The sequence below is a fragment of the Peromyscus eremicus genome, chromosome 16_21 (genome assembly GCF_949786415.1).
Source record: "Peromyscus eremicus chromosome 16_21, PerEre_H2_v1, whole genome shotgun sequence".
NCBI classification, from domain to species: Eukaryota; Metazoa; Chordata; class Mammalia; order Rodentia; family Cricetidae; genus Peromyscus; species Peromyscus eremicus.
In genome coordinates, this window is record NC_081432.1 from 54,132,767 (window position 1) to 54,192,294 (window position 59,528).

The 59,528-nt window shown below is 36.9% G+C and overlaps 1 protein-coding gene and 1 pseudogene across 4 annotated transcripts; both read right to left on the reverse strand.

The window, feature by feature from the left end:
* Window positions 1–3,718: 3,718 nt before the first annotated feature.
* On the reverse strand, window positions 3,719–46,060 carry LOC131926236 (cysteine-rich secretory protein 1-like). 4 transcript variants are annotated; one of them, XM_059281556.1, is made up of 8 exons: window positions 45,943–46,060; window positions 25,543–25,616; window positions 16,496–16,612; window positions 15,282–15,369; window positions 12,734–12,879; window positions 11,084–11,178; window positions 8,165–8,253; window positions 3,719–4,479 (listed from the first exon to the last, which is right to left on the reverse strand). In XM_059281556.1, exons 2-8 carry the CDS (start codon window positions 25,612–25,614, stop codon window positions 4,352–4,354), a joined length of 735 nt encoding a protein of 244 aa, XP_059137539.1. In that variant the 5' UTR covers window positions 25,615–25,616; window positions 45,943–46,060; the 3' UTR covers window positions 3,719–4,351. The 4 variants fall into 4 exon arrangements, with proteins under 4 accessions (XP_059137539.1, XP_059137537.1, XP_059137538.1 ...); XM_059281554.1 differs by lacking the exon at window positions 45,943–46,060 and adding an exon at window positions 36,561–36,753; XM_059281555.1 differs by lacking the exon at window positions 45,943–46,060 and adding an exon at window positions 36,541–36,753.
* Window positions 46,061–49,331: 3,271 nt separating this feature from the next.
* Window positions 49,332–51,116, reverse strand: LOC131926398 (phosphoglycerate kinase 2-like; annotated as a pseudogene).
* Between the last annotated feature and the right edge of the window lie 8,412 nt (window positions 51,117–59,528).

Below are 59,528 nucleotides of genomic sequence, written 5' to 3' on the forward strand. Positions count from 1 at the left end.
ATCCAGTTGGTGACCCCTCAGCCATTGGTTCATAGTTCATGTGTTTCCATTTGTTTGGCTATTTGTCCCTGTGCTTTATCCAACCTTGGTCTCAACAATTCTCGCTCTCATAAACCTTCCTCTTTCTCGCTAATTGGACTCCCGGAGCTCCACCCGGGGCCTAGCCATGAATCTCTGCATCCACATCCCTCAGTAGTTGGATGGAGTTTCTAGCTTGACAATTAGGGTGTTTGGCCATCCCATCACCAGAGTAGGTCAGTTCGGGCTGTCTCTCGACCATTGCCAGCAGTCTATTGTGTGGGTATCTTTGTGGATTTCTGTGGGCCTCTCTAGCACTTTGCTTCTTCCTATTCTCATGTGGTCTTCATTTACCATGGTCTCCTTTCCTTGTTCTCCCTCTCTGTTCTTGATCCAGCTGGGATCTCCCGCTCCCCCAAGCTCTCTTTCCCTTGACCCTCACCCTTCATTACCCCCACTCATGTCCAGACTGTTCATGTAGATCTCATCCATTTATTTGTCATTGGGTGATCCCCATGTCTTTCTTGGGGTCTTGTTTTCCAGGTAGCCTCCCTGGTAATGTGAGGTCATGGGGGCCTCATCCTGTCCCCATCCACTTTGACATGCCTGTTGGTATCATCCATGTTCAGCTTGTGTTCAGGCAATCATGGTGAGGATTTATGGGAGTTGCATCTGACAATTCTGGGAGATACAATCTCTCAGTAAACTCCATGATCCACTGTTTCTTATAATCTTTCTGCCTTTTCTTCCACAATGTTCTCTTAGAGATGCTGGAGTGCTTTGTTGATGTATCCTTTAGGACTGGGCTCCTAACTACAATTTGATATTAAGTAACAAGGGAGTCAATGTCATATGTCTCTGGCAATACCTACTGCTCTCCTAGAGCTTTCTCCTTGGCACTTGACTACAGGAGAGAAACTATCAAAATATTATGGAAGTAAAATCTTCTTTCCTGTGGTTTAAAACACTTGTACTCTTGTTGACATTGGGTAGTTCTGTGGTTTTCTGATATTATCCAGATTTATTTCTGTGTATGCACTATAAAACATTCATGTGAATTTACTGTCTATGGAACATTTACAGAATAAGTTAAATATTCATTTAAATGAAAATGCTATTTGAATAATATAGCTGCTTAACTAACACCTTCTTAGGTTTAAAAATATGCTGAAGTAACTACTTACTTTCAGTGGATGTTTTCAATTGACTTTTCAAAATTATACTTAAATGTGTTACCTTGATGAGTTATAAATGTACTGAAATGCTAAGATGTTTACCTTAGTGAGCTTCTTCTCTTGGTCCTAAAAACTAGACTTTTACTTTCTGCTAGATGAAGATAGTAAAGGACAAAGAAGGTCAGAGCTTTATATAAAAATTACTTGTTTCCTAATTTATTAAAACCTTATGATTCAAATATATATTCAAAGTAGACTGAAAACATTTGTCTTACAAATAATCTCAAATTTTATTCTTGGTTTTGTTGCTAAGACTTTGACATTATTTGTGATTTTCCATACAAATAAGATTAAACTTTTCTTCGTTTTCTTTTTATTGTTAGTTTTATTAATGTATAATGGCAAAATGTAATGGAACATTGCCAATCAACATACATACATTAAATGACAGTTAACATAAATAAACTTTTGGATATGAACTCCAGAGTTTTTGCAAGTCGAAATAGACATCCTAGGGGATTTTACATAAAAACAGATGATATGTTATTGCCACACCAACCACTATTCCAAGTGTGGATGAAGTCGGAGCTCTCAACAAGCAGAATAAAATCACATAAACATACATAAACATACATTCAGTATAAAGTTTCCTATGTCTTAAGTATATGGTCATCCATTAAAAAAAGAGCCTGTTCTGAAGGGATTTTACTTATTTAATTTTTGAGAGCAAGCAAGTGGACAGCACATAGGAGGGACTTGGTTGGGGGTGAGGGAAGAAAGAATAATTGTAGTTCAATAACATAGAACATATTTCCAAAAAGATCATAGAAAAATTTTTCCAAATTGAGAACAAACATATTCAAACAGACATAAGAAACACACAGAATTCCAAACAGACAAGACTAGAAAAGAGACACTCATAAAATTTTACATTTAAAACACCAAATAAAAAGAACAAAGTGAGGATTCTGAGAACTGCAAAATAAATCCACAGGTCAATATAAAAGAAAGCCCACCAGATTAACAGCTGATTTCTCAGTGGAAGCTGTAAAAACCAGAAGAGCGTGGATCAATGTATTTCACATTCTGAAAGACCATGAATGCCAACCTAGACTATTGTTCCTAGTAAAACTATCTGAATAGCTGAAGGAGAATAAAATATTCTCCTTCTTCTATGCCTAGAAGTTCAAGATTTGATGTTTCCATGGCAAACCACACTTTTGCATGTTGCTTTCCAATATGTGCCTGTTTAATGTTTTAAATTCTTTACTTGAATGGCCCAGTTCTTTGGACTTTTCTTTAAGTGTTGATATTGTATCATCTACTCCATCCATCTACTTGACCTTCCCCTGAGCTTTGGTGACTTTTTCAACTCTACCTTTCTTTCAGCTGGAGTTACCTTTAATATTTCTTTCTCTTCCTGAATACATTTTTCAAATTCTGAATTGTCTTCATCATTTTGCATATATATATTATACACACACATCTATATACACTTACACACACACACACACACACACACACACACACAAACACATACTAGACATCACTCAAGCACTATTTTCTTTATATTATTTGAGATATTTGTTCATGTCTTGCTGTGGGATAATGCTTTTGTACACTGGTTTAATAAAACGCTGATTGGCCAGTAGCCAGGCAGGAAGTATAGGCAGGATAAGCAGACAAGGAGAATTCTGGGAAGAGGAAGGCTGAGTGAGGAAACACCAGCCCACCAGCCAGAGAACAGCATGTAATGACACAAAGGTAAAGCCATGGAATACATGGCAAAACATAGATTAATAAAAATGGGCTGAGTTTAAGTGTAAGAGCTAGTCAGTGGTAGGCCTGAGTGAATGGCTGAGCAGTTTTAATTAATATAAGCCTCTGTGTGATTACTTGGGGGATATGAGTGGGAAAGACTTGTCCCAACTGCCCTCTGGGCAGGACATAGGAAAACCTTCAGGCAACAATGTCCTCCTTAAATCTTCAAATTCCTTGATAAAATTTTTGATGTTTTAAAGATTTTGTGCCCTGAGGTTCATTCTCATTGTGAAGTATTTTTGTAAAAGTACAGGATTTGGTGAAATGGGGTCACACTGTTGGGGCTGTACATATTATATTTTAGCAATTTGACCAGGAAATGTGGATTTCTTTCATTGATTGTATGTCTGATGTTAGATTCTATGGTGCATCAGAGTTATCTCAGTGAACAGGATGTCTTAAGGCTGGAATTAATTCAGGTGTTCTAGGGTCCATTGGACTCACCAGTCTGTGGGGGCATAGCGGATATAAGATCTGGGTTAGGCCTGAAAGTTGGATATGCCAGGGGTAGGATCAGGAATATTTATCAAACTCGGCTCCACTATTGCATATTAATTGAAGTGTGTACTGGTTAGTGTAAACACTTGTGGAGACTAAAAACCTTAATGTCAGTAAAAATTAAGTAACTGTATCATAAATATTATGATACCATACTGGAATTAACAAACTCCAAATCATAAATTCAAACAAATACTAGGAGAGGATTAATATGCAAATAGTAAGATTTATTTAAATTTTTTTCAAACAATCAAGGTCAACACAGTCACCTGGACATGCAAATTCTGTTCATTACATTTCATTTTTATAAGGTGCTTGAAAAACTCAACAACTAAAATGTAAATTGAAGTTTAGAATTTGAACCACTAATTTCAGCGCATGTGAAGAGGAGCAAATGGTGGGAAGAAATCAAAGAAAGCTAATGGGGATTTATTTTCAGATATAATATCTAGGTAGAGCTAGGAAAGATGACTGACAGTTACAGTGGAAGTATAGGCTATTTCTTCACTCCATTGTGCTCTGGGAACCTGATTCTTATTTTCAGGATAGAGTTTCAGTGACCTTAGTCATACAGAAATTATATAACGTTGAGCTTGACTCAACTCCATAAATGTGTCACAATTCAGAGGTCAAGGTCCAAAGGTATTATTGATTATGTTATTTTAAAATCTTTGGATGTAAAATATTTCTACTAAATAGAACAACAGAGAAGAAAGGAATATCTACTGTTTGGAATCATTTCAATGTATCTGTACCTCTAATTTTCTAGTGGAAGGTGACCAGCCTAAGTAGAGGAAGTGGTCTTTCTTCACATGGCCCTGTTCATTTGTACTGGAAATTCAATGAATTTTGCCTTCACAGTTACATGTAGCTTTGCAATTTTGGTTAACCATTGGATGGTGACAGAATAGTGAAGGATCTATTGTTGCACAGTTCATATTCGCATCTTCATATTCACAACTATTTGCTGAAAAAAACAAAAGAATTCATTATTTTTGTTGTTATTTTCCTCTATTAACAGAGACAAAATAAAACATATGAATTGGGAGAAGGGGATTGAGCAAATGAATGAATGTACTTTAAAATTAGAGCTTTATGACATGCCTTTGATATGAATTAATGTATTTGTTCACTCACAAAATGCTTGAGAAATTTAACTTCAGTGGTTCTTTGAGGAACTAAGCTATCTAGAGGCTAGAAAGATGGCTCAGTGATTAAGAGTCCTTGCTCTTCTTGCAGAGAACCTGGTTTTGATTTTCAGAATCCACGTCATGGCTTAAGATAACCTGTAACTTCAGTTCCATGGGACCCAATGCTCTCTTCTGTTCTTCATGGTCACTGAGTTCAAATGAATGTGCATAAATACATACATGCACACAAACATTTATAAACATAAAATAAAGATAAATACTAAAAAAGAACCCCACTATTTAAAATGTCAGTCATTATGCAAGTAATTTCTAAATTTGTGAATGGTAAATATTTAAACTCTATATTCTTAGCAAAACAAGTTTCATAAACATGTTCTATAGCTACTGTTCCTAGCAGCTAGCCTCTTTATGTAAAAATACTGACCATTAAATCTTTCCAGAATGTTTTGTTGTCCATGATTGCCCTAAATTATGGTGATATTTTATTTGTATTAAAATGTTATTTGTATTTAATAAATAAAGTTGCCTGGGGGTCAGAGCTATTAGCAAGCCATAGGAAAGCAGGGCAGTGGTGACGTACGCTTGTAATCCCAGCACTTGGTAGGCAGAGCTAGGTAAGTCTCTGTGTGTTCAGGGATACAGCCAGTATTGGATACACATGCCTTTAATTTCAATACTAATCATAGAAAACCTGGAGGTCTATAAAAACAGGCCGTGACGAGGTGGTCATGTGGTTGGGTTTACAACCAAAGAGAAGGAAGAACAGGAACTCTATATAAAGACTTTAACACAGGGGTAGCTCTGGTTCAGAGAGATAGGACCACCACAAGAGGAAGGATAAGGTTTTAGCTCTTAGCTCTGACCTCTTGCTTTTCTTCGTTGCATTGGTTCTGTGTTTCTTATTTAAAAAGACAGTTGGTTACATCTACACTAGACTTTGAATCTGTTTTTCATACAAGATGAGCTAATTTTGTGAAAACAGAGGCTTGGAAAAGTAGGTAGTGGAGAATTTTCTTCTGATTATTAAATATTTATATACAAATGTACAGCAGTGACCAGAAACCCAAAAAACTCAATTGAAATTCATGACCCTACAGTCTTTGTCATGTCTTTGATGTATTTCGGCAGCTCATGAACCTCCATTCAGCTCACCCAGTCTCAGAGAATTGGAAATCCATAATTACCAAATAATTCAAAATATCTTGTTTATACCCTGTACTTTTGGTACCTTTTATTGAGAGAGAGTCTTATTTGTTGCCTAGTTTAGAATCTAGCCCATACACTCATATACCTCTGCTAATTCAACCTCCAGAGAAGCACCACTACAGCCACATGGCTAGTCCTCTTTCACTTTGTGTGGTGGTTCTCTGCAGGCTTTACAGCCAGCAGGAGGAAAAAAAAACATGATCCATGAAGAGATAAAAATGAAAGTCAGCCTGACTATATGGTAATGGTGCTGGTCCAGGACTTCTAGAGTCTGGCCGAGATCATTTTATATTAGCCATGTTTCAGTCCAGCACAATTTTGGAAAAAAAGTTATCTGGTAACAATTAACTCAGTCCCAAGTACACAGCAATTGAAGACATGTTTACATTGAGATTCTTTACAAAGTACATCTGGCTTCTTTCATAAGAATGGGTACCACTGACTCAGAGATAGTGTCCAAGATTTAGGGTCTAGGGAGATGATTGAAGTAAACATAACCCCTGAAGGTATCAGGATTGGCCAGGCCCTAAGATGACATAGAAGTCACTTAGGCTGTTGTAAAGCACAAGTGACATCACTTATAAGAATGGGTTTTATGACCTAAAATCAATGCTGAAGATTTACAGGTAAAGGGTCTAGAATAAGTAAAACAAATTCTGGGAGATACAGTGGAGCCTGTCTCATGAGATAGCAAAGGATCACCAGGATGTAAAACCTTGTAATACCCGACATTCCAGAAAGAGCAGTTATGCATCTCATTCCACTGAAGAGATAAACTCTGTTTAACTTTCCTGACTTCTCTGGTGCTTATCTGTGTGCACTAGGCCTTTTGGCCCTTTACACCTCTCCATATGCTTGTATATATTCATCATCACTGAACAAGCACAGTTAACATAAAAGTGTTAGTATTCTACCTCCTCTCTCTGCAACCCATTTTCATAACTTTTGTATTAATAACACAAAATGACTAGTTCTGAATCAATATCTCCTACTTGGCTCTTTCATTATGCTTTGTCTAAGAGCTCTTTGAAGGATACACTATACATAACACCTGGGAGATTGATACATGAAGATCAAGAAGTTTGGGATCAGACTAGACTACATAGTGAGTTCTAGGTGAGTTTTTTTTTTTACATAGTGAGACCCTATTTCAAAACTGAAAACAGCCTAAACCACAAATAAGTAAATTTAAACTTCAAAAATAAAAATAAAGGTCATTTTCTTTCTCTTTCTTTGTTAATTTTTCAATTTGCTATTTGTTAGTGCTAGGATAGTCTCTTTTTAAAACACATTCAGCAGAGCTGTGAATATTTGGTTCTTCCTTTTTTAGTTTATAATCTTAATATCATTAGTACTGTGAACTTTATTTAAACAAATGCACAATAAAGAATTCTGTAAATCACTGGAGAATGCACAAAAATCCCAGTGAATTGCCACCAGAATTTTCTATATTAACTTTGATGTTATTTTTATTTATATAAATACCTTATTGCTGTTACAGTTCCTTTATGTAGCCTGGGCTAACCTGGAGTTTGATCAATATTCCAACCTGGGTTTGAACTCCTGATTCTCCTTCTTCTGCCCACAGAATGTTGGGGTTACATTAATTCTTTGTATTTATATTCATAATAATACTAAAAATGAGATACTATGACATTCATTTCACTTCCTTCCTGTGATGAAATCTCTCACATCTTTATTATGGAAGGAGAGAACTAATTCATACAAGTTGTCCTCTAACCTCAACACACAATCACACACAGAAGCCATTTCACACATGCATGTCTGTACATATACAGAGTGACACAAATACCCATTCATAAATAAATAAAAATGTAACACAAAATTCAAATGATGCTCTGGAGGAGCTTGAGAATTTATTGTACTAAGCTCCTTGGTGGGCAAAGAATTGTAGTATATTTCTTCCTTCTCTGGGCTGACCTGTGTACTATTATCTCAACCACTTAGATATATATTGCTTTGTCTTCTTAAAATGCCAACATTAAGATCCCACTGTTATTGAAGATAAGAAAACTCACTTGAAATTTATGGAATTATAGCCACAGGAATATTTCTGTAGACTCAAAATAGCAATAATACCAATATAGTTGCAAGTATGCACTGATTTAGATGTTTCCTTCGACAACACAGAGTATCCTGTTTTTCAATGTCAAAAGTACATACATCCTAAACAAAGGAAAATTTGTAATTCTAAATTCTCTTGAAAATAAGTCCATGCTATTAAATCTTAAAACAGATTTGATATTATTATATTAATATGTTAATAAAACTTACTGCAGAGTCGATCTTTACAGTGTTCAGGACAAAGGGTACACGGTTCCCCTATTGTGTAAGGAATGTATTTCCGTCTTAAAATATTACCACTGAAAATGAAATAAAAATCATCAAATACTTTTAATTTTTCCTGTACACTCAAATACTTGCATATATCACACACACATTGTATATGTATATATATATATATATATATATATATATATACACATATATATACATGGAATCCTATTGAAAGATTTAGTTATGCCATACAAAAAAACTCTAACATTTCCTAAGAGTATTCAGATATAAATGTGAAATAATGGGATGATTAATCCATTCACTTTTTCCCTCAACCATCATGTCAGAACCTGAGCAACTGAAATAGAATAAATAAGAATCTAAAAGTTTAGAAATGTTTTATTGTTGAAACACTCTCTTCATTTCCTGATAAACCTGTAAAATACATAAGAGAGTAATGCTACTTGAGTGTAAAAAATATTTCCTATAGATAAAGTTAGATACAAGAAAATGCTGTGATTCCTATAGTGTGGATGAGGTACCGATGATGATGTACTGAGTTTTAGGTATTTAGTGTATAATTGTGAAAGTCCTAATGCTTAGGAATGTTTGGGTGTTTCTAAAGGTAGCGTGTGGGTTTGAGACTTCTATGCTTATCAAAATGAGAATATTAATGAGAAAAACTCTTTATATAAACTATCTGAATGGTGCAATACTCTGAAAGTGCCAAGCCGACGCCTCAGTAGGAGCATCGCTTAGCTGATCATCACAGGAAATTAGAAAAGTCAGATTCTCCATTGCACTAAGGGTGGCAGGGTGGTGTGTGAAATGCCCAAGGGCTTTCAGCAGAACCTCTCCTCTATATGCAGAACACAGCTCTAGGTGTACGAGCAATGTTAAAAATGAAAAAGTCATAAAGCAGTGTACAAGATCTGTCACTTGGCCCTCTTCATTATTCATCTGACACTTCTAGGTACCAAGCTCCAGTTGCTTACTTGACCAGGCAGCTGGATGGTGCCCAGTGGCTTCCTTCTTTGTATTACTTAATGCCAACAGAAACATGCTTGAAAATTCTTTGAGGATCCTACTATTCAACCCACAAACAGATTAGAAATTAATCATTTGAAAGACTTGATTTGAAGACCCTCAGCCTCTTGTTGTATAAGTTTCTTGTATTAAAAGAATAATAGAGCTGGAGAGATGTCTCAGGACTTAAAAGGACATTTCCCTTTAATAGACTTGGGTTTGGTTCCCAGCATCCACTTTAGGTGCCTTGCAGATGACTGTAACTCCAGTTCCAGGGGATTTGATGACTTTGGTGTCCACAAGTGTTTAGGGTTGACAAACTGGGATTGGATAACTTATCAGGAGTCTCCTCCATGAAGAAAACTGATCCTTTCTTAACACCCATAGCTTACCCATAGTTCCTTGTTCAGGTCAATGTAACCTTTTGTTATCACCCATGGTTGCCTCTCTGAACAAAGATAAGAGCTTATTGTTAAAAACATCACCAACTTCAGACACAGGAATTGGAGAAATTGAGCTGGAATTGACCTGGAAGCCTCTTTCTTCCAGATTAGCTCTCATAGTATTAAAATATCCTATATAAGCTGCAAGGGGAGAAAATAACCCATAGTTTTATCTTTCTGCAAAACTGTAACAATGACTAGCCTGCTTGCTATTTTTCCAAGCTTAATTTCTGTTTGCTTATTTATGCATGTGAACACCCATACACCCACAAAGGACAGAATAGGTCCTTAGTCCTAAAGTTAAAAATAGATATGACCTACTTGACATGGTTTCTTGGGTATCAAACTTGGATTCTCTGAAAGAACAGCAAAAATTCTCCACTACTGAGTCATCTCTATAGCCCAAATGTTGCTACCTTATACCTGTAAGAATTCACTAAGTTTTAACTTCAAAGGCTCTTTGAGAGGTCCTTAATATATTACAAATAGTTAAGAAAGCTAAAATCTTAAAACTTTTTCCTTAGAACTTACTAAAAAATTCTGAAAAATTCATTTATTATATCTTGATTTTAAAGCCAGAAATTTACTTCCCTTCTATGCTATGTTTGAGACCTTAAAAAAAATTCCCATGAAAAAAATGAATATATATTCATAACTTAATGTTAGCTGAATTTTTCTTTAAAAATACTTTAATTACATCTGTATCTATGTTTGTCCATGTTAGGCTTTGTGCTAGTACAATAACAAAGCTGAGATCATGAATTTGTGAGAAAGTGTGGGGTAGGAAGATTTCAAGCAGAGGGGGTATGGAAATGAAGGAAATACAGTACTGCTATATAAAATTCACAAAAAAATAAAACAAACTCTTTTTTGGAATTTTGTGAAACTATTTTCTGTGTTGTCCTGTCTGGCCTCAAACTCACAAAGATTGCCTGATTCTGTCTTCCAAGTCCTAGGATTAAAGTGCAGTTTCACACTACTGCACCTCAACAATTAAATTTTAAAAACAGATACAACAACCTATATAATCAGGGGTAGGATCAATTAATTAGAAGCACCACAATCACTAACCTGTGTCACTCACTCATGTTCACTCCTGGTCTACTATTAAAAGTTTGTAGCCTACAAACATAGCATGAACAGACAATACGAATCTTACAATCCTCATACTTGGGTAATCATGAGGTCACCATTAGTCCAGAAAACAGCAATGGAGTAGGGAAGAGAAATCATTCTTAAAGGTGAGGAAAACGCTTCCTAGGATGATTCATGGAACTGATGAGATGGACATTTCAAAGATTTAGTTAAATAAGTTTCAACTCTAGGGAATATTTAGAAGTTTTTATTTCCCTCTCCATGTGTAAAATATCTTTAATTTGCTTTTATACTATGATAATTTAAAAATGTCAAATTGCATTTGAAAATGAACTTTGAAGCAGATACTTACAGAGGACAATAGTGACAAATATATACATATTCCAATAATTGGTAAGGGCACTTAGCAACTCCACATGCAACTTGGAAAGATGAATTCCAAACAACCTATACACCCAGAGACAAAGACAAGGCACAGGTCAGATAGGAAAATAATGCAGAAAAACAAATACAAAATTAAAAACACCATTGGTATACTTTATTTCTATATGCCTTATAGATATATTTAAGTGATTGAATCAAACTACAGATGTTAGAACATCCCTAAGGGGCTATTGTTGGTCAGCTAGTCTGGCAAAACTTTCAGGAAGCACTCAGTGGAGTTTATAAAGGCTGAGAGTGGCTTCAGCCCCATCTCCAAGAAGCTTTATTCTTCTTTCTCATCTTTGACAGTTTCCATGATGATGAGGATACAGAAGGCTGAGATGAGGCCAAAGAGCTTCGTGTCAAAATGAAAGGCATCAAAGAATCTATGGACACCAGGAAGACCCTGGTGTGATGTATAACTCCTCTGACACTACTTTCAGCCGTACAGGCATGTGACCATAAACAACTAAAGGGTAATTTGGATATCGGGTCAATTCCTGGTCAGACACCAAACTGACCAAGATGTTGCAGGTGACTACTCTGAGTGCCTTTGCAAAAACAGTGTCCTATGTCCATAGAACCCTGGCCTTGAAAGATGAACCAGAACTCCCTCCCCCCAGTATCATAGAAGATAGGGTTCAGTTTGATATTCTAAGGTGTGATCATGAGTATCTTCTTATCTGTGTGGACAGGGATCATGAGTGGCTTGCAAACCTTTCTGGTTCATCGTGATGAAAGGCCAACACTCAGCATATTTCCTAGAAGTTGTATGTGGTAGATGCTTCTTTGTGGAGCTCTGGCCTTGGATACCCTAGTTTCCTCCTGAAACTGTGTTTCAGCTCAAGTCTCTCAGCCTACAGAATCGGATCAGGTCAGATATTGGGAGTTGACCCATGCCTGTACCACAACTGGATCTTTCCTTTACCCAGCCAAGCAGGATCCCCATATCATCTACTTCCTAGTTATGGAAGGCCCTCTTTGACTATGGACAGGATGGAGCCAAAATCGTATAATTCTTGCTAAAAGAGTCATTTTATTTGATAGGAAAGGGCCCAAGGCCCTGGCCTTTAGATCCAGCAGGAAGGTAGCTGTCAGGTTTTCTGGTAATAAAAGTCCAGGAGACTTTCCCCTTTTCACTCAGGAGCCATACAGACCTGATGTACAGTCCTGTTAAAGTCTGGGGAGGTGCCTTAGAATATAGGCTATTACCTCTGTTTGGGGACTTGAGTCAAGAAATTATGATTAGAAAAATAATCAAGTATGTTCCCTTACAAAGATTAGATAAGCCATTGAAAGCTGGCAGCTCAAATAGCCAATGAGTGTCAAGACCAATGAACAACAAACAACTCAAGATCTTCCCCAAGGTGTACAGATGGTGTGCACTCTCTCTATGCTCCCTGAAATTGGGAGAATGTGATAGGATGACAGGAAGTTCAAAACCATTCTGAGCTACATAGTGAGACCATGTCTCAAAAAGAAAATAAAAACTCTCTGTCCTGAAATTCTTTACTGAAATCAATCAAGTAATTAAAAATATTTCCTTGCCTAGCACTTACAGAGAGAGTATTTTTCTTACCTGAGTATAATTTCCAACTATTGCATCAGCTGGAATTGGGCCTAAACCAAACTTGAAATCTTTGGCTTCATCAAACCAGCTTTGGATTACATGAGACCATGATGCTGGATAACTTGCCATGAAGACATTCTCACCACATGTTGTATCTAAGAAAAAAGACAGACCACTCACAAAGACAGCAATAAAGGAAAAAAGAGGAACATAAACACACACACACACACACACACACACACACACACACACACACACACACACACAGAATCCCTGCTTTTTAAAGTCATTACTCGCAGTTCCTTTTGAATATTGCTTAAGAAACATGATTCAAACCTGATGAACCTTTAGCTGAACAGTAGCCATAGGTATTCAATATGTGTGTGCTAAACACGATGAGCACTAAGTAGATAGAGAAATCTTTTCTTCAGTAGCTTCTATCCTCAAACTCATTCATCCACACATTAAATTCTCCACACCTGTGTGCATATGTGTATGTGTGTGTGCATGCCTGTGCCTCAAGTGTACCAAATGTGGATTTGCAGTCTTAAAGAAGACCAAGATTAACTCCTTTCATTTCTCTCCTGAGTAGCAGGAGATTTTCTATAACAATTTTATGTATTTAGCATTATTGTTCTGTGTGAGCCTTCTTTACAGTTATTCTTTAAAAACTACAAGTACAAAGCAAACAAAACAGAAAGGATTATATTTTCAAAGTATATAGGTCATCTGTGGTGATATTTTATTTGTGCTCTAATAAACAAAGCTTTTATGGAGATCAGAGGAAAAATCTAGAAACTATGTTAAGCAGAGAGGCTAGGCAGTGGTAGTCCATGCCTTTAATCCTAGCATTCTGGAGGCAGAGAGTCATCTGGATCTCTGTGAGTTCAAGGTCACATTGGGAACATAGCCTGGCATGGTGGCACACGCCTTTAAACCCAGCACTAGTTGATCATAGAAGTCTGGAGGTCTATACAGACAGACAGGAAGTAATAGAACTGGAAGGGAAGAGGAAGTGATACAGCTGGGTAGAGGGAAGAAGTAAGATGACAGAGCTCAGAAAGGTATATAGGCATGAGTGTACAGGAAGTAGTTGTCTCTTTGGCTGAGGATTTCCTAGAAGTAAGACGTGGCTGGCTTGCTCTCTGATCTTTCAGCTTTCACCCCAATTCATAGCTCTGGGTTTTTTATTAATAAGACCGTTTAGCAAATCATGTTACAGTCATGTCTTACCTAGAATATTAAAACTTCATGGGCCAGATTTTCTTCAAAGAATGGGAAAAAAAGCATCTTTTAACCTCCAAAAATAGCTTATTATTTTTATCAAGCTCTGTAAATAAAAAATTACTTTAAACTTTAACAATATTTTAGCCTTTTAAATTATATTTTAGTCATTATGTTATTAAATTAGAAATGTCTAAGAAGTAAAACCTTTAAAAGAGATTATTAATTTATTAGGTTTAAATTGGACCAAAGGTGATCATTTTTAATGTTTTAAGAAATATATTATCTCATGGTCTATTTATTAATTTTGTTATCATTTTTACACTTCCTTATGTAAATATTGTTTCATAGTTTATTTTTAATTTAACATAATATGTCCTTTTAGGCTTTCATAAGTTGAGCTCACAAAAAATGAAGGAAGAGCTGGGTGCACACACATTGGTGGCTTTCACACAAAATCCCAGGACTTAGCAAGCTAAGGTGGGAAGGTCAGAAATTTGAAGATATCCTGGGATATACAGTGAGACCTGTCTCCTCCCCATCAAAAATAATGAAGGAAATAGTAAATGTAAATACTAAGATATTTGATATTTCTTGAGCAAAATGAAGAATTAGTTGATCAAATTAAATATATTTTTATAATTAAAAAAATAGCTTGGAAACACAAAAAGCCACATCATTAATAATTGGGTTGAAAACAGAAATTCTAATTTCAGAGTGCTGGAGAAATGGCTGAGCATGTAGGAATATACCTCCCTATTTCAGCAGACTTCAATCCAACTCCTAACATCCATACAGTGTAGCTTACCACCACGTGTGACAACAGCACTGTGACAACCACCTGTAACCTGTAAACTCCAGAGGGTCTGGTGCCTTCTTCTGGCCTCTAGAAGCATTCTTACATACATGCACACATGCATAAATACACAGAGATACACAAACACATAGATAAAACCATAATAGGATAAAATTAAAAAGAGAATCTAATTACACATTTTCTTTATAAGGCCATAATTAGCAATTATTTTCATCCAGACATCAGTTTCTAATCTTCAAAGCAGAGAAAGAGAAGATCCACATCTTGCTTTAATTGTAAACTGGTTGCAAGGCACAAAACTGGCCTCAGGAAAGACAGTTTGTGTAAAATATAAAACATTCAATGAGCACAAACTGCAGACTTTCAGAGCCATCTCTGCCCCAGAGATATTTAAATTTTAAAAAATGCAGCATCAGAATGGATGTTTATTTACAATTTTTTGTTAGCACAATATGAGAAAATGGGCTTTCCTGTGTTACTCTCCATTCAAACATAAGTGATTTTTAGTTTACATACTGGTAGTCCTTAAATCTGCAGGACTGTGTTGGTAAGTGCACTGGCTTGCCCATTTCTGTGCATTCACTTGGGCATCATTGCTCCATTGCTGAAGAAGAAAAAAAAAGAAGATATCCATGGAGTAACTCAAACATCAGCGTCACATGATCTTTGTACACAGGCTAATATCATTGCAAAATTTCTGTAGGCACCTTAAGATTTTCATCATAATCAATATATAATATAGTATATGTATAAATTTTTATGCTAGCATGTATATTATCAGCTTTCATGGTGGCATTTATAAATAAGTTTATTTTTGCATGTTTTCCTCCCCCCATCTTCCTGATCCTGCCCATCCTCCCATGCATGCCCTCTCACCCACAGCCTCCATTTGATGCCACATTTGTTCTCTTTCCTTCCATTTCCCATCCCTTCTATAGTCCTTCCCAACCCCCAACATTGATCTTCTTAGTAGTTTCATAAACTATGTCCGAAGATACTCCCTCTTATCTATGGACTGTTCTGTACCAAATAAATACAAGTAGTCTGTCTTCCCAAGGCCACAAAAAAGTATTAAAACTTTTAATGGTCTAAAATTACTGAAATCACAACAGGAATCATTAAAGACTGAGTAATTGCTATAGAGCGAGTATCACTAACCATGTTGAAGGACTAAGACTATTTTTACAGCTGTAAGAAGATGCCTCATAAATCCTAGCTTCATTTTTTACCTCATTAAATAAATTTAAGAAACACAGGGACTTTGGATCTGGATCCAGAGAGTAGACTATTTAGATGAAAGGTCATTGGACCTTAAAGGAGAAATCTTCTGAACTTAGGAGAAAAGAGTGAGCCAAAATAACATCATGGCTTTTCACTGGAGACCAAACTCAAAAGATTTGATTTTAGTTCAGTAACTATAATTGATATAGCTCCATAATACCAATGAGTCACTGTTATAAAAGAAATTTAATGAATAGTACTCTGATCGTTGCACAGCCAAAAACAGTAGAGAAGTAGAGAACCAACTCAGTCTCTACATGCATGCTATAGCATATGGACACCCCCACACACACATGCACATAAACAAAACAATGAATACTTTTTGTTTTTTTAAAAAATAGAATCTATAATAGAGGCAGACCCTCTTAAAGCACACAGGAGAGGTCAGATGCTATCCTCAGACTCCAAACACAGCTCTCCAAATGCACTGTCCTGTTGTGAGCCCTCACCATCTTTAGTAAGTCACTACCAGGTGGACAAACCATTCTTCTGAGTTGGTTGTGCTTGTTTACAATCTCTTCTTGGACTGACACTCTAGTGGTTGTCAAATCCTCAAATGTCATATTCTGAAAGAAAATAAAAGTAAAGTCACGTTAGTGTATGTTAAGGTTGCATTTAAAAGTGAATAAGTTGTCTAAGGTGAATGAAAGTCATTTTAAAGTACTCGGGCCAATGTTAGTCATTAAGCCTTGATAATAAATTTAAGAAAATCTATGACTTTTCATGAGAAACACTTTAAATATAAATTTTGAAATTAAAATGAATTTATGATATGTCAAATTAAAAACTCTTCTGAGGCTACAAATGTCAATTTTGATTTAAGAGAGATCTATAATAATAGCCATGCAAAGTAGTGTGGTGGTATTTTACTTGTACTGAAATGTGATTTTAATTGTATGTTAATAAATAAAGTTGCCTGGGGGTCAGAGTTTTAGAGCCATAGCAAGTGCATGGCGGTGGTGGCGCACGCTTTTAAGGACCTGGAGGGCGGTACATACAGGCAGTGACGTGTTTAGGTTTACAACCAATGAGAAGGCAGAACAGCTTGACTATAAAAAGACATACACACAGGAAGTAGGCCCTTTTTTCGGAGAGCTCTCTTGGCTGAAGCAGGATAGCTGAAGCAGGAAGGGTAAGGCTCTTAGTTCTGACCTCTTGGCTTTCTTCTCTGAATCGGCTCTGTGTTTCTTATTTAATAAGACGGTTAGTTACATCTACATTTGGCGCCCAACGTAACAAGAATCCATTAAAAACCGCTTAACTTGGCTTGGCGGCAGGTCCGGTTTCCCGCCAGGGCGGCCGGCAGGTCCGGTTTCCCGCCAGGGCAGCCGGCTCCCTAGCCCAGGCCCAGGTCGGCTTGGCCTCAGGCCGGACTAACCTTGAGCTACTTGCTTAAAGCCGTGCTACAAACAACTCAGGCCTGCCCTGCCGAACAGGGCCCCTGCCTGTAAAGCCAACGCACGTGGTTGGAGCTTAAGGTAGCCAGAGCCAAGGCTTGACTAGGCTGAAGCGGGAACACGTGGCTGGATTCAAGCTCTTACGCAGAACTTGTGGCTACGCTTGCTCTCTCTCTCTCTCTCTCTCTCTCTCTCTCTCTCTCTCTCTCTCTCTGGACTCACACCTCGGACACTAGGTGGCTGTTTTGAAATTCCCTCGGATTGGTACTATTCTACGAGGACTTGGTAAGTCACTTAACATATCAGATATTTTAAAGGAAACTATTTAAAAGAAAAATTTTTTTCCACATTTAAAAAGAATGGGTTTTCTGTGTACATTGGAAGAAAATTGGGCTTTGTTTGCAATTTTAGACAGTCTGACAATGGAACAGCTATATGAGAAGATTAATGTTGATCGAATTATGCATTTTATTACTATGTTTATCCTCATTTTACTATTTAAAAAGATAGTCAATTTAAGTGCCAGGGTGACAGCTTTAGAAAAACCTATTAAACCTGTAAAAACTCAGACAGAAGAAACTAACAGTGAAGTTGCTTCAAGATTGGATCATAGGGTTACAGAAAGAAAGCCTGTTTTCACACAGTCACCCTTAGTTTGTCCAGTAACCGTACAACAGTCGCCTGATCAAATGACTACACAAAATATTTGGGCTCCAATTGAAATGTTAGATTTACGAAGGTTTAAGGAGGCAATAGTATCTTATGGCATGCATTCCCCATATGTAAAGCAAATGTTAAACTCTTGGTCAACATATAATAGGATTGTACCACAGGACTGGCGGGAGCTGGCACAAGCTGTTCTTGAACCCAGTCAAAGGCTTCAGTGGCTAACTTGGTTCAAGGACGAAGCTAAAAACATAGAAAAACAGTGGAGGGATAAAGGAATACAAGTCTGCCAGGATCAGCTTATTGGAGAAGGTCAATATGCTTCAGCACAAACACAATGTTTATATGATGTCCAAACCCTAATTTTATGTCGAACAGCAGCCTTGAATGCATGGGACAGAGTTGAGGAACCAGGAAAAAAAACTGAGTCATTTACAAAGGTTGTACAAGGCCCAAAAGAATCTTTCACAGATTTTTTACAAAGACTGACTTCAGCAGTAAAGAGAATGGTCCCGGATTCAGAAGCTAGTAAGATAATAATTGAATCTTTGGCCTTTGAGAATGTGAATGTAGCATGCAAAACAATAATCAGGCCGTTAAAGGCAAGATCTGCACCTTTGGAAGATTGGATTAGAGACACGGTTAATGTTGAAGCTCATGAGCATGATAATACATGGGTAGGAGAAGCAATTTCAAAAGGTTTGAGAAATGTTAGATGTTTTGGATGTGGAAAGCAAGGACATTTGAAAAGGGACTGTAAACAGGTCATTCCTAGAAACAATGTTTCTTCAAGGAACAATGGCAACAGAATGCCCCTTCCTTCTGGAGTATGCAGAAGGTGTGGTAAGGGAAAACACTGGACCAACAAATGTAGATCAACAAGGGACAGACAGGGTAATCCTTTGCCTCAGTCTTTGGGAAACTCCCAGAGGGGCCTCATGCAGGCCCCAATAGCAAATCCAGTTCAAACCTTTCCTGCAGTTGTAGAGGAAACCCCTACTCAGAGCAATTAAATAACCAAATGCCTATTGGAATAAGTCATGCTGGTCAGGATAATGAAACAGAGAGAACAGAAAATTCAGGAGAAAACATAAAGAAAAATTTTTGGCAAACTTCTATTAATGAACAAAGACCAAAATTATCGATAAAAATAAATGGTGTTTTGTTGTCTGGTCTGGTAGACACAGGTGTGGATATTACCATAATTGCACCAGAATTTTGGCATCCAACTTGGCCTCTTCAGGAGGTAAACGTTCAACTGTTAGGAATTGGGACATTATCTCAGGTGAAACAGAGTGCAAGATGGCTTGAATGTATAGGTCCAGAAGGACAGAGAGGAAAATTGAAACCATATGTAGCTAACATAGCTATGAACCTGTGGGGTCGAGACTTGTTACAACAATGGAATACTCAGATTAACATCCCTCCAATCTCAGAAACAAATCATAAACTAGCACATGTTTCTGAGAGAAATATTAGAAGGCAATATTCTGAATGGTCACCAGCCATCCATATTATACAAGAACAGGGCACAACAACTGATGATCTTCCAAAGACATCAACAGCTCTACCTTTAAAATGGTTAACAGACAAGCCTGTATGGGTCCAGCAATGGCCTTTAACAACAGAGAAACTCCAGGCTTTAGAAGAGCTGGTAGAAGAACAGTTAAATGCTCAGCATATTGAGGAATCAACCAGCCCTTGGAATTCTCCTGTATTTGTTATTAAAAAGAAATCTGGTAAATGGAGAATGGTAACAGACCTTAGAGCAATTAACAAAGTAATTCAGCCAATGGGCTCTCTACAATCTGGAATTCCTTTGCCTACTCTGTTACCAAAAGGATGGCCTCTCATAGTTATTGATTTAAAAGACTGTTTCTTTTCAATACCTTTACAAGAAAAAGACAGAGAAAGATTTGCTTTCACAGTGCCTACTTATAATAATTCTCAACCGGTTAAAAGATTTCAATGGAGGGTCCTCCCACAGGGAATGTTGAATAGCCCAACTCTGTGCCAATATTTTGTACAACAGCCATTGGAAGTGATACGTAAAAAATTTCCTAAATCTATAATTTTTTTTTTTTTGGTTTTTTTTTTTTGGTTTTTCGAGACAGGGTTTCTCTGTGTAGCTTTGTGCCTTTCCTGGAACTCACTTGGTAGCCCAGGCTGGCCTTGAACTCACAGAGATCCGCCTGGCTCTACCTCCCGAGTGCTGGGATTAAAGGCGTGCGCCACCACCGCCAGGCTAAATCTATAATTTATCATTATATGGATGATATTTTACTAGCTGATTCAAATGCAGATACTTTAGAAAGAATGTTTGAAGAAGTAAAGAAAATTTTGCCTTCCTGGGGATTACAAATTGCTCCTGAAAAAGATACAAAGAGGAGATTCTATTAATTATTTAGGATATAAAATAGAGCTACAAAAAATTAGACCCCAAAAGGTGCAAATTAGGAGAGATAGACTACAGACTCTTAATGACTTTCAAAGATTATTTGGAGATATTTCTCATCTACGAACTATTGTTGGGGTAAAAAATGATGAACTACATAATTTGTTCAAAACCTTAGAAGGTGACAAGGACTTAAATAGTCCAAGAGAATTATCACCTGAAGCTGAGAAAGAATTGGCCTTGGTAGAAAAGAAAGTACATGAAGGGCACGTGGATCGTATTGATCCAAAGCTGGATTGCATTTTGGTTATTTTACCTTCTAGGCATTCTCCTACAGGAATATTAATGCAGAGGGAAGATATTATATTAGAATGGATATTTTTACCAAATAAACCAAATAAAAAATTAAAAACTTATGTGGAAAAAATCTCTGACTTGATTTGGAAAGGAAAATTGAGACTTCATCAATTAGCAGGAATAAACCCAGCAGAAATTGTTGTACCTTTAACTAAGGAGGACATTGAAAAATTATGGACAGAAAGTGAACCTTGGCAAAGAGCTTGCAGTAATTTTAAGGGAGAAATTAACAGCAAATATCCCAAAAGCGATAGAATTGATCTTATAAAGAGAGCTGATTGGATCTTGCCTCGAATTGTACGGGAAAAAGCCCATATCTGGAGTTCGTACATTTTATACAGATGCCAACAAACAAGGAAAGGCAGGTTACAAATCAGAAAATTTAAGTAAAGTGGTTCAAAGTCCTTATAATTCAGTTCAAAAATCAGAATTGTATGCTATTCTGTTGGTATTAATGGATTTTTCAGAACCTCTCAACATAGTAACTGACTCTCAGTATGCTGAAAGAGTAGTATTACATATTGAGACTGCAGAATTTATCCCTGATGCTTCAGAATTAACTTCACTATTTATTCAATTACAAGATACAATCAGGAAAAGGAGTCATCCTTTATATATAACTCCTATATGTATATTTCTAATTGTACTTATATCATTCATTTAACAATGCAATTTTCTGATCCTTGAATGTTACTATTACCAACTATTAGGATATAAAAAAATGAAAGTTAGTAGTTAGACATTATAATAGAACTTGTAGTCATATTAGATATGTTTTAAAAATTGAGCAGATATATTTTAGACAGGTCATCTTCAAACCCTTCAGAGATCTACAGAATATGGCATTTAAAATGTTTTAATAACTTAGAAAATTTTTCTTTTTTGTTATGACTATGAGACATGTCGGCTCCTGGCAGTACCAATCTACTTCAGAGAAAATATGGGCATTGAAGAAACTGCGTATGGAGTTAGCTTTCATTGTGGCAAAAGTTAGCCACTGGACAACAAAGTATCCTCGAATCAACTGCTGACAAAATGGACAGACAGGACATGAAACAAAGGACTACTGATTCTTGCCTAAACAAGCGTGGTTATGGCTTTATCAAAAGGCATCTTCTGAGGCCAGGACAATATGGCACCATCCCTGACGTGGCCTTCACAACTCGGAAAAGGTACAGTGCCCTTTTCTTCGAAGGCAGCTGAACAGGCAGTGGGCCGATGGCTTCTGATGTGCTGTGGAACAGCAGCTGAAACAGTTATTCTTGAAGAGTAACTAAGCTCACGCCTCTCAATAGTAGACTGGCATTTGATAGAGGGATGTGGAGAAGAACGGGATGCTGAGATGAAGCCATATATACACAGCCAAGAAGAATGGACAGCTGAAATAAAAAACCATCAATAATTTCCAGAATTTAAAATCCTGAATCATGACATGACACTAGTGGAATCAGGTGTTTCTGGTGCATGGACTGCTCTCACCCAATGTGAGGTTGAACTGTTGACCTTGTGTATATCCTACTTCACAAATGAGTCTGTCAGATATGCGAAGCCTATAGACTGAAGATGATGCCCCAGCATTGCGGAGAAACCTCAGGTGACTGTCCAGGCAGCTGGCTATTTCTGTCAACTCACGAATTTTTGGAAGTTGCTTGCATGCACTTTCTGTTTTTATTTTTGTTAGCTAATATTATTTCCTTCTTGGGTCTCTGAGGGAGTTGAAGATTAGTTAGTTATACTTGAAGGTTAGTTAGTTATAGTTGAAGATTAATTAGGATAGAAAGTGAATTAGATACATTTTGGACTTAGCAAAATAGGATAATGAAATTATTATCTCTGAATTTGTCAAATACAAATGGACTAGACATTGTTTAGACATTTATTATTTTTATATATTGTATATAGTTATTGTACTTTTGTATATAGTTTTTCTTTTGTTAGTTATAACCTTTTTCTTTTTTTTCCTTTTTATTAAAATAGAAAAGGGGAAATGTGGTGGTATTTTACTTGTACTGAAATGTGATTTTAATTGTATGTTAATAAATAAAGTTGCCTGGGGGTCAGAGTTTTAGAGCCATAGCAAGTGCATGGCGGTGGTGGCGCACGCTTTTAAGGACCTGGAGGGCGGTACATACAGGCAGTGACAAGGCAGTCACGTGTTTAGGTTTACAACCAATGAGAAGGCAGAACAGCTTGACTATAAAAAGTCATACACACAGGAAGTAGGCCCTTTTTTCGGAGAGCTCTCTTGGCTGAAGCAGGATAGCTGAAGCAGGAAGGGTAAGGCTCTTAGTTCTGACCTCTTGGCTTTCTTCTCTGAATCGGCTCTGTGTTTCTTATTTAATAAGACGGTTGGTTACATCTACAAAGCAGAGAAGCTTAAGTCATTCACACTCAGTTAGGCTGTACCAAGGAAGTGCTAAGGATGAAGTAATATAATTTACTATAGACCTTAAGAGGCAATAGCCTTCTGACCAGGAGTTTGAAAGCTTGTGAGTTAATGTGTAGGTCCTTAGCCAATATGTGTGTGCATTAGAGAATTTTATATGAAACAGGGTTTTGTGATCAATCTGAAGACAGCTTTATCTAATAGAACATCCAAGTCAATTTGGAGACAATGGGTTCTTGAAAATATTTAGCATTACTGACTTTACATTTCACTGGACAGTAATAACCCTGATAAGTTAGCTCAGATGTTGATATTTAAATTTATCTTTTTCATTTGTGTGCCACAGGTGGATGGAGTGATATTATGTGAATTGGCAGAGATATAAGAGCCACTTGCTGATACAAACATACTCCAAAATGTGCTGTTTTATAGTGTAGAGCAAGATGTTACAGCATAACTATTGATGGACTGACTCTCACGTACGTTTTATCTCAGTGCTGGGATCAGTTGTTTCTCCTTCCTGCAGTCTTACTTCCCTCAAGACTTTGCAGATATTGCACCCATGGATCTAATCACACTGCATTGCCAGGGGCTGCGACATGTCCATCTTTCCCTAATGATTTATGTTCTAAAAGCACTAATGACAGCCTTGTGTGAAACAATCTCTCACAGCTAGTGATTTTTAAGGCAGTAAGGATGTACATGTTAAAGTCATTGCTTGAAAATTCTCATATTTTATTTTAATATAAAGTAACAATATCCGAAGATGTTTATTTATTAAGGGAATGGCATCGTTTTCTAAAACATTTATACTTAAGTATATATGTTTGAGTAGAATATGGGTTTGTGTAATGAGTGCAGTGCCAGTGGAAGCCTTAAGAGAGTATCAGATTCTCTGGAGTGTGAGTTTCACGTGGATGTAAGCCACCTGAGGTGGACGCTAGAAACCAAAGGGTCCTCTTCAAGTGCAGTAAATGCTCTTATTCATCAAGCCATCTCTCCAGCCCTCCACCCCCAGACTTTTCATTTAAACCTGAAAACTCTACCTAAAAATGTTTTATTTCTGAAGACAAAATATATGGCTTCTGAGAAAGCCATTATTATTTTCTGCTTGTTATGCTACCTTCCGTGGTAGCTAAAAATTCCATGAAACAATACATGTGCTTACATTTTCTTAACAGAAAGTTGTAGAGATTTAAAGAAAAACATACCAAGCTGGGCGGTGGTGGCGCACGCCTTTAATCCCAGCACTCAGGAGGCAGAGCCAGGCGTATCTCTGTGAGTTCGAGGCCAGCCTGGTCTACCAAGTGAGTTCCAGGAAAAGGCACAAAGCTACACAGAGAAACCCTGTCTCAAAAAACCAAAAAAAAAAAAAAAAAAAAAAAAAAAAAAAAAAAAAAAAAAAAAAAAGAAAAACATACCAGAAACACAGAAATGTGAGTTTAAAATGTTAAAGGGTTTGTTTTGGATAGAAAGGTGCCCTAATAATTACAACTCCACAAAGTAAAACCAAGAGAAAAAACAATAAGTGACTCAGAGAGATGAATCAGTTCTCCATGGTAACTCTCAAAGAAGCCTTCGTTAATAAAACATGGCTTGAATGTCTCTGCTATGAGATCTTGAAAATTTATAAAGAAGTATCAATAGACCAAAGAGAGACGGGAGGGGGGAGGGATGAAGGGAAAGAGAATAGATGGTTCAAGGGTTCTGTAAAATACAATCAATTTAAGAAGGAAACTGGGAATGCAAACAACTTGAAAGATCACTTAGATAATAATCTCCAGGTTACTAGTTTGATTATGGTAACAAAAGACATATAATTTATATTCCAAAACAGGTTTAACCAGTTATTGACACTCAGTGCTCTTGAGGAATTTTGGTAGTCTGCAATGCAGAGGCCAAGAGAAGAGAATGAAGGCTACAGCAATCCCCAGTGCTTCTAATTTTTAGTAGCTTTCTAACTAAGAAGAGAGTATTTTTCTGGTACTACACATTCCATCATTAAAGAAGGTGACTGAGCCTCATCTGGGATTGTCTAAGCATAAGAAGATGTTATAAATAACAAATATTTGGCTCACGTACATACTGATTGTTTGCATAGTAGATATACTTAACCACTCTGGTGTGTGTGTGTGTGTGTGTGTGTGTGTGTGTGTGTGTGTGTGTGTGTTGCTAAGGATCAAAGTGACTTACTCTACACTTTGGCCTTCCAGAATTTTGAAGAGTGATGCGATAGCTTCCTAGCCTTCATGGTTGCCTAGATTTTTCTGATAAGATACTAAACCTTACTCATACCTCACAGTGTTCACGAAGAATGGATGGGGGCAATACAGCAGCCAGGAACAACAACAATTGGAATAACGTCATGTCTAGAAAACAAAGAAGAGAAAAAAATCTGTATTTAAATGTTTAGTACAAGGAGTTCTGAGTAACACAGAACATACAGGAGAAGTAATGAGATTCATTTCCAGGATTTACTAGCAATATAACAAGGGGGACATACTATTTATATCATCAAAATGATAATAAAATCAACTCAAGAAGCCTGCTGCAAGCTGGTGCAATAAGGAATAAATCAAAGTTCCTAAGTGCAGCTCCCCAAAGCAGGCACCTACGAGTAGTCTGGGTTATTAGCCTCTTCTCCAGAGTCAAACTCTAATCCATGGAGGTCCTCTCTTCAGAGTCTAGAAGTTTAGGAATTCTTCCTTTGTCCTTTCAAGAGTAGCAAAAGCACCCAGCTATTACCATGGCAGGACACTACTATGGCATGATTAACCCTTGTTTGATAAGTAATAGTTTGATAGTAAGCTCTGCCTACCTTATTATAGGATGTTTGTTTGTTATTCATTCATTAAAAGTTTTTCTTTTATTTTAGAGACAAGATTCCACTATGTAGCCCAGTCTAGCTTCAAACTTAGACCTTTGCCTCAGAATCTCAAGTGCTGAGACGTATCTGTACATTATCACACAAAACTCTTGTCATATTATTACATCAATGTCTTTAACTTGGCTCCTGTGCCCATTATATTAACACATTTATTCTCAAAAACTGATCCATAATACCAAGACTGAATCTTGAAAATCTTAGACCTTCATGTTTTACATATAATAGTAAATGTATGATAAATTAATGTCATGTCCAACAATAAGGAAACCGTTAAAATAATTTAGAACATATTTTCTTATTAAGGGTATTAAGTAAAACACACTATCATACGTGCACACACACACACACACACACACACACACACACACTTGATTGTGTGCTGGTATGCATGTCCATATATATATTCATACGTGTGGAGAACTGAGGCAGACATTAGGTGTTCCCAATTTCTCCCTACCTTATAAGTTGAGACAGGATCTGTCAGGGAGCCCCAAACTCACCATTTCAGTTAGTCTGTCTGCACAGCTTGCTCTGGGTGTTCTCTGTCTCTACCTCCTGCCTGCACTGAAGTTATTAGCATGCAGCCACACCCACCTGGCTTTTACATGTGTTCTGGTGACTTAAACTCTGGTGCCCATGCTTGCATAGCAAGTGCATTCTCTACTGAGTCATACTGCCAGCATCTACAGCGGGCTTTTAATGATTTCTCCTAACCAGAAAGAAGTTTTTCTTAAGCTACAATTAATAAAGGCCTATATAGATGGATGTAATGCATAAATAGGTAAAGTTTATAAAACTTTTCACAGCACCCTTTGCCCCAATTTAGACACACAAAATAGCATAGATTATGTTTGGTGTCACTTGTTATGTGGCTCTCTTTGGGCTTCGATTAAAACTCATAAAAACCTAGCAGTTAAACACTGTGATTCAATATCCCACTTTACACATGAATAATATCAGTGTTAGAGATTTAATACTGACGCGACATAAAAATTTGGGGAGCAAAATGAAATCTAAGTACTGGCTGTGTGGCATCATAGCCTTCAGTTCTGAGAGCCAGAGGCTCCGGTGATTTAGAAGATTATGTAGACAAGGAAATATGTCAATCAAACCCCAGCAGAGGTGCCTGGGGTGAGTGCATTACTGGAAGAATCACATGATAGCTAGTCACATTCTCCTGAGTATCTACTGTAATATTTTCTAAATTCTAATGTCATATTAAATCATCACTCAGGTTGCTTTATCATGTTTCTCTGAGCTATGAAGCAGTCAGCACAGAACATAAATACTACAGAGCTGCTAGAAGTCATTATAGACACAATCTGGACAAATATTCTGTAAGAAAAACAGCCTTGTCAATTCCTGAAAAGCATTCTTTTTTTTTTTCATTTTTCAAGAATGAATACCCCTGCTTCCTTGAATTTGCTAAGCAGTGGCACTGGAATTCTGAGCTGTGCCTGATCTACAGTACTTGAAATTTCTGACATTCACTTAAGCAACTTACTTCTGTCTTTTGTAATTAGGTGTCTCACCTCAAGGACTGAGATTTACCGCATAGCAGTCTATTATCAAATAGCTCTTGGGATTGACACTTAACATAACTTTGACTGCTTTTGAATCCAACATCACAAGTTTAGCTAGACTGGCAGACTCTGTAAGTGCAGATGTTGACTAGTCGAGTATATCATTTAAACACATGAAGAAAAGTATGAATAAATATCCTTTGGAATTACAATCTTCCCCAAAGTCATATAATTCCCTTTTAAATGATATTAAGTAGTATCATAATATCCTAACATTCTCCAGTCATTTTCTGTCTGCCCCAAACACAAATATCTATGAGGGAAACTGCTTTGTCATATAAGATATATACACCATTTATACATGTAAAGAACCTACAAGCTACCTGAGTATATTCATCTATAATCAGAAAAATGAAATGATTTATTTTCTGCTTGTCTTAAGTGTATTTTATGGACCAGTTATATATTCTGATGATCACCAATAACACATTTATTTCAAGTTCATAGCTATAATGCTGAGTTGGACAATTTAAAATCATTAGCAAGGCTACCTTCTCATCCATAGTCTAATAATATTTGCATTAGTGCACAGAAAAATTCCTATACTCCTAAATAGTAGTTCTAGTAATGGTACCTCTAATGTAACTACTTTGGAAAGTCACAGATATTATTTCTGATTTTAGAATAAAGAAATTCATTTTCACCTCTCTGTAAAAAAGCATTTCCAGATTAAAAATAAGCTACTTAAATCATGTATACTTAGCTTTAGAGATTAAATTAAAAAATGTATTCAATAAAATTATCAGCAGGGACTGTCAACAGTCCATATGTGCAAAAACCAACTATAACATTTTACTACCGATAAGTTATGAATGCACTGAATGAAATGTTTGTTCTGTTGGAAGAAGAAAGGTGGTGACAGACAACAGTCGGAACTGTCTGTATGTACTCTACCTATTTCCTGCTTTGACACAATCTGGTTGTGCAAGCACATCTTGGTTAACAAGGTATGACACAAGATTTTTCATGGCAGATTTCATAGTTGGTCATCTAACTGAAATTATGGGGACTCTGTATATGGCTATCAGAAACAAATTATTAGAGAATTTTACTAGCTCTTGAGTGCTCATCTAATGTGATAATGTATCTACATATTTGTCAGTGGATGCTCCTAACCAAGTCATTTGCATCTTATCAGAGCTGTATTTCTCTCTTTTAACGGGGCTGCAGAGGCAACTCAGTGGTTAAGAGTAACTTATGCTCTTACAGACAATATAGAGTTCACTTCCACCCACGTCATTTGTCACACTGCTGCTTGTAACTCCAGCTCCAGGGACTTGACACCTTCTAGTCTCCCTGAATACTTTATTCACATGCATATACCTCTACACAGAAGCAAATTTATACATAAATATGCATAATTTTAAAAAATAATTCCTTTGAGAATAAGTGTTAGATTATACTTTTCATGATCTCTAGAGAATTCAAGATGTCTACACAGAAATCTAAAACATCTCTGATTAGTTGTTGGACCAATTAGATTTAGAAAATGATTGTGTCCCTTACCTTTGTAAATTCAATGTGATAGTGCTTTACAGAGTACATTGGTAAAGAATACCAGAGCCATCTGGTATTTTTAAGGTCCCTAGTATTAGCTTTTATATTCTGGTCAAATGAAGTTGAACACAATATTGAGCAAAATATCAAACTGTTATCATTTGATTGTGAGAATCCACACAAAGTTTTGTGATTTCTAAGCTTATTTTGACAACATAAAAATGAAGCAGGATAGACTAACAACAACAAGTTTCCTAGGCAATGATGTTAAAAAATCTTTTTTGATAAATAAGCAAGAATAAATTATGCAATCACAAATAGTACATACATAGCACTGAGAGGCATTTCGGGAGGCTCATATTGTCATATACATTGTAATACATCATGCACAATTCAATAATCTATTCTCATTTTCTTATTTATCTTTAAGTTCACTGATTTATGTGAAAAAGACATACCAGAGAAGATAATCTACTCAACAAATGTTTTAATTGTATATAATAATAGGCTTACATATTAGACACTGTTTAAGACAATCTTTAAAGCTCAGGGTGGACTTGACCATAAGAAATTAAAGGCTCACAGGATGCTTAACTCTCTTTCATCACCCCCTGATGTGTATTTTTTAAATATACAAGTGAAAGCTTGGTGGTGATGGCACACACCTATAATCCAAGCACTCAGGAGGCAGAGGCAGGTAGATCTCTGTGTGTTTGAGGAAGGCAGGTCTACAGAGCGAGTTCCATGACAGCCAGAGCTACAAACAGATAAATCCTTTCTGGTCAAAACAAACAAACAAACAAACAAACAAACAAATAAATAAATAAATAAATAAATAAATAAATAAATAAAATAGATATACAAGTGAAATATGAACTCTAAGTAAGTAACATTCCTGAATCACATTACCTTCGGACATGCTGTCTCTACCTCCAGCTTTCTATGGAAGAATGTGGCAAGATCACGATCAGAACAGTCTCCATCCTCACCCTGAAGGCTGCTTAATGGTGTGCAAATTGTCACAAGCTTGAGATTTCAGTTCTCATGAACACTGGTGAAATTTTTATAATGATGTATACGTGGGGAAATACTGTTTAGTTTACTAGTGATTAGATGATATAGTACGTATCATCCATTGCCATGTATCAGGTAATTTCAAGGCCTTTCTTTTTGTGTGCAATGCTTCTTTTCTTTTTTACCTGAGTAAAAGTACTCTATACATCTGTGAATTACATGAGAATAAGTTGACTTTACTAAGCAATATGGAGTAACATGAAAAATTCCCACAAAAGTGAATGAAAAGAGCTTGAAAGGCAAATATCTTCTGGCTTTTGATTCCTGCTTTACAAGTTTTCATAAATTTATTACTTTATGATCATTAAATATGCTACAATATATAAGGTTGCTGTGGTTCATGAAATAACACACATGAATTCAAGCATCAAAGTGATATTAGCTTTTCAATTGGGTTGTCACTTGTCGGTTTTGTTTTCTAATTTCTCACTATTTTTGTGACCTTTTCTTTGTTGAAATATATTATAGAAAATGATAATTTTTCATAACTCATGTTTCCTAAATGTAGACCCCAGAGAATCTACAACTTACAGCTTACTGTTTAGCTGGAAAGTTAAATAGGTAAACTGATTCTTTTTCTACACTATATGTATTTGGATTAGTGTCATAATAAAACTTGTAACTGAGTACATGTGATTGTTGAGGAATCATAATTCAGCAAAAAGCTATAATGAAGGGAATGAATCTATACATGGAATGTCAAAAATCTAGAAAACAATATGCATTTAGGTGAAGTCTAGTTTACTCCAATTAAAATGGTTAATGTTCTAGACAACCCCTTAAAAATGTCTTCTAGATTTACAGGTCTATGGGATAATGTATGATAACTCAATTCATGTGTACCATGTGAGATGATAAAATCAAGGTAGTCAGCAATTTTGTCTTTATCATTATGACTTCACGCTTTCAATGTTTAGTTATTTTATTTCAACTCCTAGTTATTGTAATATCTATAAGAAGTCATCATTGTGATCCCTTTATATGCCGTAAGACATCAGAGCTTATTATTTTTGTCTGTGTTTTAGGACATGCTCTTTAAACTTCTTCTACACTACACCATTGCCTTTGAGAGCTGGGCCAAATTCTAATTGCTTTTTCCATTATTCAAAATATTATACATTTAATAAATATATTTAATCAGATATCTTGTATGCTGAGACAAAATTACAACAAAAGACAATCTCACTACTAAGTAAAATAGATAATTAAATGACAGGAATTATTTCCAAATTCTGTTACTCAGCAGCTAAGAAGTGTCCAGCAGGGCAATCTAGCATGTAGTATCTGAGAATAATAGTATTTTTCTTAATATTAAATATTCAGTGGACTTTCTTCCACAGTTTCACCACATTTCTCATTTTGTGCATTAAGAATCATTGCATTACAGTGAGTCAGAGAAATTTCAGGTATTGGGTTAAACATATAATCTAAATAAAGAAAAAATAATTTTCATATTTATAGTTTTTTAATTTATCAAGTTATGCTCATTATCCAGAGTGAGAAATAAGTCCTTTCTTTTGGTGGTTGATAACTGATTCAAGATACAAGATTAGCTTAAGTGTCTATACCACTAAATAACCTTCTATAATTTCCTCAGTTTGCAAATCTGTAGAGAAAAACCACTGCACAAATGATATTTCTTTTTCTGCATTTTTTAGTACATAGATGATTGCTTTTAACTATTTAGAGAAAATAAAGGCCCATGGTTTTATGTATTTTGTAACTTGTTTGTTAATCATTGACCTTAACTTTTATGGCTTTAAACTCTCTTTTGTGCTAGTTTTAAAACTGTCAGAAAGAACATCAAGGTCACTGAAGAAAACAAATACTACTTTCTAGATAGATAAGCTCCAATCAGTGGGCTGTTTAATGAAACTATGTAAGCATAGCTCATATGTTCATTTAGAAATACATACCTGAATGACTAAATCATGCCATATTGATATTTTTCTCATCTATGATGAGAAAAGATATTTTTAAAACTATAATAAGTCACAATAAATATCAGTGTGTAGATAACTCTTCCACAGGATTATGAGACTTCCTGGGAAGTTGGCACTTGTTGACCCAAGGAAATCACTTGATCAGGGCCAGAAGTCAACCCTGTCGGCCAACACATACAACAGTTGAGGACACAGTCTTCTCAGAGTCCTTCTTCCTGATGTTCTGTGTATCCTTTGGGATACACAAATAGAATCTACTATAGGATGACATTAGCAGTGTTACAAAAGAATATATCCCAAAGGTAATATTGAATTGTTAAGACATTTACCTTATACATGACTCAACCATTATAATATCCAAAGTTGAGCACAAACATGTTTTCAATAATACATATTGAATTATTGAATATTTAAGTAAAGAAGAAATGAGAAAAAAGTGGAGGGAGAAGTAGGCCAGTTTAGAAGAACAAGGAGGGAGGAGGGATAAATAACAGCAAGGATGTCTGAAAAAGAAAACTCTAAAGAAACATGTTATTTTGTGTTTTTCTAAATTTACATATAAACATATAAACATATGTTTATATACATGCATGCACATATAAACTCATATACACACAAAAAACTTATATGTGTGTGTATATATACATATATATGTAAATAAAATTTAATTATGCCAGTGAGGCTAACAATACTCTCTCTAAGAGCTTTAGACTATTAACAAAAACTCTAGTACCTGACATTAGAAAGTTCTGTTGAATTTTTGGTTAGGGGAGTCCAAGTGACTCCTAAAACAATATAGGCTTTTTGTTGTTGCCCTTTGATACAGCCTAGAGGTTAAAGGTAAGTCCCTGTTTCTGAAAACACCACATACTTCAGGTACAGAGCTCTGTCTCACTGGCTCTCCTCTGAAAGCTTCCTTCCAGAATTTCCTATGCAATGTGACAGTGGAGAATAGCAATTAGTAGTCTTAATCAGCTGTTATGCCTATAAACCACAATAATGACAAGCATGGTAACACATCCTCAAAGATTCATAGTAGTAGTCTTATGTAGGCTGTAACTAACAATATCTAATTGTACTTAAAGACCTCTCAATAAGGGGTACATTATGCTTGGTACTAGAAACCTAGACTAGTTAGAAACCTAGGGCTACTTAGGTCATGGGTCTTAGAAGAGAATTTGCCATCAGTTTACTAGACCAGTATATTTTCTACTTTGAAAAAACACCAACTGTACAAATTCAGAACTGTTGTGGTATGAGTAAGGCTTATCCCTGCCCTGCTGGGGACCAGCTTCAGCAGAAATCAGACTCGAGAAGGGTGGATGCAGGAGGCAATATAAAGAAGTTGCACAAGACAACAGTTTGAAATTTTTTCTGAGGCTCTAGGAATATTTTATTTGATACTGTGCTCAAGAGGTAGTATATAGAAGAGAATACTTGTTTATAACTATCCCAGAGCCACAGAGATTATTTTTAGATCCTACAACAATGATTATATCATTCTATACTGGCATTTCAAAAAATATCTAATTCAGTCTATTTTTCCAACATGAACCAAAACATTCTTTAAAAGACATAATCATAAAATTCAATGATCACAGTTCCTGGAGCAAGTAGACAGAGTTTAAAAAGGCGGTGGAGGTGAGGCCTTTAATGTTTCCTCATGGTCACTGTTGCCAATTAAAACCTTAAAAGCTAATTCTTAACTTATAATAAGGAAAACAAAAATTCTTATCAAATTATACTATAATCTATTTTAGACATATATATATATCCCAATTTATACATCTATATAATTTCTACAACATTCCTATCTTTCTTATTTTTATGATCTTCTAATGATTAACTCATAATGTGAAACCATATTCTTTTTCTTGATTCTTAGTTTTCAAATTTGCATTTTATATCTATAAAAGCATTAATATCTTCACTAAAAAATAGGCAAAAAGTGTTCCCAAATTTATTTGTCGGTTTTTTGTACTTTCCCAATCTTGGTCTTCATCTCCATTTCCACAGTTTAGTTAGAACATACTGGTCAGTCATCTCATCAATATTAATACTTTCAAATGCATAGGTTTTATATTACTTTTTTCAATAAATTTTATTCATCTAATTTCCTTTCCCAGAACATCTCAGACCATCAATATTTTGAGGGCAAAAGGGAACAAGTCAGTGAATCCTAAAACCACTATACAAACGATTTTATTTTTTAAGTAATAAAACTAAAGGAGAAAGTGGGGCTGTATCCACTCAACCAGAAATCGGACTTTGTCACACAGTTTCTAGCCAAACAACAGTCCTACAGTCTCTTTAGCTAAGTGACAAGAACTGGAACTTTGTCACACAGTCTCCTTAGCCACACAACAGTCATACATTCTATTCAGCTAAATTGGGAGTGGAGCCACCATCTTCCCCTTTTTTATTTTTCTGTCTATCAATTTGAAATTCCACTGACAGTGTTCTGATGTCTAATGCTAGTCATTGTAAGACGACTGGAAAAAGAAAAATAATAAGTAAGAAAATAAAAATTATCAATTCCAAATTAATAAAAAAAATGGCCAAACAGTAGTAGAACCTATATAATTCCTAATAGCCTTAAGGAAAGAAGTTGAGACTTTTTCCACTTTGGAACAATCAATATGAGTTTTACTTATAGCAGAAATTTTTTGAGGTAGATTATGAAAATCCAAAGAAAAGTTTGAATAATCCCAAACTCCCTTAAGATGAATTTGAATCCTTTCCCAAGTATGTTCTGAAGCATTGTGTGATAAAGGAGTAAAATGAATCCAGTGGAATTTGACTGACATTCTATTGATAATCTAACCTTAATATTTTGAATTTGATTTCCTATATGAAGCACTGCTTCTTCCAAAGCATTAAGTCTCTCCTGAATGCCTCTATCCATGTGTTCCTGAATCATAAGGGCAATAGAAACATTTTTTGATAATTAATTCACATGTTGAGCTGCATGAATTTGATTAACCAAAGCAGCAGTAGAAAAAACAAAACTAGCTGCAATAGCAATTAATGCAGTAACTCCTAAAAGTAAAGTTCCCATACAATAGTTACCTCTGCAAGAAGCATGTACTACATTATTCATAACCTGTAAACCAGGATTAGCATACCAATCTCCAGTATTACTAACAGGAAGTAAAATATGACATGATTGGCCTAATGTAACAAAAGCCTCATATGTTACACTAGAAGTAATACAATTGGGACCTGTCTCAACTGAATGTACCAGGTCTGCTGACTCCCCATGGGAGACCTTGACTTGGAGGAGGTGGGATTGGGGATGTTTAGGGAGGGACGGCTGGGTGGTGGAAAGAGGAAGGAGGGGAAATCTGTGGTTGGTATGAAAAGTGAATAAAATAATATTAATAATCATGAATAATAAAGATATTCAATTAGAAAGAACACAATGCATACAAAGTATTTTAAATGAACCATTGTTAGTCTCAAAAATACATAAAGAAACAATGGATTCACTATGTAAAATTGCACAAGGAGCTCCAACACAGGCATCTCTTGAATATTTGTATCAAACATTACTGGATAACACCTAACCAAAGGTTCCCCTGCTCTGTCACCTTCTCTAACTATAGCAGCAAAACCTACAGGCTCCTTGTCCATTTTTGGCCTCTTTTTAGGTTTCTTTTGAAAAAGATATACTGAGGTGGCCAATCCTCCTTAAAATTTTGATTTCTTCTACCTCTCAGTCACTTTCGGTTTGAAAAGACTCCCCATTCTTCTTATCTCTTTCCTCCTCATTACTAACCTCCTTTCCTAATGGATCTTTAAAAAGAAGAGGAGCAATTGATTTATTTTGAGGAGAAGTTTCTGTAGATTTTTTTTTTACATTTAGGGAAATGCCCAACTTCCATTGGAGCCAAAGCCTGCTGGCTTAATGACCAATAAGCTAAAGCATTTACAGGTATGCCTTGTGGCCCATTGGACTCATACCACAATCTAATATCTTCTCCTACTTTATTCCAATTACCAATATCTAGGGAGCCTTGATCAGGAAACCAAGGACTAAGATCATGCACACACTGTAAAATCTCACAAACTTGATTTTATTCTTTTCTTTTTCAATTATGTTTTGAAATATCAACAAAAAGCTTCCTTTCCTTAGACTCCACCTGTCCCATTGTATTAATTTTTCTTTTTTCTTATATACTCTCTTCAGCCCTATTCAATGACCAGGGGATCTTTATTAATTCTTTCTTATTAACCACATTCACCCAGCCGAACTCTTTGACAGAGTGTCTGCAGCATCCTTGTGGGATTCTCACCACATCAGAAACACCTTATTAATACTTATCCTACTTCAGGTCTGCTGTTCAGGCACCACTTATGCTGGGCACCAGCTGCAGCAGAGATCAGGATGGGAGAAGGGTGGATGGAGCAGGCGATGTAAAGAACTTGTGCCGGACAGCTGTTTGAATCTTTTCTGAGCCTCTATGAATATTTTATTTGATACTGTGCTCGGGAAGCAGTGTATGGAAGAAAATATATGTCTCTCTCTCTCCCAAGGAAAACAATTTATTTTTATGTCCTACAACAATGATTGCATCAGTCTATATTTGCACTTCAAAAAATATCAAATACGTGACTGTTTTTTAAACATGAACCAAAATGTCCTTAAAAAGTCATAATCATAAGATTCAATGATCACACTTCCTGGAGCAAGTTGACAAAGTTTAACTAGGCGGGGGAGGAGAAGCCTTGAATGTTTCCTCATGGTCACTGTTGCCAGACAATTAGGATCTAAAAGGCCAAATCTTAACTTATAATATGCAAAACCAAATTTCTTATCAAATTATATTATAATCTATTTTAAACCTTTGTATATATCCTAATTTATATATCTACATAATTTCTGCAACATTCCTTTCTTATTTTTATAATCTAATGATTAACTTCTAATGTGAAATTATATCCTTTTTCTTGATTCTTAGTTTTCAAATTTGCATTTTATATCTATAAAGCACTAATATATTCACTAAAAAATGAGCAGAAAATGTTCCCAAACTCATTTGTGGGTTTTTTTGTACTTTCCCAATCTTCATCTTCTTCTCCATCTCCATAGTCTAGTTAGAACATTCTGTTCAGCAATTTCATAAATATTAATACTTTCAAATGCGTAGGTTTTATATTACTTTTTCAATAAATTTATTCATCTTATTTCCTTTCCCAGACCATTGGAGACCATCAATATTTTGAGGGCAGGAGGGAACAGTGAATCTTAAAACCATTATACAAATGATTTTCTTTTTAAGTAATAAAACTAAAGGAGGGACTGGGGCTGTATTCACTCAACTGTTTATCTCAAAATACTTTACGTTGATATGGATTGGTTTATTGATATAAATTTAAGGTCAAATTTGTCATATTGTATGCATATTTCTATTCTTGTTTAAAGTATTATGTTTATGCAATTTATATAAAATTTCAATGTATAATTAAGAAATACAGATTAATAATCTGATATCACAATCAAACATATAATCTTGTTAGTTTTCTAGGTATACAAAATAATATTTTAATTTGGTAGGCAATCTTCAAACACTTCAAAGCTACAGAATACAGCACTTAAAATGTTTTAAGAACTTAGACTTTTCTGGACAGTGAGACATGTCTGCTCCTGGCAGCACCAATTACTTCAGAAAGGATGATGGGCATTGAAAAAAAACATTATGAAGTTTGCTTACAATGTGGAAAAAACTAGCTGTTTGGGTAAGGAACTGCTCTTGCCTGGACTGCTTGATAAACTGGACATCGGAAGGTGACCACTGAATTTTGCCAAAACAAGGTGATATGGCCCTTCAGGTTTCTGTTTCACAAAACAAACGGCCAGACATTCTGCAGGCCACAGAGAAAAGCAACTGATCAACTTTGCCATTAGGCAGAACAGTCCTTCAAATTTCCTGCTTCACTGAGAAGTCTGTCAGACACTCTAGGATCTCTGCATCTGCTTCCATCAGTCACTGCATGAGGGTTCTATCATGACAGTAGACTGTTTGGCCATCTGATCACCAGAGGAGGTCAACTCAGGCACCCTCTCGACCATTGCCAGTAGTTTAGGCTGAAGATAGATGCCCCAATGTTACAAAAGAACATTGGGTGAGTGTCCAGGCAGAGAGCTGCCTGTGATTACTTGCATGTTTCAGAAGTTGCTTACAATGCATTTCCTGTTTACTTAGATAATATTATATTACTGTGGGGTCTTTGATGGAGTTGCAGACTAGATAGTTATAATTATAGATTTCCTTAATTATGATAAAAGGTAAATTAGAAATAAAATTTCTAGACTCACAAAAATAAAATGGATGATAGAATATTTTCTCTAATTTTTCCAAATACAAATAGACTTTAGATATTGTAACTGTAATTCCTGTTGATAACTGTTCTGTTATATGTAATTTTATTATATGAAAATGAAAATCTTCCTTTGTGATTAGACAGAGAAGGGGAAGTGCGGTGGGATGGTCTTTCTGTAGGCTGTGATTGTGTGTTGCTACCATGGTTAATAAAGAAGCTGCTATGGCCTATGGCAAGGCAGAAAAAAGCCATGCAGGAAATCCAAGCAAGAGACAACACAAATCAAAGCAGAGAGAAATGCACATCAAAACGACTCTGAGCTATCATCTTACATGTGTCAGAATGGCTAAGATCAAAAACACTGGTAACAGCTTATGTTGGAGAGGATGTGGAGCAAGGGGAACACTCCTAACACTGTTGGTGGGAATGCAAGCTGGTACTGCTGTTTTAGAAATTAGTATGGCGCTTTCTCAGAAAATTGGGAATCAATCTCCCTCAAGATACAGCTATACCACTCTAGGACATATACCCAAGGAATGCCCAATCATACCACAAGGACACATGCTCAACTAAGTTCATAGCAGCATTATTTGTAATAGCCAGAACCTGGAAACAACCTAGATGCCCTTCTACTAAAGAAGGGATAAAGAAAATGTGGTATATATACACAATGGAGTACTACTCAGCACAGAAAAACAATGACATCATGAGTTTTGCAGGCAACCGGATGGACCTAGAAAATATCATCCTGAGTGAGGTAACCCAGACTCAGAAAAACAAACATGGTATGTACTCACTCATAAGTGGATACTAGATGTAAAGCAAAGGATAACCAGACAGCTCCTAAGAAGCTAGCTAGTAAAGAGAACCCTAGGAAAGACACAGGGATCACCCAGCAACAGAGAAATGGCTGAGATCTACATGAGCAAACTAGGGGTGAGCGGGGCTAATGGAGGGAAAGGGTCGGGAGACAGAGAGCTTAGGGGAGCCTGATGAACTAGCTGGATCAGGAACAGACTGGGAGAACAAGGAAAGAGAGACCACAATAAATAAAGACACCATTGGAATAGGAAGAAGCAGAGTGCTAGAGAGGTCCCCAGGAATCCACAAAGATGACTCCACCATAAACTACTGGCAATGGTCGAGAGGGTGCCTGAGTTGACCTCCTCTGGTGATCAGATGGCCAAACAGTCTACTGTCATGATAGAACCCTCATGCAGTGACTGATGGAAGCAGATGCAGAGATCCATGGCCAAGTCCCAGGCAGAGCTCCAGGAGTCCAGGCGACCAGAGAAAGGAGGGATTATATGAGCAAGAGATATCAAGACCATGAATGGAAAAAGTACAGAGACAACTAGCCAAACTAGTGGAAACACATGAACTGTGAACCAATAGCTGAGAAACTCTCATGGAACTGGAGTAGGCCTTCTGGATAAGTGAGACAGTTGTTTAGCTTGAACTGTTTAGGGGGCCCCCAAGCAGTGAAACCAGGACCTGTCCTTAGTGCATGAGCTGGCTTATTGGAACCTAGTGCCTGTGCTGAGACATTTTGCTCAGCCTTGGTACAGGGAGGAGGGGAGTGGACCTGCCTCAACTGAATGTACCAGGCTCTACTGACTCCCTAGGGAGATTTTGAATTGGAGAAGGTGGGAATGGGGGGTGATTTTGGAAGGAAGACTGGGGGCAGGGGGTGGGAGGAGTGTGGACAGTGGAATCCATGGTTGATATGTAAAAGAAAAAAATATTCATTTTACATACCAACCATAGATCCCTTTCTTCCCTTCTTCCCCTCCAGTCCCCCCCAAGACCATCCATCCTATCCCTTCCTCCAAAAGGGTAAGACCTCCCATGGGGAGTCAGCAAGGCCTGGTACATTCAGTCGAAGCAGTACTAAGACCCTCCCCACTGCATCAATGGTATGCAGAAAGCCAGCTCATGCACCAGGAACAGAGCCTGATCCCACCACCAGGAGCCCCTCAAACAGACCAAGCTACACAACTGTTTCCCATATGCAGAAGGCCTAGTCTAGTCACTATCATTATAGAGCCTTCACCTAGTAAATGATGGAAGCAGATGCAGAGGGTCACAGCCAAGCATCAGGCTGAGCTACAGGAGTCCAGTTGAAGAGAAAGAAGAGGGATAATATGAGCAAGGGGGGGTGGGGGTTCCAGATCATGATGGGGAAATCCACAGAGATAATTGAACCAAGCTCATAGGAACTCACAAACTTTAGACTGACAGCTGTGGAATCCTTCAACTTTAATAAAATGATTACTGATCATGAAGTTCAGATGATAAAATCTGTAAGTGTGAATTGCAGTACAGTTTGTTTTCTGTATTCACCCTTATTCACTTCTCATTAGAACTATTGAACAAGCTTTAGCATGTTAAAATATTTCACATGTAACTGGAGTGCAGTCTCATAAGCCCAAGTGTTGTGGACTGATCATCCAGAAGATAAAAAAAAGAAGAAGAACAAGGAATATGAAAGCACTGATGGCTGTGGGATGTCTTGATGTACACTGTGAATATGTGTTGTTATGATTGGTTAATAAAGAAGTTATAGCCAGGCAGGAAATCTGAGAGACACAGGAAGAAGAAAGGCAGAGGTGGAGGAGATGTGGCAAAACATAGATTAAGAATTAATTATGGGTTAATTTAATTATAAAGGCTAGTCAGAAATAAGCCTGAGCAAATGGCCAAGCAGTTATAATTAATATAAGCTTTTGAGTAATTATTTTATAGATGGCTATGGGACCATGGTGGGGCTGGGTGGGACACAGGAAAACTTGTGGTTACAACTGACACCTGAAAAGTTCTTAATATATCAGATTTCACTTCCCCATTTCTTTTCAGAAAAGCACAGGTCTCCCAGGAATATCAATCAAACATGGCATATCATGTTGTAATAAGACTAAGTACATCCTCTTACATTAAGGCTGTGTGAGGCAACCCAGTAGGAGGAAAGGGGTCCCCAAAGCAGGAAAAAGAGTCAGAGAAAGCCCCTGTTCCCACTGTTAGGAGTTCCACAAAAAGACTAAATGACACAACTGTAACATGTGCAGAGGGCCTAGGTCAGTCCCATGCAAGCTCACTGGTTGTCACAGTTCAATCTCTGTGAGCTCCAAGGATCCCAGGTAAATTGATTCTGTAGGATTTCTTGTGGTGTCGTTGACCCTTCTGCCTCGTGCAATCCTTTCTCCCTATCGAATTCTCCACAGGTGCCTGCCCTGAGGAGATTTCTACCAGAGTCCAGAACAGAAACTACAAGAGGCTAACATATTGATCTGAGGGATATCAAATGAATCTAAGCAAGCTGAGTTCTTTAGTCCATTCACTTTAGTCTTCTCAGTCAATTATATCTACACAGCTTCTTTTCTGTTTTCATACTTAGCTCCTCTCAGTCCCTCCTGCTGTTTTCTCATATCTATCTAGTTGTTTCCATTCTTGTCCCTCTTTGTTCCTCCAATAATATATATATATGTGTGTGTGTGTGTGTGTGTGTGTGTGTGTGATATGAATATATATATATATATATATATATATATATATATATATATATATATATGTTCATTAACAACTTGTTAGTAAAAACTACAAGGTAAACTCTCAGGGACGAGTATTCTGATATGAGTCACACTTGGCAAAGACTTGGTCAGGTTAATTTGTGACTGACAATAGCTGTAACTTGTAAAAAGTTCTGGCTATCTCTTAAAGGGATAGCTACAAGGGTTACAAGGGAAGAAATTAAACCAATGAGAGATTTAGGAAAAGAGAAAAGAATACATGTACTCTTAGGTGATTAATAATATCCAGACATGGTTAGACAGTTAAGAGCCTTTTCTGTTAATCACCTGAATCTCAGGACCTATACAAAAATAGTCTACTGAGCCTGAAATCTTGCATAAAAATGGTATAGAAATAAGTTCAAAGTGTATATTGTTTTTTGATCAGAGTGATGAGGTGACAGTGGAGGAAACTTAGGACAACACAAGTGCTATTTATCTCTTGAAGGACTAAGATATACCAAGGCCAGACACCTGCACTATCACTTCTAGTTCGATATAATTCTTCTGAAGGGTTTTGTTCTAACAATGCCAGGCACCTTCAATTCTACTCTGTGAAAGTTCTACGAGGCCAATATTTACCTTCTCAGTGGCTAAGGATGGAGAACAAGACCTCTAAGTGTCTACAGTCCACATGGCACAATAGACCCAGTTATGAAGCATATTTAGTATGTTTCTAATCATAAAAATTGTACAGTTAAATAAGAAACCATCTTCTAGACTATCCACACTTATGTGTGCCCATAAGATTAAGGTGCAGTCATGAGATTACATGTACACATAACATGGAAATGCACGATAAAAGAGGTGGTATCACGGCTGTTACTCCACAAGAAGTTTACAACAAGAAACAGCCAATTTATTAAAATTCAGTATTTCCATAATACCTTGCATGATGATTTCCTCTAACAGAACCCTTATTTCTGATAGGTTGACCTTCTGAACTCTAGTTGTCACCTGCTATATACTCTCATGGTCTTTTGCTAGAAGCAGCTCTCAATACCTCCCTGTCTCCTGAAGGATTTCATGAGCTCTGACTAGTATTTCACTGTGGGTCTCTGCATCTGCTTCCATCAGTTGCTGGATGAAGCCTCTCTGATGATGATTATGCTAGGCTCCAGGTTGCAAGAAAAGCAGAGTATCATTACGAATCATTTCATGGACTCTCCCGCCCCCCACATGTTTGTTTCTATCCTAGGTCTCAGGCCTATCAAGCCTCTGGTTCCTGGTCCTCCAGGCTGTGTCAGGCATGGGCTCCCTCTGGTGGCAAGAGTCTCAAGTAGGACCAGTCATTGGTTGGACACTCCCACAAGCTCTGTCTACCTTTATCCAGCACAACTTGCAGGTCAAATTGTATGACAAATTGTAGGGCAAAGGTATTATGACTAGATTTGTTTCCAAATCTCTCCACTGGAAAGCCTTGCATGGTTACAGAAGATTTCCAGTTCAGGCTATGTATCCTCCATTACTGTAGTTTTCCATGGAGTCACCATTAAAGATGTCTGGGAGTTCCTACTGTACTAGGTTTCTACCACAGCAAATGTCCTCCAGTTCCACCAATCTCTCCCAGGACTCTCTCCTTCCATTCCCCAACTTGTTCCCTCCTGTTGCTATCTCCAACTGCCCCAAGTCCACTTGTGAAGTCTATTCTATTTCCCCTTCCCAGAGAGATCCATGTATCCTGCCTTGAGTCTTTCTGGGTCTGTAGATTGCAGCATGCTTATCCGTTATTTCACAGTTCATATCCACTTATAAGTGAGTACTTACCATTTTTTGTCTTTGTGAGTCTGTGTTACCTCACTCAGACATCTGGTAATTTTAAATATAGAATCAGTTAGTAGTGACTGGGGGAAGAACTTTTTTAGCAATGTAGAACCCACTGTTACATTGGTTAATGATAATGTTGTTGATGGAGGGCAAGTGTGGGTATGTTGTAGTCACATCCACAGTACCCACTGCTCAGAGTTCCTGATCTGAGAATGTACTCTCTGTGTAATATACACCTAACCTCTTATTTACTATGCACTGAGAAATTATTTTATGTGTATGGGTGTTATGCCTGCATTTTTGTCTGTGTAACATGCCATGATTAATGTCCATGAAGGTCAGAGAGGGTGTCAGATCCCCTGGGACTAGAGTTACAGGTGATTGTGAGCTTCCATGTGGGTTTGGGAAATGAGCCTAGGACCTCTACAAGAGCAGCCAGTGATCTTAACTACTGATCTATCTCTCTATCCACAAGCATGTGCATTGTATGCTACTGGAATCAGAAGAGTGATGTTTAGAGATGCTAAAAAAAATACACTAACCCTCTCTTCTCTGAAGTATTAGGGTCAATCTGCATTTATTACTAAGTGACTTACTGTTCCTTTTCTGAGTTTTCATGCACCTTTCATTGTTTTAAGAAATAGGGAAAAGGTGAATATTTAATATGAGAAGGATCAACTAAATCTAACGTATGGTTTAGCAGTAAATTGCCCTGTGGCAAGTAACAAATATTGAGGGTTATGAATATGAGCAAATTGGTGAATTTAGATGATGAACAAATATTTACTTTAAATGTATATTTATGAAAAACAATTGTCTAAAAGGGTCAATACAGTATCTTAACATGAAAAAAATTTCAAGTGCTTTTTTTATAAAATAAAAAACAGCCTAAAATGGAGATGACATTTTATTCATGTTCCTGAACATTAATGAAAACAAGTCCCAGGAAGGGGATTGCAGACAGGTATGGCTGGAGAATGACTATATATTTTCAATTACTGGGAGGGACATAGGAAAATTATATTCTTCTAGCTCTTATAATTTGATGCCAGCTAGGGGACATTAGAGATACCTCACTGCAACCAGCAAATCTCAAGTTTGTTGACATAATAAATTTGATGTACAATGGATACTCTGTTCTTTCTTAAGTGACAGCATTTCAGGAGAATGAGGTTGTGTTTGCTGGAGGAGGTCGTGACCCTGTAGTTGTTTGCTGGATCTATTTGACTGAAATTAACATAAATCTTGCTTTGGACACTGAAGACAGTAAAAACATCATGGGTATTAGATTTGCTCATCAATCCCAACAGATTCTTGCCTTGGAAGAGCCTACTGAATATCTTCTCCAGGACCTACAGACTTATCTGTTACTTTGGTGGTGAACCTTGTCTCATATTTATCTAAGAGGACCAAGGCTGTTTTAAAGTATTGAAGTACCAAGTGGACAGAATTCTTCTATTTTGTCAACATTTATACATGTTCTCTAGGCACCTTGATAAGCCATATTCTTTTGTGAAGCAAATTCCTTCTGCACCTCACCTGCTTGAATTGCTGACAAGTGCAGAGCAGTCTGGTTTTGTATCTGTGTTATAAGGAGGAAAAATGGTGAAATGTTTGTAAAACCAGCTCCTTGGGGATCTGCTATAACATAGTTATTTTAACACAGTAGCTGTGTTGGTTGTGTTTCTATGAAGAATATGGGATGGGATGTATCCTGCCAGCCTTGATATAGAGTGGAACATGTAAAATTTTTGAATGTGGGTTTGATACATGAGTAAGGTATCTCGTTTCTTTTTTTCTGCAGTAGCAGTGTTCAGGTTACATGGGACTTGCCTTTTAAACATATTTTCTACTTTGATAATAATAGATCTATTAATTCTATTTATGTACTGATACTTAGCAAAGATAAGCATATAGTTAAGAATATTAAGTTCTTTTTTTTTTTTTTTTTGGTTTTTTGAGCCCGGGTTTCTCTGTGTTGCTTTGCACCTTTCTTGGAACTCACTCTGTAGCCCAGGCTGGCCTCAAACTTGTATTTAATAAATAAAGTATACCTGGAAATCAGAGTTCATGGCCATGAACCAAAGTCAGGTGGTGGTAGCACATGCTGTTTTTCCGATCACATGGCAGTCAGAGTCTCTGTGCGTTCAAGGACACAGCCAAGTATGGTGACACACGCCTTTAATCCCAGTACCAAATATAGAGAACTGGAGGTCTGTATAGACAGGCAGTGATGAGGAAGTGATGTGGCTGTGCTCAGAGACAATGAGAAGGCAGAACAGGAAGGCAATAAAGGCACAGGTTAGACAGGAAGAGGTTCTCTTGGGAAGCTATGGCAAGGTGGTAAGCTAAGATTAGTTGACTGCTATTGCTCTGATCTCTATGGCTTGCACCCCTGTACTTGGCTCTGTATTTCTTATTTAATAAGACTGGTTAGAAATTTGATTACACATAATATAACCTGATTAAGGTCCCCCTCCCAACACCTCCCCACTCTATTCCTCCCAGTTCCCCCCTATCTGGATCCACTTCCTTTTTGTCATTCATGGAAAACAAACAGGCTTCTAAAAGATAATAAAACAGCACAGGATCCAGCACATCAAAAGTGAACAAAACAAATGGAAGGAAAAGAGCCCATACCTTCAACAAGGTGAACCACTTCTGCTCTGCCATTCCAAGCTGACTAGATCAAATCCTCCAAAACTGTGTGCTTATATACACCCCTCTTCCTTTTCCGTTGTTTCTGATCTGTGTCATGGTGAAGGGAAGTCTGGCTAGCATAATTAGTCTGTTGAATTAAAACAACTTAAAAGGGAAAAAACACAGAAAAAGATAACCCAATGAAAATAACAAAGCCAAGTGGTTTAGATTGCTACTAAGGAAGAAAAAAAAAGCAAGGAGTGGAGGAGGACTTAGGTGTTAAGCAAGAAATAAAAAAACAATATAAATATCTGAGTGTATCAATAATCTGCTTCCAATACGGAAAACTGACTTAGCCCATGTCAAAAGGACCATGATAGGAAACAGTTTAGTGGAGACTGTGGAAATATAATGTACTAATGGTGAGCTACAATTTGGACTAATATGATGCTTATCTCTTGTGTGAAGGAATGTCACTCATGAAATTTATTGTGAGCAGCAGTTGAAAGAGAAACATCCTTTCAGATTTAAAATCTCTGGTTATATTCTGTAAGGACCTACCCCCATAATACAGTATGCAACTGTCCAGTTTAGGATATTAAAAATTTGTTAAGCATCTAAAATTTAAAAAAAAAAAACAGCAAAACCAGATTGTGATGTGTTCTAGAGGATGTAAGAACATGGAAGTTGATATCTTCTCTACAAAGAGGTATAATGCAAACACACTGCTTAGATGTGGGAAACAGTTGAGATAAGGGGAAACATGGCCTCAGAATTGAAGCAAAAGACAACAGCCAAGAGAAAACAACACATTTTAAGAGTGGGAGTCCACCACTGAAAACATCCTGGGAAGCAGTGCCAAAATGGGGGTTCTGGATCAGTTAGAGAATGAAATCCTGTGATAAAACCCTGAGGGAGAGACAAGGAAACAGTATTTAGAACTTCACACTTCCCAGTTCTGTCTCCAAGGGCTTTATCAGATGTGCACAGTTAAAACTAGGAAAAACTTCCTGTTCTTTGTATCCAGATTTAGAAAAAGAAGGAGTACATACCATGTTTTTTTTTCTGAGTCTGGGTTACCTCACTCAGGATGATTTTTTTCTAGATCCATCCATTTGCCTGCAAACTTCATGATGTCATTGTTTTTCTCTGCTGAGTAGAATTCCATTGTGTATATGTACCACATTTTCTTTATCCCTTCTTCAGTTGAAGGGCATCTAGGTTGTTTCCAGATTCTGGCTATTACAAACAATGCTGATATGAACATAGCAGAGCAAGTGCTCTTGTGGTATGATTGGGCATTCCTTGGGTATATGCCCAAGAGTGGTATAGCTGGATCTTGGGGGAGATTTTTTGATTGTACTCACTCATAGGAGGATACTAGATGTGGAACAAGGATGACTGGAATGCTACTCACATTACCAGGGAGGCTACCTGGAAAACAGGACACCAAGAAAGACACAGGAATTATCCAATGACAGAAAAATGGATGAGATCTACATGAACAACATGGACATGAGTGGGGTAATGAAGGACAAGAGTCAAGGGAAAGAGAGCTTGGGGAAGTGGGAGATCCCAGCTGGATCAACAACAGAGAGGGAGAACAAGGAATAGGAGACCATGGTAAATGAAGACCACATGAGAATAGGAAGAAGCAAAGTGCTAGAGAGGACCACAGAAATCCACAAAGATACCCACACAATAGACTGCTGGCAATGGTCGAGAGACAGCTCGAACTGACCTACTCTGGTGATGGGATGGCCAAACACCCTAATTGTCAAGCTGGAAACACCATCCAATGACTGATGGAACTTGATGCAGAGATCCACGGCTAGGCCCCAGGTGGAGCTCCAGGAGCTCCGGGAGTCCAATTAGAGAGAAAGAGGAGGGTTTATATGAGCAAGAATTGTTGAGATCAAGGTTGGATAAAGCACAGGGACAAATAGCCAAACAAATGGAAACACATGAACTATGAACCAATGGCTGAGAGGCCCCCAACTGGATCCGGCCCTCCGAATGGGTGAGATAGTCAATTGGCTTGATCTGTTTGGGAGGCATCCAGGCAGTGGGACCGGGTCCTGTGCTCATTGCATGAGTCGGCTGTTTGAAACCTGGGCCTTATACGGGGTCGCTTGCGAGGAGGGGATTGGACCTGCCTGGACTGAGTCTACCAGGTTGATCTCAATCCTTGGGGGAGGCTTTGCCCTGGAGGAGGTGAGAATATGGAGTAGGCTGGGGGGAAAGGAAGGGGGTGGGAGGGGGGAGAACAAAGGAATCCGTGGCTGATGTGTAGCACTGAATTGTATTGTAAAATAAAATAAAATTAAATTATAATTAAAAAAAGAAAAAGAAGGAGGAGAAGAGGGAAGAAGAGGAGGAAAATAAACAAATGAGTATTTTTGTCTCTTACACATTTTGTGGCTTTTAAAATGAAATAAATATATTTTCATATCATAAACCAACTGTATGAATACACTTCTCATATATTACTAATTATTGTTTCCTTTCTCAAGTAAATTTTTATCCATGCCCTGAAATTGATTTTGAGCTTCCTCATTAGTGGACATATCAGTGGATTTTACTTTTTTCCTTTTCTAAAAAGAAAATTACTGAGATTAATAAGTACTTCTTTTCCTTACTTAGAAAAAAATGTTAGTAGAGATCTAATTAGTTAGTAACATTTGCATAATGACATAATGACCTTTACCCCATCTTTCCCCTATAGCAGATTGTGTGTTATTTCCCACATTCAGAGAGAAATAGTCAAGTTGAACTAGAGTAAAGACAACATATTCAACTTACACGCCTCACTTCTTTAATAGGTGACATGAGAATGTTTCCTCCTTATGAAGAACAGTGGCAAGTCCTGGTGAGATCTTGAAGAGAGTAACAAAAGCATGACAGAATTAACAAGATGTGCTCATGTTGTACTGATGGCACACTGCTTGCTCAGTACCTGAGGCTAGATACAGAGTAGACATTAACCAAAGTTGACTTCAGATGTAAAGGCACAAAGTTGGATTCAACACTCCATACTGGAAACAGGAAGCAAGAGCACTTTGACAATTGCATGTTGCTCAGGGCCTCTGCCCCAGGAAGGGCTTTACCTTCCAGCACCTGGAGACTTGTTCCACATCTAGTGCTCACATGGCTAAAGTTGTTTTCAGTATCTCATTTGGCACAGCAAGTAGCAGTATCTCCATCCCCTATAATGGTGACACAGCCCTTGGAGGTGGCCTTTACAACTTCATTCATGACGGCTTTGGTTCCCTTAGCAAAGGCATCCCATTCAAACACCCCCATAGGTTCATTCCAAATAATAAGCTTTGCCTGGGTCACAATTTGAGCATTGTTTTTAATGCTCTCAGGACCATAGCACAAACCCACTCAGCCAGTTGGTATACCAGAGTCTAGAGTGGCTTGTCCAACTCTTGCATGCTCATGAAACTTGTCAGCAGTTACAAAGTCAACAGGAAAGATTATCTTTACACCATTGTTTTTTGCTTTGGCCATGATCTCTTTTGACAATTTTGGCTCTCTTCTTCAAACAAGGAAGCACCAGTCTCCATGTTCTTGAGTTCCTTCAGGAAGGTGTAAGGAGCCATCCCACCTCCAATAATCATGAAGTTGACTTTTTCTAACATGTTTTTGATGAGTTGGTTATTGTCTTTCACTTTGGTTCCACCAAGGATAGCCAGGAAGGGTTTCTCTGTGTGTTCTAAGACCTTGGCAAAGTAATCTAGTTCCTTCTTCATGAGGAACCCAGATGCCTTCTGGGGCAAATTTACTCCCACCATGGATATGTGGGCCCCTTGTGGGATGCCAAAAGCATCCTTGACGTAGATATCACCGAGTTTCGACAGTGATGCTCTGAAGGCTTCTACTTTAGTGGTTTAGTGATAATCTTTTCCCAGCAGGATCCTGACCCTTGCCTTCTTCCTCTACGTGGAAGCACAGTTTCTCCAAAAGGATGACGGACCCATTATCTGAGTTGGCAGGACGTTTCTCTACTTCAGAGCCCACACATCCTTCAGGAACAAAACATTCTTGTGCAGCCTGGATTTGAGCTCAGCAGCAATAGGCACTAAGGAATATTTGTCTGGCTTAGAGACACCATCAGGCCAGCCAAGGTAATTCATGAGAACTACAGACTTGGCTCCCTTTTCCAGACAATGCTTGATGCTTGGGATGGCAGCCTTGATTCTCTGGTTGTTCGTGATTTGGTTGTTCTTCATGGGAATGTTAAAGTCTACTCTTATGATGACTCTTTTCCCCTTAATGTCTGCTTTGTCCAGAGTCAACTTACTAGAATGAGACATCTTGATGATATTAGTTCCAAGTCTCCTGCCCAACCACCAGTGATAGAATTTGAAAGGAAATCCAGCTCTGTGATTGGACTTGATCCTGTCTATCTTGGTTTGGAAAGTTATGGCGGGTACAGACTCAAACTGCCATCTTAGAATGCTAAAGAGTAAAACTGAGAGCTGAACACTAAAGATGGCAAATTAAAAAGCTTTCAAATAAAAAATGCCAGAGGGCTAGACTTTTTCCTCCTGGTTCTCATTTCTACATCCTCTTTCAAATCTATTTTATTTTTAAGAAAAAAAAGCATAATCAACCATGAGATTACCAAAAATTAAATAACTCTTCCCCACAACCAATCGCCATTTATATTACTGAATAAAATCATCAGCAATGCAAATGGTGAAAATTTGAAAGCATTTTTTTTTTAATTCAAGGTAACATAAGATGTGTCTTCTGTCCTTAATGAATATTTCTGCTGAACTTGATGTTAGGAGTTGTGATATATTGTTGCTTTATGTGGGAATCATGTATTTCTCTTAGCATAGGGTTCTTAAATTATTTATTTATTTTTAGACATTGGTGAAAGAATGTGTGCTGCCTCCTGCAGGAGACTAGCACAGGATACTAGCAAAGAGAACATCACATATCTGTCAGGATTCAGGAGTTATGATATTGTCCTTTTTCTTTCTTTCTTTTTTCTTTTGTTTATTCTCTGTATGGTTTAGAAATCAAGTATTTCTTGAATTGAAATTTCCTACCCAAAATGAAAATGAGTAAAAAAAATTTCAAAAGCATATTTACAAGGTTGATTGAGTGGTGAAACTAGTATGATATCTCTCCAGGTTGCTCTTTTTGTTCAGGATTTTTTGGGCTGTCTGGGGATATCGGAGTTTCCAAATGAATTTTTGGAGGTTCATTTTTCTGTTTCTATGATCACTGTCATGTAGGATTGCTTTAAATCTGTAAGTCATTTTAAGTAGGTTGACCAGTTTCACACTATTATTTCTACAAAACCACAAAAGTGTGGGAGGGGAGTGTTTCCACATTCCAGTGTCTTCCCCCATCTCTTCTAAAGATGTAAACCTTTCATTGTCAAGGTCTTTCACTTCCTTAGTTTTCTCCTAGAATTTTCTTTACTTTTTGATGCTATTGTTAATGAGAGTATTCCCTCTTCCCATGATCTCTTTCTCAGTATGTTTGTTATGGTTGTATGGAAAAGCTACTAATATTTGTAAGGTAACTTTGTGTCCTACTTTTCTAAAATGTTGGTAGTTTCTTTTTTTTCTGCTGGAATTTATCGCATCTTATATATAATATAATCAAAAATAGTAATAATTTGAGTTTAGTCTCATTTTTTAGCTGGTTCTTATAACTTAAATTAACTTACTTTTATTAATCTATATGCTGCCCTGAGGCTCGTTTACCTCATGTACGTACTTCCCATCCAGCCTACTCTGTGTGTCATGGCATCTCCTCATGACTCCTCAGACTCTCCTCTTCTTCTCACCAGCATTCTCTCTGCCCCAAAAATACTGTCCAGCCATCAGCCAGTCATCTTTTTTTTTATTAACAACGAGAGCAACACATTTTCACAGTCTACAAAAGGATTATTCCACAGCACTTCAATCATTTTGTCTAATTAAAAAGGAAGGATTTTACTTTAACAGAGTAAAATTATATACAACAAAACATTATCAATTAATAATTATAGTTACAATATCCAGTCCTTTTGTATTTGGCAAAATAGAGAAAATACTCCATCAGATGTCTTCTCCTGAGGAACCAGAGTTTCATATCTAATTTACTTTCTACCATGATTAGGGAGAACTGTAACTATCTAGTCTTCAACCCCATCAAAGACCTGAGAATGATATATTATTCCTGAGTAAACAGGAAGTACAGAGCAAGCAACTTCCAAAATTAAGAGATGACAGAAACCATTGGCTGCCTGGTTAGACATTCTAGGTTCTTCTGTAACACTGGGCAATCAACTTTGGCCAAAGGCCTAGTAATCTGACAGACAGTTTTGACATGCAGGGATTTGAAGGACTTTCCTACCATGTCTTGGCAAAGCTTGGCAGCCACCCTTTTGTACATCCTATTGGTCCAGCTTAGAATGCACACTGTCAGCAATTGAGGCAAGGGCAATTTCTTTGCCCAAATGGCTAGTTTTTGCCATAAAGAAAGCAAAATCCATATAGAGGCTCTTTGATGCCCATCATGCTCTTCTCTTTTAAAGAAAATTGGTATTGTTTGGAGTAGACATGTCTCACTGTCATGAATAGCCTTAGGTTATTAAACATCCTGAATGCCATATTCTGTAGATCTTTGAAGTGTTTGAAGACCATCTATCTAAATATATCTGTTTAACCTTGAAAACATGCTAATACGAATACAAGTTTGATTATTATAGATGACTAACTATTCACCTGTATTTTTAATTGTAGCAAATTATAGTATAGCAAAGATAACTTTATATTTCTAACAATAAACCAAAATCTATACCAATGTAAAATATTTTGAGGTTAATATTTGGTTTTTGGATTAAAGTATATTCAATAATTTACTATATTTCATATCATTCCAATATCACATCCACCTTTTTTTCTTCAGAATGAGATCTTTGAATTTAACTCTTTTGTTTAGCATTTTCTCTGACTACGACCAACAACAACTTGTAACCAACCCTCATAAACAGTGACAAACATCCATAATCCATTGAATTACCACAACCCACTTATAACCCATCTGTTGGGAATGTGGGCATCATTTTTTAGACTACCTTCTGTTATGTGTGGGTGATGATATCTTTGGGAAAACCTTGAGAAAATCAGGATAATTGTTAAGTCTTGACTAGAGTAATTTGTGAGGTTGGACCATTCAGCAAGCAGCCTTGAGGCTGTTTGAGATGAAGAATTCTGAGAAGACTGTAACAGAGGCATTTTGAGATGCTTGATCACCTGGGCCAAATATTTTCATTGGTGTCTGGTCTGCGTGTTCTGATAATGCATAAACTTTTAAAGGTAACCTGCATGTCTGTATTAATGCAGTATAAACTGTGTGTTGTCCAAAGATGATTATTTTTTGTTTTATATTTGAGCAGATAAAAGATACATTACCTGCTTTGTAGTTTTTCTAGGTTTGTTTCTTTATGTATGTAATGAGGATTTTCAGGGGGATCTGCCCCTATCAAACCTGATCCATATCAACCTGGAATGAATCCACAGCCTCTCATTTCCTGTGGAAATAAAAGCATAACCTCTTTCCCAAAGCAACATATCTCTGACTTCTATTTTGAAGTCAAGATATTTTTAAAATATATAGGTTGTTTTAATATGACAGCTTTCATAATCAAATGTCTCTTAGTAGCTATTGCTTCTTTATCAGTAGTCAAAAAATTTTAAAGACAGCACCATAGCATATAGCATCCAGACTACCTGTTTATTTTCTATCTTTGCCTGGCTTTTTCCTTCATATTACTTTATTCTTTCTTTAAAGACTTTATTATCTTTAAAATATTTTTATGACTGTCTATACCATTTCTCTTTTCTCTCCCAAGCCTATGTACATTTTTAAACACACTGTAAACCACTTAGAGTTTTTTTTCCTGTCTGGATATTTCCTTACTGCACATCTGTAATCTTTTCTGTCTTCATGATCAAAACTTAAATTCACCATGCATTTTAGTTCATAGTGTTCTGGTGGAGCTCTCTCTGGCAGCACTCACACTGGTAGCTCAAGCCAGAAGGCAACAACTGGGAAATGTATCTCTGTACTGCAGTTGGCATGAGAGACAAAAGACAAGGAAGCCATGTTTGGCTCTACTTTTGTGTGTTTAGGACCTTTTTATAAAAAGCTTTTTTCAGGTCTTATGTGGATGTAGGTACCCCACTTTGGGTGCCATATGTAGGCAGACTTTTCTGTTTCACCAGCCAGTTGCCAAATAACCACACAGAGACTTATTATTAATTATAAGTGCTTGGTTGATAGCTTAGGCTGATTTTTAGCTAGCTCTAATAACTTAAATTAACCCAATTTTATAAATCTATGTGCTGCCCTAAGGATTATTTATCTCACGTACATACATCCCATTCTGCTTGCTCGGCATCTCATAGGAGATCCTCACGACTCCAGTATACTCTCTGCCAAAAAAATACTTCTTATCCATCAGCCAGTCAGCTTTTTATTAGGAATGAGAGCAAAACATCTTCCCAATGTACAAAAGGTTTATCCCACAACAATGTTGGATTTTGTCAAAGGACTTTTCTGCATCTATTGAGAAGATCGTATGTTTTTTGTCATTTATATGATTTATTGTATGTATTGGTTTATGTATTAAACCTCCTGTGAATCTCCTAAATGAATCCAACTTGATCCAGTTGGATGACTTTTTTTTATATATGCCCATATTCAGTTTGCAAGTATTTATTGAGGTTATTTCCCTCTATTTGTATTAGGGATGTTGGCCAGAATTATCATAATCACCCATATCGTTAATATTATTCTACTTTCCTTTCACTTTCTCTCTCCCTCTCTCTTCTTCTGTTTCTCTTTCTCCTCTCCTTCCTCCTCCTCTGCTTGCTTCTGTTACTTTACATGGTTTCTGTTTTAGGCAATATCAGTTTTGTAGATTAAGTTTTTTAGTGAAGTTTCTGTTCCTAATTTTTTATTATTAATTTTTACATCCTGACCACAGTTGTTCCTTCTTCATCTCCTCCCAGTCCTTTCCCTACCTCTCTTCTGCCCCAATATCCACTATTCCTCTATTTCACTCCAGAAAAGGGCAAATTTCTCATGGATATCAACCAAACATGGCATATCAAGTTGCAGTAAGTCTAGACACCTACCTTTGTATTAAGACTAGATGAAATGATCTGATGGGGTGGAAATGGTCAGAAAAGCAGGCAAAAGAGTCAGAGGCAGGCACTGCTCCCACTCTTAGGAGTCCCACAAGAAGAACAAACTACACATTGTAACATATGTGCTGAGAGTTTATAAGGGTTGGCAGTTCAGTCTCTATGAGCCCCAATGAGCCCAGGTTAATGGATTCTGTGGGTTTTCTTGTGGTGTCCTTGACCACTTTAGCTACTGCAATCCTTCCTTCCTTATTCCACAGGAATCACTGATCTTAGCCGAATGTTGGCTGTGGGTCTGCATCTGTTTCCATCAGTTGCTGGATAAATCCTCTCTGATAATCTTTAGACTAGACATCAATCTATGAGTATAGCAGAATGTCATTAGGAATAGCACAATATTGTGTTATTTAATATCCATGAGTTTATATAATTACTAGAGCGTTGCTTGCTGTTAAATTTAATCTTGTTATGCATGTGTTATGTAAAATACATGAAGTCATTTCAGTTTGTCTGAATCTGTTAAAATTTGCTTTATGTCCCAAGGTGTTGTTCATTGTAGAGAAGCTAAGTAAATTGTGCATATTTTTGTGTTTAGTAAAATATTCTACAGAAATCCATTAGGTCTACTTGATATTTGATGCCATTTAATTATGATGTTTCTATTTTTTACATTACTTTTCTATTAGAGAAAGTGGGGCATTAAAATCACCTCTTTATTATTAGGTTAGTGTTCATCTATGCCCTTATTTCCAGTAGTACATTTAAAAAAAGTACATAACTTTTTATTTTCGTTATTATTAATCAATTGTTGTTGTTGATGCTTTAATAAAAGACTTATTTAAAATATAAACACAGTGGCGGGTTTGATCATTTTTCTAGTAGAAAGTATTTCCAAAACAGTGACTCAAGTTTCAGAAAAACAGGAGATTTAGGTCTTCATCAAAGTGACCTAAACATATACTCAGTATGAAGCTTCCTATGTCTTAAGTATAAGGTCATCTATTAAAAAAGAGCCTGTTTTGAAGGGATTTTATTTGTTTTTTGAGAGCAAGAAAGTGGACAGCAAAATAAATCCACAGGTCAATATAAAAGAAAGCTCATCAGATTAACAGCTGATTTCTCAGTGGAAACTGTAAAAACCAGAAGAGCCTGGAGCAATGTATTTCACTTCCAAAAGACCATGAATGCCAACCTAGACTATTGTTCCCAGCAAAACTATCTGAATAGCTGAAAGAGAATAAAATATTCTCCCTTTTTTATGCCTAAAAGTTCAAGATTTGATGATTCCATGGCAATTCACACTTTTGCATGTTGCTTTCCTGTATGTACCTGTTTAATGTTTTAAAGTCTTTACTTGAATGGCCCAGTTCTTTTGATTTTGCTTTAAGTCTTGATAGTCTATCTACTCCATTCATCTACTTGACCTTCACTTGAACTTTGGTTACTTTTTCAATTCCACCTTTCTTTCAGCTGCAGTTACCTTTAATATTTCTTTCTCTTTCTGAATATAGTTTTCAAATTCTGAATTGTCTTCATCATTTTGCAATATATACATACATATGTATATATATGTGTATATATATATATATATATATATATAAATACACACACACTCTAGACATCACTCAGGCATTATTATCTTCATGTTATTTGAGATGTTTGTTCATGTCTTGCTATGAGATAATGTTTTTGTACACTGGCTTAATAAAATGCTGATTGGCCAGTAGCCAGGCAGGAATTAGAGGCAGGATAATCAGACAAAGAGAATTCTGGAAAGAGGAAGATTGAGTGAGGAGACACCAGCCTACCATCCAGGGAGAAGCATGTAATGGCACAAAGGTAAAGCTACGGAACATGTGGCAACATATAGATTAACAAAAATGGGCTGAGTTTAAGTCTAAGAGCTAGTCAGTGGTAAGCCTGAGCTAATGGCTGAGCAGTTTTAATTAATATAAGCCTCCATGTGTTTACTTGGACCTGAAAGACTGTGGGACTGTGGGTGAGAGATTTGTTCTGACCACGAGCCAGGTGGGACACAGAAAATCTGTCAGCTACAAATGGCACCAAAATGTGGGGCAAGAGTTTCCACCTAAAACCTGAGTAAGCTTTAAAAAAAAAAAAAGATTCTAAAATGAAGCTAAAAACAGCTTCCTAGTTGTCTCTCTCAGGCTAGCTGCAGCCTGCGGGCTTGAGCTATAGTATGGTGTGTTCAGAGCAGCATATAGGTTGAGTGCATCATGGAAGATTCCTGCCATTGTACACAGTGGTTTCTGCAAACTATGCAGCACAATGTTTAATGTATTTAGCTTTTTCTTCAAAAAAAAAAAAAAGATGAGTTTTTTGGGCTACATGCTCCTGGATGGAGGCATAGACCCACTGCCTACAAGAGTCAAGTGGTGATCATTGTTCCCCCAAGCTTGTGGTAAACAAAGTTCTATCATGTTGGAAGGCCAAGGTGGGCAAAGCCAGCAGCCAAAGCTGCCATTTCCGTCCTAGTAATGCTGAAGTTCAAAGCAATAGATTCCCAATAAGTCAGATTCAGATGGAATAAGACTTTAAATGATTTACAATGTGTGTAAAAATGTATGTAGGCTTGAAAGAAAGAGGAAAGGGGGGATAGACAGTTAAATAAAGAAATAGTTTTAAAAAAGTCTTTAAAGAGACAGTAAAATTAATATAAAAAAATAAGCCACCTAAAGATGTAAATTACACAGAGAGTCTGGATTATATTGTCTTAGGGATTTTAAACTGCAGATTGTAAAAGCTGCTGAGTTAAATCAATATGTATATTTTAGAGGTATCTCAATTTCAAAATTTATGTCCAAGGATATGTTGCTTTAGAAAGGAGGCTCTCTTTTTGTTTCCACAGGAGGCAAGAATCTATGTATTTGTTCCAGGTTAAGATGGATCAGATTTGATCAAGCCAGACCTCCAGAACCTTAACAGATAGTACCTATCAACAAAGGTTTTAGCTGCTCTTCCCAGGACTTGACCATTGTCTCAAATTTTCTCAGGATCCCCATAAGGCTGCCAGTGCCCCCTATCAACAGAAAGTAGTCTAGAACTATGCCCACATTCCCAAAAAATGGCTTATGTATATTTGTCTTTGTTTAGAGATTGGTTATAAATTGTTCTTGGTCATAGACAATATCTTTCTAAAGAAAAAAAAAGGGGATAGGATATAGATATGATAGGATAAAAGGGTAGATTTTTGAATCTACTTTTAAAGAGCAACAACTTGCTTAAAAATGTTTTATGTTGCTATGGATTTTAGTTTATTGATATAAATTTAAAGTTAAATTTTTATACTATATGTATATTTCTACTCTTGTTTAAGGTATTATGCTTATGTAACTCATTTAAATTGTAATGGATAATTAAGAAATACAGATTAATAATAAGTCACTTATGATAGTTGAACTTATAGTCATGTTAGTTTTCTAGGTATACATAGATATAACTCAATTAGGTAGGTAATCTTCAAACACTTCAAAGACCTACAGAATATGTTATTTAAAATGTTTTAAAGACTTAAGACTTTCTAGACAATGAGATACATTTGCTCCTGGCAGCACTGATTCAATGAGATAGATGGGCATCAAAGACACTCCACATGGAGTTTATCTTCTTCTTGGCAAAAATAGCTATTTGGGCAAGAATATGTTCTTGCCTAGACTGCTTGACAAAATGTTTTATCGACAGGACATGCAGGACTCATGGGAAGGTGACCACTGAACTTTGCAAGATGGAATAGTCCTTCAGAATCCTGCTTCACATAGGAGACTGCCAACATTCTACAGGACACAGAGAGAAGTGACTGAGAGATTCTAGGCCTATGG

Bases quoted from the DNA above. Each gene is read 5' to 3' on its own strand.
- LOC131926236 (XM_059281556.1), bottom strand. From the start codon at position 25,614: ATGACGTTATTCCAATTGTTGTTGTTCCTGGCTGCTGTATTGCCCCCA. The intron at 11,179-12,733 runs GTAAGAAAAATA...CTGGGTGTATAG, and splicing joins TAGTTGGAAATTATACTCAG to GTTGTTTGGAATTCATCTTT. The intron at 4,480-8,164 runs GTAAGTTTTATT...TGTTTTTTTCAG, and splicing joins CTGTAAAGATCGACTCTGCA to CAAATAGTTGTGAATATGAA.